Below are 72,089 nucleotides of genomic sequence, written 5' to 3' on the forward strand. Positions count from 1 at the left end.
AGTTGCTTCCATGTTAGGTGCGTAGACATTTATAATTGTTAGCTCTTCCTGATGGATAGAACCTATAATTATTATATAATGCCCTTCTTCATCCCTTGTTACTGTATTTAATTTAAAGTCCAGTTTGTCTGATATAAGTATAGCTACTCCAGCTTTCTTTTGACTTCCCGTAGCATGATAGATATTTCTCCATCCCCTCACATTTAATCTGAAGGTGTCCTCCAGTCTAGAATGAGTTTCTTGTAGACAGCAAATAGATCGATTTCGGTTCTTTATCCATTCTGCTACTCTATGTCTTTTGATTGGGGCATTCAGCCCATTTACATTCAGTGTTATTATTGAAATATATGGGTTTAGAGTCGTGTCGTTGTGGGATGCATGCTTGTGGTTGTGTCTCTAATATCTTGGGTTCCTTGCAACATTTCCCTCAGAGAATCCCCCTCGGGATTTCTTGTAGGGCTGGTTTAGTGGTGACAAATTCTTTCTATTTATGTTTATTTGGAAAGACTTTTATCTCTCCTTCTATTCTGAATGACAAGCTTGCTGGATAGAGGATTCTTGGCTGCATATTTTTTCTGTTCATCACATTGAAGCTTTCCTGCCATTCCTTTCTGGCCTGTCAAATTTCAGTAGATAGGTCTGTCACCACTCTGATAGGTTCCTTTTTGTATGTTAGGACCCTTTTCTCCCTAGCTGCTTTCAAAATTCTCTCTTTGTCCTTAATTTTGCCAGTTTCACTATGATAGGTCGTGCAGAAGATCGACTCAAGTTACGTCTGAGGGGAGTTCTCTGTGCCTCTTGAATTTCAATGTCTACTTCCCTCCCCAGGTTGAGGAAGTTCTCAGCTATAATTTGTTCAAGGACTCCTTCAGCACTTTTTCCTCTCTCTTCCTCTTCTGGAATTCCTATGATACGGATATTGTTCCGTTTGATTGTATCGCTGAGCTCTTGAACTCTCCTTTCGTGTTCCTGGATCAGTTTATATCACTTTTTCTCAGTTTCTTCTTTTTCTATAATTGTGTCTTCTAAATCACTTATTCTCCTTTCTGCCTCTTCAGTCCGTGCATTGGACACCTCCTTTTTATTATGTATCTCATTTATAGCATTTTTAAATTCATCACAATTCTTTTTAAGTTCCATAGTCTTTGTAGCAATAGTTTCTCTGATGTCTTCCATGCTTTCTTCAAGCCCAGCGATTAATTTTATGACTGTTGTTCTAAATTCTTGTTCAGTTATGTTGCTTATATCTGTTTTGAGCAGTTCTTTAGCTGTCATTTCTTCCTGGAATTTCTTTGGGGTAGAGTTCTTCCATTTCATCATTTTGGTTAGCTTTCTATCTCTTGTTAATGTTAAAAGCTTGTTGTGCACTCTGCCCCTGCAGGTTCTTCTGTATTAAAGAGGGCTCTTCGTCCAGGGCCCGTCCGTTCAGGAAGCGTTCTTTGAATGGTGTCTCTTCATTTCTTTTGTTGAGACTTTGGTTATTTTATTTCCCTACTCATAATGGTATTTGGGATGCTCCATCATGTGTACTTTGGCTTATTTCTTGAGGTAGCCACACTTATGAGGTTTCCTTCCCCGTATATTCTGTCTCTTTCTTTTCCCAAACTCCTGTAGCTTAGTGTCCTACGACTTTAGGCCTTCTCTGAGAGATGGTTGCAAGCGAAATGCACGGAGCTCCCTACTTCTCTGCCATCTTGCCGGGCCCCAGTCTTTATATGTTTATATCCCCTCCAGCCCAGTGGAATACAAAATTTTCTCCAGGTATCTGCAGTCAATAAGATGGGCTCCCTCTCCACCTAGCTCCCAGTCTAGGACCACAGTTCTATCCTGAGGAGGGTTGACAGCCAGCATCACTTATCTCCCCAAACTCCATATTTCAGGAATCTATTCTAGGTAGTTACAGTGAATCAGCCTTCCTTTTCTCCACCAGTCTCTACTCATAGAATGGAAGCCCTATTCCAAGCATGGCAGGAACAGTATGTTTGACCCTGAACAAACCTGACCCAATTCCCTAGAAGTACAGAGGTTACACACTAAGAGATTCAAGCAGAGAGAATCAGGAACTTCTCTGCTTCATGACCAGAGGTCTGTTCCTCAAGCTGGAGCAACATTCTAGGAAAAACATGCACCTGTCCCTACCCCTTTTACCCTTGAATTGACACAGAAGTTTTTCCTAGGGGAAAAGACAGACAGAAGAACTAAAAACTCCACAGATCATATTAAGGGAACTAGCTTTACTTGTAAAAGAGCATGGAGAAGTTCAAGCACAAGGGCATTGTTGAAAAAAATTCAAACTTTACTGGTAAATGATTAAAAGAAAACTGGTAGCTCTATGATACAACAAGCTAAAATGGGGACCAACTAGAAGTTGATCAAAGAGAACCAGGAAAAGATACAAGAAGAATCACCTTTAGGTCCTATAACATGAGGTTAGCTGTTAATTTTAATAGATGCCCTTTTTCAGATCAAAGGACTTTCCTTCTATTCACTCCTTGTTGAGTGTTTTTCTTATGAATAGGTGTTGAATTTTGTCAAATGTTTTTTTAGCAACTATGGACATGGTCATGTGGTTTTATCCTTTATTCAATTAATATGCTGTATTTATACTGATGGATTTTTCTATGATTAAAAAAAGCTAGAATTTTTGGAATAAATTCCACCTAATCATAATGTATAATCTTGCTTATATTACTGGATTCACTTTGCTAGTATTTTGTTGAATATCATTGGTTTATATTCATATGAAATATTGGTCCACAATTTTATTTTCTTATACTGTCTTTATCTGGTTTTGGTAATAAGGTAATACTAGCTTCAAATAATTAGTAGGGGTGTCTTTCTATTCTATTTTTTGGAAGAGTTTATAAAGTATATTATTTAAAATATCCAGGTTTCAACAAAAAACTACAAGGCATACAAAGAAACAAGAAATTATGGCTTACTAAAAAATATTAAAAGAAGCCCTCCTTGAGGAAGCACAGACACGGAACTCCCTAGACAAAAATTTTAAATCAGGAGTCTTAAATATGTCACTTTTAACAATGGATAAACATCTAGAAAGATCAATAAGGAAATAGAGGATTTAAACTAACTATATATCTATAGAACACTGCAGCCATCTAAAACAGAATACACATTCTTTTCATGTACACAGGGAACATTTTATATGATAAACCATATGTCAGGCCATAAAACCAGGCTCAAAAATTTTTAAAGTTTGAAATGTTACAAAGGATCTTCTCTGGAAACAATGCAATGAAACTAGAAATCAATAACAGAAAGAAAACTAGAAAATTCACAAAAGTGTGGAAATAAAATAACACACTCTTAGCCAACTGGTCAAAGAAGAAACCAAAACAGAAATTAGAAACTACTTTTAGAGATGTAATCATTAAGACAGTATGGTATTGGCACAAAAGCAGACACATAGACCAATGAATTAGAATAGAGAATCTAGAATTGGACCCGAAAATGTTAGGCCAATTAATCTTTGACAAAGGAGGAAAGAGTATCCAATGCAACAAAGACAGCCTATTTCACAGATGGTACTGGGAGAACTGGACTACAACACACAGAAGAATGAAACTAGACCACTTTTTTACACCATACACAAAAATAAACTCAAAATGGATAAAAGATCTGAATGTGAGACAGGAAACCATCAAAACTCTAGAGGAGAAAACAAGAAACAACCTCTTTGACCTCAACCGCAGCAATTTCTTACTTGACACATCTCCAAAGGCAAGTGAATCAAGAGCAAAAATGAACTATTGGGATCTCATCAATATTAAAAGCTTCTGCAAGGGAAAAGAAACAATCCATAAAACTAATAAGCAACTGACACAATGGGAAAAGATAGTTGCAAATGACATATAGGATAAAGGGCTAGTATCCAAAATCTATAAGGAACTCACCAAACTCCACTCTTGAAAAACAAAGAAATGGGCAGAAGACATGAACGGACACTTCTCTAAAGAAGACATCCAGATGGTCAACAGACACATGAAATGATGCTCAGTGTCCCTCCTCATCAGGGAAATGCAGATCAAACCACACTGAGATACCACCTCACACCAGTCAGAGTGGCTACAATGAACAAATCAAGAGACTCTAGATGCTGGTGAGGATGTGGAGAAATGGGCACCCCCTACCTACACTGTTGGTGGGAATGTAAACTGGTGCAGCCCCTCTGGAAAACAGTGTGGAGGTTCCTCAAAAAATTAACAATAGAACTCCCCTATGACCCAGAAATAGCACTGCTAGGAATTTACCCAAGGATACAGGAGGGCTGATGCATAGGGGCACATGTACCCCAATGCTTATAGCAACTCTTTCGACAATAGCCAAATCATGGAAAGAGCCTAAGTGTCCATCAACTGACGAATGGATCAAGAAGATGTGGTTTACCTATACAGTGGAATACTACATGGCAATGAGAAAGAATGAAATCTGGCCATGTGTAGCAACGTGGATGGAACTCTAGGGTATTATGCTAAGTGAAATAAGTCAGGCAGAGAAGGACAGATGCCATGTTTTCACTCATAAGTGGAACAGGAGAAACTTAACAGAGGACCATGGGGGAGGGGAAGGGGAAAAAGATAGTTGGGGAGAGGGAGAGAGGCAAACCATGAGAGACTCTTGAATACTGAGAACAAACTGAAGGCTGATGGGGGAAGGGTAGAGTAGAAGGGGGGTGATGGGCATGAAGGAGGGCACTTGTTGGGATGAGCACTGGGTGTTATATGGCAACCAACTTGACAATAAACTATAAAAGAAAAAAAAAGTACTTTTAGATAAATTAATATAAAAACACAACATAGCAAAACTTATGACAAGCAGTCTCAGAAGAAAATGTTTAACTGCAAATATCTACATTTAAAAAGAAAGAATTCAAATAACTTTTCATTTTGAGAAACTAGAAAAGTGAGAATTAAAAAGAAGTTGGAAAGTTTAAAAAAATTTTTTAAAAGGGGGGGGCACCTCGGTAGCTCAGTCAGTTAAGCGTCCGACTTTGGCTCAGGTCATGATCTCACGGTTCGTGGGTTCGAGCCCCGCGTCGGGCTCTGTGCTAACAGCCAGCTGAGAGCCTGGAGCCTGTTTCAGATTCTGTGTCTCCCTCTCTCTGGCCCTCCCCTGCTCACGCTCTCTCTCTCTGTCTCTGGCGCGCACACGTGTGCTTAGAAATAAATAAAATATTGAAAATTTTTTTTAAAGTTGGAAGAAGGAAATAATAAATATTAAAGCAGAGATAAACTAAATAGAGAACATAAAAAACAATAGGTAACACAACCAACAGCTGGTATTTTGAAAAGATCAACAAAATTGACAAAATTTCTGCTAGATTAAGAAAAAGGAAGACATGAATAACTATAATCAGAAAGGAAAGTGGACATTACTAATCATACTACAGAAAGAAAAGATTATCAGAAAATATATGCACAACTATAAAATAACAAAGTAAATAACTTAGACAAAATGGAAAAATTCCTTGAAACATACATACTACCAAAACTGACTCAAGAAGAGAAATGGAAAATCTGAATGGACCTACAAGTAAGGAGACTGAATCAATAATCAAATTTTTCCCAGGGTGCCTGGGTGGCTCAGTCGGTTAAGCATCTGACTTCAGCTCAGGTCATGATCTCACGGTTCGTGTGTTCGAGCCCCACGTCGGTCTCTGTGCTGACAGCTCAGAGCCTGGAGCCTGTCTTCAGATTCTGTATCTCGCTCTCTCTCTCTAACCCTCCTCTGCTCACGTTGTCTCTCTGTCTCTCAAAAAATAAATAAAACATTTTAAAAAATCAAATATTTCCCTTAAAAAAAGAAAACCCAAGACCAGATGGCTTTACCTTTTAACATTATGGAGGTTCTGCAAAAATAAATAAATAAATAAAAATATCATATGATCCAGTAATTCCACTACTGGGCATTTACCCAAAGGAAACAAAAACGATGATTCAAAAAGACATATGACCCCATAAGTTTATTGCAGAAGTATTTATAATACCCAAAATATGAAGGCAACATAAGGGTCCACTCATAGATGAATGGATAAAGAAAATGTGATATATACATACAATGGAATATTAGTCACTTAATAAAAAAATGAAACCTTGCTATTTGCAACAATGTAGATGGATCTAGAGAGTATTATACTAACAAAAATAAATCAGACAAAGACCATACAGTTTCACTTATATGTGGAATCTAAAAAACAAAACAAATGAACAAACAAACAAACTGAGGCAGAATCATAAACAGACAACAAACTGTTGGCTGCCAGAAGGGAAGGGGCTGAGTGATGATCAAAATAAGTGAAGAGGATTAAGAGGTACAAACTTCTAGTTATAAAATAAATAAGCTTCAGGAATGAAAACTACAGAATAGAAAATATGGTCAATAATAATGTAATAATGTTGTATGTTGACAGATGGTAACTACACTTATGGTGGTAAGCATAGAATAATGTATAAAATGGTCTAATCACTATGTTGCACACCTTAAACTAATATAACATTGTATATCAAGTACAGGTCAATAAAAGTAATTTGTTTGAAAAAATAAAGAAGAATCAATACCACTGTTTCTCAAACTATTCCAAAACATAGAATAGTAGAGCACACTTCCTAACTTATTTTATAAGACCAGTATTAGCCTGATACAAATCCAGACAAAGACATCACAAGATAATAAAACTACACACCAACACTCCTAATGAATATAGATGCAAAACTCCTCAACAAAATACTAGCAAAAGGAATCAGCCACATGTTAAAAAGAGTATACACCATGATAAAGTGGGATTTATCAGTAACTCCAAAGTGGTTCAACACATGAAAAACAGCCAATGTAATATACCACATTAATAGATTAAAAGCAGAAAACACATTATCTCAATTGATGCAGAAAAACATCTGACAAAATCCAACATAAAAGCCATTACACTTTAGATTATAATGTAAAAATCACAAAAGACCATCGTTCCTACCCAATGAATGAAACCAAGCTGTAAAACACACAAAAGTATATTTTTCCAAAACTATCAAAAAGTTGAGGCTGCAAAATAACAAAATGAACTATTTTCCAGAAAATGATAAGCCATTCCTGAGAGATCCATGACCATTTCAACCCTAGAAGACTGTTGTGGATAGGGGTAAGAAGAAATCTGCTAAACTTCCTAAAGGAACATTAAATATTTCATATTGATCAGTGTGACATTTTAGATTCCCAAGGAGTCTTGTTCCATGAATTAATTCATACCTACTCACCAGCTACTTCCCAGAGTCTTCCTAAATGCATGGAGGTAATACAGTAAAAATCTGGTAACAGGGTTAAAGGTGACAGAGATATCCTACCCCAAGTTGTGTTGTACAGAAGAATTGAGAGAAGGGGCGCCTGGGTGGCTCAGTTGGTTAAGTGTCTGACTTTGGCTCAGGTCATGATCTCATGGTTCATTGGTTCAAGCCCCATGTCAGGCTCTGTGCTGACAGCTAAGTCAGAGCCTGGAGCCTGCTTCAGATTCTGTGTCTCCCTCTCTCCCTCTGACCCTCTCCTGTTCTCTCTCTCTCTCTCTCCTCTCTCTCTCTGAGAAATAAAAAAAGAAAAGAAAGAAAAAAAGAATTGAGAGAAACTGTTAATGAATCACTGCAGGTCTTCTATGAGTACAAGTCAGAGGCTGATAAAGGTTAACAATAATTGAAAGATATCTCTCCACAACACTCCAAATCTTGAACTCATACAAGATAGCAGCTAAAAGTGTCCTCTGAAGACTGGGGGTAGGGCATCAATGTGAAGTAATATTTCCTGAAGCAAAAAAAAAAAAAAACAAAAAACCCAGAGATAGGACTGGAGAACTAAGAAAACTTATCAGAGAACTAAACAGTTTTCAAATTTCTTAGACAGAAATCTTCTGTAGGTCTTGAAGTGGGCAGCAAGTTGTAGAGCACACACAAACATACAAATCTTTGCAGTCCCATCTGTGCTCAGATCCTAAGCTCTGATATAGGGAAAACCTGCACACAAATTTGTATAGCAGCTTTGTTCATAATTGTCAAAATGTGGAAGCAACCAAAATTCCCTTCAAGAGGCAAAGGGATAAACAGTGTTAAAAAAAGAAATGAGCTATCCAGCCACAAAAAGACATAGAAGAACCTTAAATGTGCATAACTAACTGAATGAAGCCAATCTGAAAAAGCTATATACTATATGATTCCAAATATGTGACATTCTGAAAAGCAAATATATGGAGACAGTAAAAAGATCAGCAGTTAACAGGAGTTCTGTAGGAGGGAGGAAAGGATGAGTAAGTGAAGCATTACAACAGGGGGTTTTTAGCGCAATAAAACCATTATTCTGTATGATACTATAATGATGAATATGTATCATTATATATTTGCAAAAATGCATATGATTTACAACACAAAGAGTGAAACTTCATATAAACTATGGACTTTATTTAATAATAGTGAATTAGTATTGGATCATCAATTATAACAAATGTACCACAGTGATGCAAGGTATTAAATCTAGGGGAAATGGGGAGTGGCCTGAGGGGTAAATGGAATCTCTATATTTTTCCTCTCAATTTTTCCCATAAACTTAAAAAAGAAAACATAAAGACTATCAATTAAAAACATTTAAAATGCAGTGAAAGTAGTTCTTAGGGGAAATTGTGTGCTGTAAAACGCAGAATGAAAAAGAAGAAAAATCTCAAATGAACAACCTAACCTTCCACCTTCAGACACTAGGATTGGAGTGGAAATTAATTATTAATAGAAAAACAAAACCAAAATTTTATTCTTTTAAAGATCAACAAAATTGACAAACATTTAGCTAGAATGACCAAGAGAAAAAGAGACAAGACTCAAATTACTAAAGAATAAGAGGGGATATTACTACCAACCTTATATAAACAAAAGGAATTATAAGAGAACACTATGAACAGTTGTATGCCAACAAACTAAATAAATAAGATAAAATAGACAAATAGCTAGAAAAGCACAAACTATTGGAAATGACTTAATAAGAAATAGAAAATATGCTTAGATAAATAATAAGTAAATATTAGTGACAAATAACTTCTTATAAATAAAAGCCTAAGACTAAATGGTTTCACTGGTAAATGGCATCAAACTTCTTAAAGTTAAAAAAATCTGGGGTGGGGGAGAGGGGAAGGGGGGTGATGGGCATGGAGGAGGTCACTTGTGGGGATGAGCACTGGGTGTTATATAGAAACCAACTTGACAATAAACTATTTATTTAAAAAAATCTTTTTTTAAAAAAGAATCAACACCAGTCTTTTTCAAACTCTTCCAATAAATGGAAGAGAATCACTTCTTTCGAACTAATACTGAGACCAGTATTAATCTCATACCAAAACCATAAAAACACAAGATAAGAAAAGAAACTACAGGGACGCCTGGGTGGCTCAGATGGTTAAGCATCCAACTTTGGCTCAAGTCATGATGTCACAGTTCCTGGGTTTAAGCCCCACATCAGTCTCTGTGCTGATAGCTTTGATCCTGGAGCCCACTTCAGATTCTGTGTGTGTCTCTCTCTCTGCCCCTCCCCCCAACTCACGCTCTGTCTCTGTCTTGCTCTCAAAAACAAACATTAAAAAAAAAAAAAGAAAAGAAAAGAGACTACAGACCAATATCTTTTATGAATGTTAGCAAAAATTCCACAAAAAATGCTAGCAAACTGAATCCAGAAACATATAAAAAAGAATATGCAGCATTGGATATAAGTTGAATTTATCCTAGGAATGCAAGTTTAGTTCAGATTCCAAAATAGAATCAATGAAATATACCATATTTACAGAATAAAAGACAAAAACCACACAGTCGTCTCAACAGATAAACAAAAAGCATTTGACAAAATCCCACACTTCTTCATGATAACAGCATTCAAAAAACTAGGAACAGAGAGGAGCTTCTTCATCCTGATAAAAGGTTTCTATGAAAACCCCCACTAATACCTTACTTAATGGTGAAAGACTGTAAGTTTCATCTTAAGATCAGGAACAAGACAGGATATCCATCCTTACCACATCTACGCAACATTGTACTGAGGTACAATCTAAGATAATAAGACAAGAAAATGAAATCAAATTCATCCAGATTGAAAGTAAGAAGTAAAGATATCTATACTTATAGATGACATAATATTATGTATAAAAAGTCCTACAAAGTATACCAAAAACTCTTGAAACTAATAAATTAGTTCAGTCAGTTCACAGAAAAAGATGATGATACAAATTTCAATTGTTTCTGTAAACAAATAATGAAAAGTCTTAAAATGAAATCAAGAAATCAATTCTATCTACATACAATAATGCCAAAAGAAAGAAAATACATAGGAATAAATTTTAACAAAATAAGTTCAAGGCATACACATTGTAAACTAGAAAATATTGCTGAAAGAAATTAAAGGAGATCTAAATCAATGGAAAGATGTTCCACATTAAAGTACAGGAATACATAACATAGTTATCAGTATACAAATTCAACACAATCCTCATCAAAATTTCAACTGGCTTCTCTTTAGAATTTCACAATCTCATAATAAAGTTTAAATGGATATTCAAAGAATCCAATACAGCCAAAACAATTTTGACAAAGTATAAGTTGGACAACTCACAATTCCAATTTTCAAAACATACTACATATTTACACTAGTCAAAAGAATACAGTTCTTATATAAAGATAGACATATAGATCAATGGAAAATAAATTGGAAGTTCACAAATAAATTGATTATGAGGATTCCAAGACAGAGTAATGAGCCTAGAATAGTATCTTCAGCAAATGCTACTCTAACAACCAATATCCATGTACAAAAGAATGAAATTAGACTACTTTCTCACATCATACACAAAAATTAACTTAAATAGATCACATACATAAACATAAATTGAAATTATTAAACTACTAGAAGAATATTTAGGAGTACATTTTTATGATTTTGGTGTTAACAGTTGTTTCTTTTTTTCTGCTACATTTTTATTATTAAATTTTTAAATTTTAATTCCAATATAGTTAACATACAGTATTATATTAGTATCAGGTGTCCAATATAGTGATTCAACAATTTTATACATTATTCAGTGCTCTTTTTTCCCCATCAACAGGTAGTTTCTTTAATATGAAAATAAAGTGCAAGTGACAAAAGATAAAACAGATAAAATGGACTTCATCAAAATTAAAAACTTTTGTGGTATAAAGTATATTATCATAGAAGTGAAAAAATAACCCACAGGTTGTAAAAAAAAACACCTGAATATTATACTTTTGATAAGATACTTACATCTAGTATTTATAAAGAATACTTATATCTTAATAATTAAAAAGGAAAATAAAATAACATAAAAATACTCCATTGTGTATATACAACACATCTTCTTTATCCATTCATCAGTCGATGGACATTTGGGCTCTTTCCATAATTTGGCTATTGTTGATAATGCTGCTATAAACACTGGGGGGCATATGCCCCTTCGAATCAATATTTTTATATCCTTTGGGTAAATACCTAGTAGGGCAACTGCTGGGTCATGGTGTAGTTCTATTTTAACTCTTTGAGGAACCTTCATACTGTTCTCCAGAGTGGCTGCATCAGTTGCATTCCCACCAACAATGTAAGAGGATTCTCCTTTCTCCACATCCTTGCCAACACCTGTTCTTTCCTGGGTTGTTAAATTTAGCCATTCTGACAGGTGTGAAGTGATATCTCATTGTAGTTTTGATTTGCATTTCCTTGATGATCGATGATATTGAGCATCTTCTCATGTGCTGTTAGCCATCTATATGTCTTCTTGGGAAAAATGTCTATTCATGTCTTCTGCCCATTTCTTAACTGGATTATATGTCTTCTTGGCTGTTGAGTTTGATAAGTTCTTTATAGATTTTGGATACTAACCCCTTATCAGATATATCATTTGCAAATGTCTTTTCCCATTCTGAAAGTTGTCTTTTAGTTTTGTTCATTGTTTCCTTTGCTGTGCAGCTATTTGCCTTGATGAAGTCCCAATAGTTCAGTTTTGCTTTTGTTTCCCTTGCATCCAGAGATGTGTCTAGTAAGAAGTTGCTATGGCCGAAGTCAAAGAAGTTGCAGCCTGTGTTCTCCTCTAGGATTTTTATCGTTTCCTGTCTCACATTTAGATCTTTAATCAATTTTGAATTTATTTTTGCATATGGTGTAAGCAAGTGGTCCAATTTCATTCTTCTGCATGTTTTTCCAGCACCATTTGAATGAAATCTTGCCATTTGCAACACCATGGATGGAGCTAGAGTGTACTGTGCTAAGCGAAATAGGTCAGTCAGAGAAAGACAAATACCAAATGATTTCATTCATATGTGGAGTTTAACAAACAAAAGAAATGAACATGGGGAAAGGAAAAAAAAAGAGAGACAAGCCATAAAATAAGCTCTTAGCTATAGAAAACAAACTGAGGGTTGCTGGAGCTAAGGTGTGTGTGGGGATGGGCTAAATGAATGATGGGCATTAAGGAAGGCACTTGTTGGAATGAACACTGGGTTTTGTATGTAAGTGATGAATCACTAAATTCTACTCCTGAAAATAACATTGCATTGTATATTGACGAGCTAGAACTTAAACAAAAACTTGTAACAAACATATATATATATATATGTGTGTGTGTGTGTGTGTGTGTGTGTGTGTGTGTGTGTCTTGGTCACTTAAGTGTCCAACTCTTGATTTCACCTCAGGTCATGATCTCATGGTTTGTGAGATTGAGCCCTACATCCGGCTCTGAGCTGACACAGAACCTGCTTGGAATTCTCTCTCTCCCTCTCACTTCCTCTCCCCTGCTGATGCATTTATGCATTTTCTCTCTCTCTCTCTCTCTCTCTCTCAAAATAAATAAATAAACTTAAAAAATAATAGGAAGACTTTAAGTAGACATTTCTTTAAAAGAATATACATAAATGGCAAATAAAGATATGAAAAGATGCTCAGTATCATGATTTATTAAGGAAATGTAAGTCAAAAGCACAATGAAATGTCATTTCATACCAACCTGGATGGTTTTAATTTAAAAAGACAAAAAATAATAATTTTTGGCAAAGCTATGAAGAAATTGGAACCCTCATACATCACTGGTGGGATGGGAAAATAATGCAGCTATTTTGGAAAACAGAGTGATATTTCATCAAAGTATTAAACATAGAATTTCTATTCGACCCCCAAATTCCTCTCCCATGTCTCTATCCCAGGGAAATAAAAACATATGTCCACACAAAAATCTGAACTAAAAATCTTCACAGTAGCATTATTCATAGCAGTCAAAAGTGGAAACAACCCAAACGCCCATAAGCTAAAGAAGGGATAAATAAAGTGTGGTATGTCCGTGATGTAGCATACTTATTGCCAATTAAAAATGAATCTAGTACTTATATATAATCCAACATGGATCAACTTTGAAAACATTATGTGATATAAAAGAATGCAATCACAAAGGGATGCATATTGTGAGGCTCCCCTTATAGAAAATGTTTGCAATAGGTAAATTTAGAGACTGAACTTAGGTTAATAATTGCTTAGGACTGAGAGCTAAAGAGGGTGGGGGAGTGATGACAAATGTATGTTAGTTTTCTTTTGGTGAGGAGGTAAATGTTCTAAATATGAAATGCTTACAGATAAATCTGACAAAAGGCAAGACTATGAAAACTAAAAAAATATATATGATACGCATATATTATACAATATAAAATGCATATAATCTATAATACATATAATATATAATGCATATATAATATATAGTACATATATTATATAATATCTATAATACATATAATATTATATATAAAAAAAGAAATAGAAATCTATTAAAAAAGGAAATCCCACCATTTGCAACAACACAGATGCACCTTGAGGGCATTATGCTAAGTGAAATAAGTCAGATGTCAGACAGAGAAAGACAAATACAGTATGATCTCACTTATATGTAGAATCTAAAAACATCAAACTCATAGAAACAAAGAGTAGAACTGTGGATGCCAGGGCTGAGGGGTGAGAAATAAAGAGTTATTGGTCAAAGGGTACAAACTTTCAATTATAAGATGAATAAGTTCCAGAGATGTAATGTATAACATGATGACTACAGTTTATAATACTGTATTGTATACTTTAACACTGCTATGAGGGTAGTGTTTTAATGTTCTCATCACCCCACCACCACCAGGTGTTTGAGGTAAAGTATATGTTAACTAATCTTTTTTCCGTAAACACTTCCCATACTATATATGTATCGAATTATCACATTGTATACCTTAAACCTATGTAATATTATATCTCAATTATGTCTTCAAGAAAGCTGGGGAAAAATTAGAAACTTACATTCCTAAATTTAAAGATTTATTATAAATCTACAGCAGTCAAGAGAGAGGGTACTGATATAGAAGTAAACAAATAGAGCCATCAGACAGAGAAAAAATGCAGAAATATACACAAAATGAAAGATCAATCGATTTTTGACGAAGTTTTGAAGGAAATTAAATGGAGAAATTATAGGCTTTTCAATAAAGGATGCTAGAAAATGTGTATATTTGTGAAAGAAAAGAATTGAACTTCAATCCATATCTCACACAATATACAAAATCAACTCAAAATAAATTATAGGCGGAAAAAGAAAAACTAAAATTATAATTTTTTATTTTTATTTTCTTAATATGATGTATTACATTGATTCACATTACTAGACTTCAGGGAAATGTAAATCAAAACCACAATGAGAAATGATTCACACCACTAGGAGGGCCTTAATAAAAAAACATAATAAAAATGGCTGGCAAAGACATAAAGAAATTGGAAATCTCATGCATCACTGGCAGGAATGTAAAATGGTGCAGTCACTTAAAAAAAAAAAAAGCTTGACAGTTTCTCAAAAATGTTAAAAGTAGAATTGCCACATGACCCCAAAATTCCATTCCTAGATATATACCTAAGAGAAATGAAAACATATCTTAACACAAAAACTTGAATGTAAATTTTATAGCAGCATTATTGATGATAAGAAAAAGGGGAAACACCTATTTGGCCTTCAACTGATGACTGGATAAATAAGACTATAAAACTTCTTAGAATAAACATAACAAACTGTAGAATGAAGTAAGTAGGGGACCTAGGGTGCAAAATTGAAGGATCTCCTCACTCTCAGGGACTTGCACCACTTCGCAAGCAAAATCCTCCTTAAATTTTGAACCCTATGCTCTTCATCTCCTCGCTGCAGTGTAGACTTTGTGAGAAATGATTAGTGATTTGGGGATAGGCAAAAATTCTTACCAATGACACCAAAAGTAAGATCCTAAAATTTTTTAACATGATAATCTGAACTTTGTTAAAATAAAAAACTTATGCTCTTGGAAAGATTCCGTTAAGAGAATGAAAGACAAGTCACAGACTGGAAAAATTTAATCCAGAATGTATAAAGAACTTTCAACTGTCAATCAAAAATATCCATTAAAAATAGGCAGAGGACTTGGACAGATACATGACCAAAGGATGAGGGGGTTATGAAAAATGCTCAACGTCATTGTTTGGTAGGTACATTCAAATTAAATATGGTACATCCATATGATAAAATATTATTTGGTATTGAAAAGGAATTAAGAACTGATGTATGCTCTTATATGGATGAAGCTTGAAAATGATACGCTACATGAAAGAAGCCAATCACAATATATCACATGTTGTATGATTTCATTTACATGAAATGCCCAGAACAGGGAAGTCTGCAGAGATAGAAAGTAGTTTAGTGGTTGCCTAGATTTGGGCAAGGGGGGAATAGAGATTGATTGTTAATGGTATGTGGTTACTTTTTGGAGTGGTGGAAATAAGATTCAATTAGATTATGGCAATGGTTGCACAACTCTGTGAATATACTAAAAATATTGAATTGTACACTTTAAACTATAGGTTTTATGATATGGAAATTCTATCTAAATGAGTTTTTTTGTCAAGACCACATGATTTTATTTTTATTTTATTATTTTATTTTCCTTTATGTTGCTTTTTTTAATAGTTTATGGTCAAGATGGTTTCCATATAACACCCAGTGCTCATATCCGCAAGTGCCCTCTTCCATGCCCATCACCCTCCTTCCCCTCCCCCCCATCATCCCTCAGTTTGTTCTCAGCATTCAAGAGTCTCTCATGGTTTGCCTCCCTCCCTCTACCCCACTATTTTCCCCACTTCTTCTCCCCCACGGTCCTCCATTAAGTTCCTCCTAATTCTCCTATACCTGCAAACATATGGTATCTGTCCTTCTCTGCCTGACTTATTTTGCTCAGCATAACACCCTCAAGTTCCCTTCATGTTGCTACACATGGCCAGATTTCATTCTTTCTCATTGCCATGTAGTATTCCATTGGATAGATAAACCACATCTTCTGGATCCATTTGCCAGTTGATGGACACTTAGGCTTTTTTCGTGTTTTAGCTATTGTGGAGAGTGCTGCAATGAACATTGGGGTACATGTGCCCCTATGCATCAGCACTCCTGTATCCTGGTGCAGCCCCTCTGGAAAACAGTGTGGAGGCTCCTCAAAAAGAATTAACAATAGAACTCCCCTATGACCCATCAATAGCACTGCTAGGAATTTAAATATTTTTTTTTAATATACATCCAGGAGACTTATTCTCAGGATGAGATCATATGGAACTTTTCTCCCAGGCCCCTGCCTACTAAGCACAACTTACTAGAAAGCCTGGAAATAACTTCAGAACAAACCAAAGAAGAATTCTGAAAGATGACAGAGAAAAGTGTTCTGGTTTGGGATCCCAGGACTGGAGAAACAGCACAGTATCAGGACATCTTTTGACCTCTTGCCCAACAGAAAAAGATGACCCAGGCCTGCCATTTCCTGAACACCAGCTTCGCTTTAGCAATAGAAGGTGGGCCAGGAAGGCTCATTTTTCCTCTAAATCAAATGGAAGTCCCACCTACATCAGGTGAGCCAGGCAGCACTAGGTATCAATAGCAGAAAGATACCAGAAAACTTCCAAAATACTTGGAAATGAAACTAACCATCTAAATAATCTGTGGGTCAATGAGAAAGTCTCAAGGGAAATAAAAAAAATATGCTGAACAGAGTGAAAATACAACATATCAAACTTGTGGTACACTGCAAAAGTACTGAAAGCTTACGTTAGAAAACTTACAATCAGTAAGTTGCTACCTAAAGAAACTAGAAGACGAAAGTAAACCAGAATAAAGCAGAAGAGAGGAAGTATTTTAGATGAGTTCAAGTGAATAGTGCTGCTATTTGAGGGGAATGATGTAGAAATGGAATACGAATGAGTGGAGATTTAGAAAAGAAGACAACCTGGCGCACATGAAAGCATTACTGACTGGACTGAGGAACCAGCTAAGGCTAGACTTCTATTAGAAGCACCAATATATGGAGCGCTACTCCTGTCTCTCGCAGTGGTCATTGTGAGGTTGGAGAGATCAGATGTTTGAAGGACCTCAAACCTGAGACTAACTAATGCAGATGTGGTATTTGGAGGGCAAACGGTTGAAGAGGTGGCCAGTTCTAAATCGATATGCCCTGACATCTGGCTGGATGAGAGAAGAAGTAAAGAGGAAAGGAAAGGCTTGAGGCATTAGGTATCTCAATGAAGCCAAGTAGCAGATGTGTGGGACCCAGCCACTGTTAGGAGATTCGAGTCACAATGGGGTATTGAACTGGATCCCTCAGAAGTCCAGTCATGCCCAGTGATGCCAAATGGCTGGTTGAAGTGCTAAGAAGTTAAAGGACAAGGTGGTGAGCGTGAGACCAGGCTGTGCAGAATTTGTCTTCCATGTGGATATTGTCGAGGCCACTTAGGATGAGACCAGGGCTTGGAGTGTCAAGGAAGCCTCTTGATATCACCCTTAGAGTATGAGGGAGGGTGGGGATAATTCCCACATCCATTTGCTACTCTCAGCTCAAACCCTCTGGTTAGCAGTCAGCGTCGGGGAGGAATGCAAGGCAAACAATAAGATCAGGGGGGAAAAAACTGGTTTCAGGGAAGGCCGGGAAGTAAAAGGAATGTTTTGAAACAGTGGACTTTCCTGCTTATTATCTGGTTTATTGGTTGTTTTTTAAGCTGAGTGGGGAAAGCACAGGCAAACTGTTCTGGGGACACATTTTACTATTTTGGCCCCGTAAAGTTCTGGAATGGCAGTCAGAAGGTTTGTCTGAATATTAATCCAGGTCTCTGGACTCAAGTCAGCTGTTTGCCAACATAAACCTTTGTGTGACCATTTAAATAAGAACAGAGTTGGGATAAATGAGCTCCACATTTCCCACTGGCTTTAATACATATGGGCCCTAGATGTATACACTAGGGCCTGCCTGAGCTAGCACAGTTGTTGTCTAGAAGCTTCTCCTATCTAGAGAGAAAGGACCTATGAAGAAGGAGGATTGCTTGTTAAAAGTGCAAATCCCATTCGAAAAACTCCCCCAAAACATCATAAAGCATCTTCTTGTCAGAGGAAGATTTCTAAAATGGATGGCCCAGGATAATCTAGTGATGAAACACCCCAGCTTTGGAGACTGGCTCTTTTCCACTAACCAGATATTTAATTTGACCAGATTATTTGACTTATCTGTACCTCACTGCCTTCCAGGAAACAATTAGGATTACAGTAGCATGTACTTCATAGAGTTGTGAATATTAAATAACATGATGCATGTAAAGCTTCAAATCCAGTGTCAGACACTTTGGAATAACTCAATATATGTCAATGATTACTGTAATAATTATGATAATTATTATGGGAGGGAACCAATGTTATTACATTTCTGCTCTCTGTAAAATTCTATTTGAGGAAATATCCTAAATCAAAGTGTACAAAATTAAATAATACAACATTTCACTTTCTGGGGCCCTGTGCCTGACACGGGAAATTTCCAAGCCTGTCATGAAGTCTTAACTTTTCAAGAAAGGTGGAGGTCCTGTCAATCAAACTGCAACACGTTCTTCTCTTGCCCCTGAAAATCATGTATTTCCAGATGTTTTCAGGTTCTCATTTTTCACCAATCCAAAAGGGATTTTTCAGTTGAGAACATCTAGTTATCTCTCCCTTTATCTCCCCTCCTTTCACCTTTAGAGGCCCTCCTCAATTAAGCTTCATTCTTTCCCCTGCTACTCCTTCATCCCTCCTCAACCATTTATCCTACTTTAACTCTTTCATTCTCTTTACTTTTTAAAATTTTTTTAATGTTTTATCTATTTCTGAGAGAGAGAGAGCGCGCAGGGGAGGGGCAGAGAGAGAGGGAGACACAATCTGAAGCAGGCTACAGGTTCTGGGCTGTCAGCACAGAGCCTGATGCAGGGCTCAAACCCACAAATTGTGAGATCATGACCTGAGCCAAAGTCGGACACTTAACTGACTGAGCCACCCAGGTGCCCCTCATTCTCTTTATTCAACTACAGCTCTTCCCCTTTCTTCCATTTTACTGCACATCCCCCTCCACTTTATTCCATGTCACTCACCTTTCCCTTTATGCCCCATCACCTCCACCTCTTTATTCTCCATCACCTCTGCTTTTTAGTCCCCATCACCCACCTTTTGTCCCCATCACCTCCATCCCTTTACCTCACATCACCCACCCTTATCCCACATCACCCTTTGCCTTCATACTCCATCATCTCCTCCTTATTCCCCATAACCCCTTCTTTTTTGTCTTTATCACCTCCAACACTATTCCCCAACATCTCTCTTCTTTATTCCTTACCCCTCTCCTTTATTCTGTCACTTTTTCCCTTTATTCCCCATAACCCCTCCTCTTTATTCCACACCACCCTGCTTTAGTCCATTCCTCCCCATCCCTTTATTCCATGTCACCCCCTCTCCTTTATCCCTCTTCACTACCTCTCTTTCCCTTCAGCTCCAGTCAGAGTTTCCCAACTCATCAATCCAATTTTCAAATTTGAAACACACACACAGAGTAAGCCATGAGTATGCTGCTGTCACAACACAGATGTTTATTAATGATTAAATGCCAGAGAAGTTTTAACAATCACAAATCTTCGAGCTCTGCGGTTGTTACCCATTGTGTGATCAATTTCTATCCCTCAATACAATACATTCTTCATTCTATGAACTTAGCAGTTGTTACCCCTCAATATCAGCTATAATTTTGCATGTCATACATAACCCATATCTGCATGTTACCAGACCATGTCCCGCAAATTTGTACCGTCCTGCATAGAGGAGCTACAGAGACGATAGGTAAGAATGTTTGGAATCAGGTGACTTTAACTACTTGGAACTATGTGTCTCTACCTAACTAGCTGTTTTGCTGACAACAGGGTGTGAACCCAGCTGTCCGTAAAACAGATCTAGGTAATAAAATCAAATTTTTCCTCTAACTTTTGACCCCAGAAGGCTAGTTAGGCTTACATTTGAGGTTTCCCTGTTAGCGTGACCTGAGCAAAACTGCACAGAATTTTGGGGGTGGCTGTTTAATGAGTCATTGGTCTAAATAATTTGGGGGGGGGGCAAAAAATCCTGAGGTGGTGGAGTTGCTGCGGGGACATGGCTATGAGTTGGTGTGACATGGTTTAGCATTAATTGTTTGTCAGCTGTCAATAGGCTGACCTAACATCCTAGCATGCCTCTTGAGGGCCTTTCCAATTGAGCTCTCGGGAGGAGGGAAGGAAAGTCAGGAAAAACATGCAATTCCCTTTTTTGGGGGAGGGAAAGCACCTCGAGATTTGTGAGCTTCTCTGGGACAAGGTGTTTACCACAAATGTCACATCTATTAAAGGACAGGCTGTAGTGTGGGAAAGCCAGGATCAGGGGTAAAAGAGAAAGGCAAGGTAGCACCAGGGAGCCTGCGCATGACACAGAAACATCTCTGCTTTTACTAGCTGAAGGGACCAAACATCCCCAGTGAAGGGGCTGACAGTGTGTTTGGAATTCTCAGCCTGACCCGAGCATCAGGTGGAAATCCTTCTTACCCTCAGATCTTTACCCTCAATGTTTTCTGTGACATCTCAGGTCTACCCCCACCCTTTTCCCCTGTCTGGCACCTTATAGAAGGAAAAACATCTAAGGAAAGAAGTAGCTGATGCCAGTTTTGGCCTCCTTCTCCCGGGGCACACGGAGCAATGGGCGGTCTTGCTCCGGAATGGGGGGGTTACCCGCTCCTTCCTCATCGTCATGGGAACGGGCATTGCCAGGAGGCACAGCTGGCTCCTCAGAGGAACCTGGAAAATAGTAACAGTGTTAACTTCTTATGTTTCTAGACTTCATACTTTGCACAGCACACAAGGGACTAAGACCTAATTTTGCACTTCAAATACAATATGAAGCAAGAAGCTAAGGTAGGAAAGATTATCCCCATTTGACATGTTAAGAAAACTACAGCCTAACAGTGGAACACCGATCTCTAAATCTAGGTCCCCTGTAGAAGGTGGTTGGGGTGGGGCTGGGTTAGAGAACAAAACAAGTGAGACAGATACCCCGTGCTTACAGCAAATGAACAATACCATCCAGCAGGTGGGGAAGAAGGTGGCCTCCTAACAACCACAACCCTACAACCAGCCTAATTTTACTAAGCAAATGAGTAAAAGCTGGAGCCGAAAGCTTACAGCATTTTATGAAGGGGAGAAAGCAGGTATTGGTCATCAAAGACTCTGGGGAGGATTTGTGGTCCATGATTTGACTAGGCTAAGACATGTTTTTAAGGTGGGTGGTATTTACAGGAAATGTAACATCTGCATCTTTGTGGAACTTTATTGCCTTTGGATTCCAAACTTCTCTAGAGTCAAGATCATTAGGCATTGGGACAGCTTCCACATTCATGATTTCTTCAAGACTGACAGTAAGGCCTGGCTGAGGGTCTGGAATTGTGTTGAGAATGGAGACATCTTCAGGCTCTGGAACCAAACTGGTAACTTCATTCTCTTCAAAAGTATTAGCTTGGTCTTTCTGAGAACTGGGAATTTTGTTGTGAATTTGAGCATCCTCAGACTCTGGAACCACATTAAGAATTGAGTCTTTTTCAAGACTGGGGTTTTCTTTAGAGTCTTGGATTCCACCAACATCAGAGGCTTCTTCGTGTCCTGGGATTTCTTCAGCATCTGAGGATTCTCCCTGGTCTTGAATTTCATAAAAATCAAAGACATCTTCAGGGTTCGTTACCACATGGAGAGTTGGGTCCTTTTCAGGGTTGGAGTCTTCCTCACAACCTGCAATTCCACTGAATTCTGGAGTTTCTTCCTGATCTGGAATTTCTTCAGTGTCTGAGGTTTCTTCATTATTTGGGACTCCATCAAGAGCTGGCACCTCTTCAAGATTGGGATCTTCTTCAGAGTCTGTGAGTCCATTAACCTCTGGGGATTCTTCATAATTTAGTATTTCATGACCCCCAGGGGCTTCCTCAGGGCTTGGCACCACATGAAGAGCTGGGACTTCTTCAAAATCAGGGTCTTCATCAGAATCTGAAATCCCATTGACCTCTGGGGCTTCTTCGTGGCCTGGAATTGCTTCAGCATTTGAGGATTCATCATTTGGGACTTTATCCAGAGCTTGGAACTCTTCAAGATTGGGATCTTCAGAATCTGGGTTTTCATCATTTTCTGAAGCATATGCATGGTCTGGGATTTCATCAGTATCTTCATTGTTTGGGATTACATCAAGATAGGGAATTCCTGCAAGGTCAAGGTTTTGGTTGTCTTCAAAATCTGGCCCTTCTTCAAGGCTTTGGTTTGAGTTTTCTCCAGGATTTGGGATTTCTTGCACATCTGGGGCTCCTTCAGGGTCTGGGACCATATCAAAATATGGTATTTCTTCAAAGTCTGGGATTTCAATGAGTTCAGGAATTTCATCATCAGGGTCTAAAATATCTTCAAGGGGAAGAAGATCATCAAAATTTAGGGTATCATCATCGTTGTCATCATCATCATCTTCTTTTTCTTCTTCTTCTTCAAGCTCTGGTATGCATTTAAGATGTAGGCCTTGAATCTCAAGGTCATTTGGGATCTCAAGACCTTGAATTTCTCCAAAGATTACTCCTTGACTGAAATATTCAAATACTAGCTCTTCATGGCCTGACACATCTTCTTCAGAGGATTTATCTTCCTCAAGGGGCTCATCTTCAGCAAGGACCTGGCCTTCAGGAAGGGCCTGACCTTCAGCAAGGGCCAGACCTGCAGCAGGGAACTGACCTTCATCAAAGGGCTTGCTCTGAGCAAGGACAGCAGCCTGGGCTTCGGCAGAAGTTTCCACTGGATCAGAAAGTAAAGCATCCTCTTCCATCTTTATGCGAGCACTCCTGGGTGGGAATGAATTTGAAAAAGCAAGTCAGTTTTCATACTTGGGTTGCCTAACATGATGGTGGTGTCAGATTGGAAGCCACCATAGGAGATTCTGATTCAGGCTAAGCTTAAACAATCCAAGAAAACACTCACTGGATCTTCCTCAAATTCCTGCGTCTGATAAAATCCAGGGCTTCAGGACTGGATTTCCACACACGCTTAGCAACCTGCTTCTGAATGTGGGGAGGTACCTGAGGGTAAAATGAGCAATGTTAGCCTTTATTACACAACATTTTAAAATATATACTCCTCTCTATCAGGTATCCAGGACTGAAGACACCATTGACCGCTGAATGTAGGAGGAATTTCTGGAAGACTTAGTGGCTGCCTGCTTTGGCTACCTTCAGGGATGCATGTAAGCCCTCACTTGACTTGTGAATAGGAAAGAGAAAGCTATGAAAGAAGTTTGTCCAACAGCTCCCCTTACCTGGAAAAGAATATCCCAATTATCAATCATGGCACGGACCACATTGACAGAAGCAACATAGTGGTCAATCCCCAATCTTGTTTTCCTGGACTCCCTCTTGGCAAATCTCCCTTTTTTCAAGAGAGCAGATCCAAACACCAGAGCCAAATTGGTGGAAGTCATACGGTTGCCTGAAACCTACAGAAAGGAAAGCAGATAGTGATCAACTCTGAAACAATAATGGAAGTAACACAAATATGAATGTCTCCTTTTGTTCTTGATTCCTTCTACCGTCTGTCTCTGTCTCTCTCTCTCATACACTCCCATACATGTCCCCTACTACAGTTCTCACTACCCTTCTCCAGAGGTTTTTACCAACTGTCCGTCAATGCCAATGGAGTCCTCGCAGTTCTCAGTGATCTTATGCAGGGCCTTCAGCAGACGCTCCAAGGTATCACTGTGGCAGGGTGGCATCAGGTAAACCAGCAGCTGCAGGGCAGAAAGCTGATCCTGTGGCTTTAGAGCTAGAAGAAGGAAAGCAGGGGTTGGCTCAGGGGCTAGCCTTGACAGCAGCCTAATACCCAAAGAGATGTTATTATGCTTGAAAACTGAGGAAGGGCTATGGAGGAAGTACCCAGGCATCTTGTCTTTGCTCATTCCCAAAGCATTTGAGCTCAGGAGCCCTAAAAGCAAGAAGTGCTCCCATCAAAAGCAGACCCCTTCTACAGAACCTAGGTCCTTCTTTGCCATGAGATGACACACATAGCTTTAAGAAGTTCTAGAGAAATCTCCAAACAATAGACTTACAATGGACTATTCAGAGATATAGGGAAAGTAATCTGGATAGGTGTTTCCCTCTTCTGATGTTTATTCTGTTTTAGTTCCCTGGGGTCCTGTAGCCAGAGCTCTGTCCCTAGGCTGCCATACTCCCGTACTATTTCTTCTCCTTGCTTGAAAAGTTACAGCAGAAGACTCACTTGCTGTCAGGAGGAAGGACATGTACAGATCATCTGGCAGCAGAGAGTCCTTCATGTCACGGAAAAACTCCTTGAGGAGTGCAGCCACATCATGCACATTCTGATTGTCATCCAGCACTACATCCAGACCCTGATCAAATTCTTCACGGAGCTAAAAGAAAAAAAAAGAGAGAGAAGACATGGACTCTGTCTCCTGCTCATCACATGCTTCCCTCCTGGCATTTCCTTCCAGAAGTCTCAAGCTTCAGTGGAGGTCGCTGGCAATATGGTGTGCCTGAGGGGCTAGAAAGAAGACCTTGATCCCCCCCACCAGGCATGAAACTCCCCTCACATCTGTGGAGGAGACCCCCCCCACACACACACACCGTTTTTCCCTCACTCAGGGAACATAGGTGTAAACAGAGCCAGCTTACCTGACGCACTCTCTCTGCCGAGTATTCCAGGGTGAAAATCCCCACTGTGCTTAAGCCTGAAAGAAAAGACCAAGGGATGCTAAGTATCTCTGGTCCCCTTCCCCATAGCATTTCCCCTCTCCCCACCGGAGTCTCATTCCCAATTGGTGGCCCGGGAATGTTCCCATCCTTCACCCTGTGACCTCTTTTCTCTACCCATTTCTAGAACACGATTCTTTCCCTTTAATTGCTTCCTACCTTGATTAAGCCATCATTTAATCCTTGATTAAACCATCAAGGCCCCCTTACCATGTTTCTCAATGAAGCTGCAGCAAGCCTCAACAACCTGGGGAATTTGTTTAGCAATCGGATTGAGGCTCATTTTCCTTTTGGATCCCAGAAGTCGCTGGCCAATCGGAAAGGAAATCTTGGAAAGTTGCAGGGTCTGCAGCAGCAGGGCCCCATCCTCCAGTTCAGCCAGGCTGTCCACGGATACTGCACCCTGTGGAGAAGTCCAGACTATCTTAATGTGGGGGAGCAGGAGGGTCACTTCGGACCTTCCTGGGGATTGTGTCACGTTCACAACAGGAGACCTTCTCTCCGTGGGAAGCCAATTACACCCTCCCCCCTCCACACACACATGTTCTGTTCAGCCCTACCTCCCTCTGAGGTCACAGGCCTTGACCCTCCCACACCGCATTGCTGGACACCTCAGGGACGGCCACTGCTTGGAATCTGGAGGGTTTAACTCACTCGACGCCCACGGCGAGTAAACTCCCGGGGCAAGGTGGGCTCATCCCGTCTGCGACTGAAAAAGCGCCTGATGCGACCAAACATCCTTTGCACCACGTTTCCCCGACGACGGCCCGAAGCCTGACCGGTGGATTCTTCAATCTGCATCGCGGCTGTTAGTTCAAGATGTTTGCGGCGGGTAAGCTCATTCACCAGCACCTCTTCCAGGCGAATGCCAAACGTCTTGAGTGATACGACTGGGGAGCCAGGGAAAGAAAGAACGAGAAACGTCAATGCTCCGCAGCGCTTAAATCAGGAAGAACTGCAGGGGCTGTAGCGCTCCTCTAAGCAGCAGCCTGCAACCAACCCCACCCCTCCAGACCCGCAGCGCCCCTCCCTGGGGAGGGAGCCAAAAAGACCCTGCAGTGGTTTGGCGGAAGGACTCAGCTCCACTCAAATTACCCCGACGGGGCTCAAGGTCCTTAGGTCCTGCCAGGGGGGTGACAGCCTTGAAGCAATGAGGGCAGTTTCTTCTGGGCGACTGTCTGGGGTGGATCCACGCAGAAGGCTTAGGCAGATCTGCTGGGACCGCCCAGCGTCTGCAGCGAGTGCGCCATTTCCTGAAATCATCCCAATGGGGTTGTGTGTAGGCGTGGGGGGGATCGAGTGCCCCTAGAAGCCATGGGCACCGCCGGGTCTCCAGTAGCCAGGGACACAATACGGGGGTGGGGGGCAACAGCCCATTTATTTCCTAAGAAAAGTACGAGAGCCCCTCACCCCTCTGCTGTCCTCTCAGAATCAGAAACCACTTCTCCAAGGTGTTTGGACGGTCAATAGGTAGAGCTATGGGAAGAGAAAGAGAAAAGACACGCACACTCACACAAATAGGATTTGATAAATGACGAAAACATCGCAATGTATGGATCCGCGGGGGAGGAGGGGAACAAGCAGCTCCGTCCGGCCCGCTGAAAGTGTTTTGCTCCGTCCCGGCCTCAGTTTCCCCGTTTGACAACGGGACCAATCCTATTTACCACCTCAGAGACTCCAAGAATTTAACCGAATCGGACGATCAGAGGCTTCTCGTGCGCAGCGCGCACTGTGTCACGCACCAGCAGCAGCTCCGCACAGGGCTTCAGACATCCATTGCGGTCTCTGAGGCGCCTGGACCGTGCAACAGGCTAGGGGAGGGGCTCCGCCTGCGGCGCGGCGGCAAGTAGGGGTCGCCGAGTTCCTGCGGGCACGCTCGCGCCTGGGTTGCCGTCGGCTCCCCGCGCCACAGCCCTGGCAGCGGCGACACGCGCTGTCCCCGCGCTCAGACCCCAGCAGCGGGGTCTCCTCGCCCCTCGCGTGGCGTCCTCAGGCCGCAGCCTCCGCGCGTGCCCGGCGTGCCCGCCGCCCCCCTCACTTTAGTCTGCGGTGGGGACGCCCCTCGGCCCGCGCGCCCCCGTCCCGCCTCCCCCGGGCCGCCGAGTCCATGCGTAACCCCAGCCCCCTGCAAGCTCGGACCCCATCCAGGGCTTCGTCCCGCTCGCTCACCCGCAGCCGGCTGAGGTGGGCAGCGATCACAGCGATCACAGATCACTGCCCGCCGACGCTCCCGCGCCCACACCGCGCTCCCGCTCTGTGCCCGGATTGGCGGGTGTCTCTCTCGCTGTCTCGCTATCTCCCATCTCTCGAGCACGCCGTCTCTGTGCGTCCTGGTCCTTTTTCAGAGGGTCCCTCTGCGCCTCTGCCTCGCTCTGACTCCTCGCATCGCACCTGGTGCGTCAGTCTCTTCACCTGCCCTCTGTCCACCTGTCTGTCCCTGCACTCCGTCTGTCTGACCGCCCCTCAAGCCCCCAGGCTTCGACCCAACTCCACTAATCTTGACCTCTTCCACAATTCAACCAAAACCTTTCAACTCCTGCTTCCTCAGTGGTCCGAGAGCCAGGGGAACCGAGCGGGGGCCAAGACCCAGCGAGAGCCCCTCCCACCCTCCTGGACCCCAGACTCGGCCTGTCCTGCCCGGGGGTCCGCTCGCCCGAAGGCGGGGACGCCACGTTCCGGGGCCAGCTCACCTCGGTCAGGTTTGAATTCAGAGAGGAAATGTCTGGCCACGAGTTCGTGGTAAGCAGTCTCTTGCAGCTTCAGACGCTCCAGCTCCGACAGACTGTGTATTGATATCATCTTCGTCCTGCGGTCGGGATTGTGTCCTGGGGCTCCTCCCAGGACGTTCACTAAAAAAATGAAGGCGGACAACAACAGCAAAGGGGGCATGATTCTGGGGCACAGTGTCCTTGCTGCCTTCAGAAAAGAAATGCAGCCACCCATTCTGGAATCGGATGATTATCTAGGCTGCATCATCCAATTGTCACTGGACCTGGTGGAAGGAGCTATGGGGGGGAGGGTGGTAAAGGGGGAGGGAAAACTGGGAGGCGGCTTCACCCTCAAGCAGAGCTGCCTCTGGTTGCTTATTTGGAAAAAAAAAAAAAGAAAGAAAGAAAGAAAGAAAGAAAAAAAAAACTTAAAAAAATCATCCCTGAACCGACAGTCCAGAAAAGAGAGAACCTAATTAGGCAGAAGAGGGAGGAGGAGGAGGAGGAGGAGGAGGAGGAGGAGGAGGAAAAGAAAAGAGAGTAAAGAAAAAAGAAGGAAAAAAGGGATTAAAAAGAAAACCAACCAACCTTATTCACAATTTGAAAATGTACACCGAGACAAGTATAAGGTAATATTGTCCCTCAATTAATTAGAACATGGATGGAGTTCCTTTAATGGTGATACCCTGTGCTGTCCAGGCTGGATGAAATGGGCACATTCATCTAGGTTAGGAGCTCTGAAAATGTGTACAATTCTTCAAGAAGGCAAACTGGGCACCTAAGTATGGAGCCAAAAATCATCCCCAAGCCCTTTGACCCAGTAATTCCCCTTCTAGGAATCTATCTTAATGAAATCTTCCTTCGGACAGGAAAAACCATATGTACATGAGCCATAACGGGAAAAAAAATTTAAGGGAACAAAGCTAGCCCAGTTATGAGACTAGTTAAATAAATTATGGAATGACCACAGTCTGGAAAATTATGTAATCATTAAAGTGATATTTATAAGGAGCTTTTAAACAGCAAATACAAAATATAGAATTGTATTAATTATGATTACAACCATGTGAAGGAAAGTCTGCATAAAAATAAAAGACTGAAAGAAATGCACCCCAATATGGACTGCATCTGTATTAAGTGGTAGGATTTTGTTTGCCTTTGCCTTTTCTCTATTTACTAAAAATTATGCAACTTGATTATATTACGTTTTTCATGGAAAAAAAAAAACAAACATCAGTTTGCACCAAAACAAGCATCACTTCCTAGCCAATTCTAGTGAGACTCCCAATACAGGACTGGTGATCAGAGTGAAGTTTGTCTTAGTGTTCTGGCAGACCTGTTTTCTATGTCCTTTCTCCATGGTGTCCACTATCCCATACTGCTGCTTCCAGGCTGCATAGGATCCCCCTTGGGGATCTATCTGAACCCCACACAGCATTCTTCCTTGCACATCCTGGCCTCTGTTACTCATTTGTTCTTTCATTCATTCATTTTTAAAAAAAAAAACCTGTATTAATTACCCACTTTGTGCCGGGCACTAAAGATTCAGCTATGAGTAAATAAAGCTATTCCTTTCATAAAGGGTTTAACAGTGCAGTGAAGGAGATACACAGGTTGGTAACAATTTACAAAACCGTGTGAGAAGTCAATCACCAAGATAGAAACAAAGTACTGTGAGAGCAGAAAAGAGGAAACATCTAAATCTGCCTAGAGACAGCTACAAGGGTAAGGATGGGGGTCATCCAGGAAGAGAACAGCTTGTCCAAAGCAAAGAGATGTGAGAGAGGTTGTCATACTCTTCAAGCTGTAGAAAGGGGATGTTAAGAGATATATCTGCATAAGCAAGCAGGAGCTCAGGAATGGCCCTGTAAGCCATTTTATGCAGCTGGACTTTCTCCTGAAGGCAGTAGGGAACTACTGCAGGGTTTTAAGTGGAGAGGGACAGAGTCAGAGCTGCAGTTGGAAAAATAACAGAAAGCAGTGAAAAGCCTGTTCTGAATAGAGCCTGATGTACATAGATCAGCCAAGAGGCAAAGGGATGCTGATATAAGCCAGTGTCACTGGGGCTGGGGCAGGGGTAGGATTCTATGGGTAGAATTGACAGAGCTTAGGGGAATTGTAATAGGAAGGAAAGAATTTAGGACAGCTCCAAAGGTTATGGTTTGGGTGAGTGTGTGGATTCTGGCTCTTGACAGAGAAGATAATATGGGACATGGGTAACTAAACCTTTTGACAAGAAGGGAAGGGGTCACATGCTATTTTTCAGAGCTCCCCATTGTCATGGAGTTTTACAGTAATATTTTATATATTATAGTTGAGTAAGGGGCTTAAATCCCAAAAATCAAGTAATGTGGCTTTGACAGAGGAAAAGCAGGTAGGAGCTATCATTCAACAATCATTCTAACAAATGAGCTCTGTCCAGAACAAGCACACAAACCCACCAACCCACCAAAATCCACCCTTCTTTCGTTTCCAAAATTTTCTTTTGCTCACTTTACTTAATAGCCAAAGTCACGCTTATCAAAAATAAATTCTTACCAGATAACTGAAGTGCAGTATGAAAAAAGATAAGGAGTCTTTCTATGGCTTTTGAACAGAGCTAGGAGGAAAATCCTTAGCATGGAATTTTTAAAGCTCCTTCAACTGCAAAACACCATTCACTGGACCCAAAGTGAATGCCTAAGCCCAACTACCAAACTGCATCCACAAAATGATCATTTTAACCAAAGACACGTGCACAGCATCCACCTCAGTCCCAGACTAAGTCCCTAGCAATTGCCCATTCATAATAGCTGATCCAGAGCCTGTTAGCCAAGGGTCTCATCCTGACACATACAGCCTAGCTCTGGCTTAAATTTTTTTCTTTTTACATTACTCCCCCTTTCCCCTTTCCCCAATTCAGACATGTTTATACCTGCTTTGGAGTTGCAGCTATTTCTTCTTGCCAAGGCTTACCAGATCTGGTCATCCAAAGAGTAAAGCTGTTTCTTTTACCCAAAAACCAAGGTGAAAATCAATCCCCCCCCACAAATAAGAAAATCTCAAAACAACACCAGCCGAGAGAGGAGAGAAAGAGAGAGAGAGAGAAGCCTTTGAGAGATGAGTCAGCCTAGATGCTTACAATTACGAAGGAAATCAAAGGCCTTAGAATAAACTGTTTGTCATTGCCTCCTGCTCAAAGATACAGGACTAAACTTAAGAACAATCATATGCTGCTGTTCTGCCAGCAAAACTGACACTGTCTTGCTTGCCTTCAACCCTCTCAAGCCACCAGAAGAATACAGGACAGAAGTAGAGTTAGGAAGGCCAGTATGCCCAGACCGGAAGCAGATGGAGATGGTATGGGGGGGGGGGGGGAAAGTAAGCAGGCTTCAACACCAAAAGAGACAAGGAAACAGGTTCTTGAGATTTGAATACTTGTCCTCAGGCTTGGTTTTCCAAGCTGAGTACAAAAGGAGGCTCCTCACAGGGAACAAGGTGCCAAGAGATCTCTCTTGCTCCAAAGTGTCTTTTCCTTCCTCTTTCAGCATGCCTTAGGGCTGGCGTGAAGTGACCATGACATCAAAAATATATAAGAAGGGACAGAAAAGCAGGGCCTCTCAATTTCATCCCAGATTTCAAGACATTTGCAAAAACAAAATCTTTATACATATATCTGCAAGGACCGCTGGAGTCAGAGCTAAATAGAACGAAGTTCAAAGCCAAGCTTTACAATATCTTGGCTGTGTGACTTTAGGAAAATCAGTTGAATTCTCTGAGCTTCAGTGACTTCCTATATGAAATGGAAAAATGATGCAGTACCCATTTCAGCAGTTGTGTGAGAATAAATGAATAATGCATGTGTGATATTTAGCATTCGTTTTTAATAAAAACGTTGATCTTGAAAGTTCTTTGCAAAGGAGTTTACCAGAAAATATCAGGTTTCAAAAGTAATTACATAAAATTAGAATTTGTATCAATGCATACAAAGTCTTACTCTGTTCAAGCTCTACTAAATTTGAATTAAATTAAAACAGGTAAAGAGATCTTGGGAGACTGTTGGGAATAAGTCTTTCTTCTTCAATCTTCAACAGCATCTGGGTAAGTCTTAAAAAAGTCATCTTACAAAATTTAGGAAAACTAACTGCATAGATCAGTTTTTCAAATGCTATTATTCAGGTTAGCAAAATGCCTATAGGTCTCAAAATTTATTTTTCGTTCAAACCATTCAAATTTACATTGTCACTGGCAAAAGAAAGCATAGCTGTATTTAGATCAGTAAAGGGGCTAGAATATTAGCAGATGCCAAAAGAGAGAATTTTAACAAAGACTAGAGGGACACCCAGAGCAAGTATCCAGCAATACACAAGGGGGAAACACATTTGGGTATCATCAAGCCTGTTCCTCAAGTCCTACCAAAATGCATGGTACAGATGGAGAAACAAATTAACGTCAGAAAGGTCACCCTCTTCAACATTCTGAGACCGGGAATGCTTTCAGCTAGGCATAAATCCACAGTCCTCACGATTTGGAAGACTAATTTACTCCACTATCCCCACCAAAGAGTTTGGAATGGCACAGTGCTCACTAGTAAACACCTATGAGAAAAAAAGCAGGGGACTGCACAGATGCCATCATTTGAATCTCTATAACCTAGGCATTTTATGGCACCATCAGAATTTTGCTCCAAGCCTCTGGTAGCTCCTCAGAGTTTGAGAAATTGATAGTGGATGTGGTTGAGTGCCCAGCAGGCATTGTGTCCATGTTATTCAAATGTCTACAGGCAGTGACAATAGATAAAGACATCCCTGTTAATATATCACAACATGGGAAAGAGATATAGGTCTCCAGATAAAAATATTTGAGCACCAGTTTGGTCTGCTGGCACATTACCACATCCATCCCTGAGCATTAATGAGTTAGCCTTTAAGTTGTTATCCCATAACCTCCATTTCAGCAAAGGATGTAGTTGTGATGAACAAAATGGCTCATTTTATCCTACACAGTGATGTGCCCCAAGATAATTAAATTTGGGAATAATGCTCTTCAACACATGGAGTCAGCCCATCATGCCATAGCCGAAGTTCATAAACTGGAGGCAGTACTGTTAAAATATATTGAGGAAAGCTCTGGGTTTTTTTCTTTTGAAACACTTTTTTTTTTGAATGTTTCAGGAATTGCTTAGTTTATTAGAATAAATCAGAGAGAGAAGGAACCTTAACCATTACCTAGTCCAAGGCTTCTATTCTACAGTTTAGAAAATTGAAGCTTAGAGAGAGATGGGAGTTTGCCAAAGGCCATACAGCAATTTGACAGCAGAATCTAGACAAGAACCCAGATTAAGAACTCTTAATAGCTGCAAAATAATGCACAGGTAACTAATGAAATCAAGAGTGAACACATAATCACTCTAATGTGAATCAAAAGAGTGATTCGATAAGCCAGGGGAGGTCATATCTGAAGGTAAACAACCACCACAAATTACAAACTCTGTATAAATTAAGTACAATGGTAATTGTATAGAATATGGGATTCCCTTTTTAAATTTTATTGACTAAAGAAACAACTTCAAGCCCAGGATGGTGAAAGGCAATCTTTATGCTATAAACATCCCAAAGGATAGTGTAAACAAAGTGAGGTGACACCAAATACAACAAGATATAGATATTCCCACTATTATCTGCAGTATCTGTCAAAGTACATAATAGTGCTTGCATCACAAGCTGTGTTGCTGTTTTTCCCCCTTTTGGTTGCTGCTTCTCTTATGTTGAGACAGGAAAAGTTAAAAAAAAAAAAAAGATGTTCTATCAATATGTGGTAAATTTTTTAAATGTCTAACTTGTCTTGTGCTATTCATTTTCTCAAAAGCTTTCAATATGTCCATTATTTCTAGGCCCTAGCACACAGTAGGGGTTCAATAAGTGTTTGTTGGGTGAATCATAGGATTATACTCTGAGGGTTTTGAGAGAACATAAAGGTCTTGTAATTAAAACAGAAACAGCTCTTCGTGATTCATGGATAAATGAATCATGCCATTTTATTCTCACAACAACCCCTGAGAAGGAGGGAGGTTGGGCATTATGTTTCCTCAATTTACAGACGACAACAACAAACTAGGGCCCTAAAGAGATTGCGACTTACCTGAAGTTACACAAAAATGCCATGGAGGAATATGATCTGGGAACCAGTTGTCCCTACCTATCCTCAGGCCAGGCTTTCCTTTCCCACTAAACCATGGTATTTCTCCGTGTTCAGCTGCTGCCTGACACTGGGACAGTCTGAATTGAGACTGCATTCTTTCCTAAGAAGGTGGATGGATTTCTGAGGTCTCATTTATACACATTATTCTTGGGAAATGGTAACAAAGATAGATTAGACAGATCAATTGATCAGTCAATTGATAGATAAGTTAGGTAAATGTGATGATGATGATGATGATGATGATGATGATGATGACAGAGACAGGGAGAGTGGGAGTGACAGAGACAGAGAGAGAGAGCTCAGAAAAAAGGACTATTACAAAAGATAGAAAAGAGGAGTGGGTAGAGGGAAAAGGCACCAAAAGCCTTAGGTATTCCTCCCACCGCATCCCTCACCCTAGCCTACCCCCACACTGATGGCATCCCATCTTGAAAAGGTCCTGAGATATGGACTAGAACTTGGCTTCAAATCCCAGCCTTGCCACATGTAAGTTCACACTCTCACCAACCAAGTGGCCTGTAGCAAATTATCTCACTTTCCAGAGCCTCGGTTCCATCACCTTGCAAAACAGGACTCATAATACCTATTAGATGTGACTGTGGTAAAGATTAAATAAAAGGAATGATGGAATGAAATAATTCTCCAAAGGGTACAGTGCTGTACCAAGGTGAGGAATTGCCCCCAAATATATCTGAAAGTGAAATTTTAGAGGAAGACTGAGAAGTGCTCTGGAATAAGGCAGACAGCATCCCCACTGAAGAGTCCCCTCACACCATCCTTTGAAGGCAAAAGTGGGTACTCACCCCGTCAGCAGGAAGCACACACTTTTCAGAGGGGATGAGTTAACCTGTTTCTTCATTGGATCTTTCAGTGATCAGAGATGCAAGACAACTAACGTGTGTCGTGAGGGAAAGGAGGGGGGCTAGTCTAAGCTGTGAAATGTAGACAAAAGGTAACTGGCCCACAAAAGGGATTTAGTCCCTACCTTTGGCTTCCTAAGCACAGTGTGCAAGCCATCCATGCTACAGATGGTAGAGGAAAGTGGGGAGCCATCTGGAGTGGAAAGCCCCAGTTTTTGCCCTTGGGATCTTGCAGCCGAGTTCGAGGTCACCTTTATGTCAGGAATCTGAAGGACTGTCAAGAAAGGCCCATGGGTCTAATATCATTCTTCCCTGCACTAATTTAAATCCATTTCCCCTCGTTTTTTCCTTTAAGGAATATTAAGAATTGACCCTTTCCTCACGTCCACTAGCACTAGGAAGACCCTTACTCAGCTGTAGGTTTTCAATAAACTCTGATTCGTTTTCCCCTCTTTTCAACCTCCCTGCCACCCCAAGCCCCCCTTTTTAAGGCACACTCCCTTTCACACACACACATTCATTCTCATAGACATCCCTGCACACACACATTCTCAAGTTCTTTGGCATATGCATTTAATACACACACACACACACACACACACACACACACACACACAGAATGTATTTGTTACAACAGACAGAAGGAGGGAAATGAGACTGCCATCAAGCATTTGCACCTGTAGACCACAGCTGGGGCTTCTACAGAGCGGGCATGAGAGAGAAAAGACCAATGGGGACACTCCCCAAACTATATGGACAGATGCCTAGGAAGGAAACCGTTAGAATAAAGTTGTCCTCAGAATCTGTGCTGACAGCTACCTCTTCCCCATCTTTGTTCCCCCATCCCTACCTGATTCTCTTCTCCTTTGATTATATCTTCCCCTAACAAGCATCCAATTCCTGCCAGTTTTCTTCTTCAAAATCCTGTCTGAGTGGCTGTCATAGAGAATTGGGGCTGTGGGAGATATTTCCCAGGTAGTTGTCATGCTAAGAATGGTATTTTAAAACTACATTAAAATAACCATATTTAAAAAAAAATATTACTGTCTGTCTGTCTAACTACGTATCTATCCCCTCTTCAAAATTAGACCACTGTCTTGGCTGTGATGCAGTGGGGGAAAAATAAAACAAAAAAACAATAAAAACAAAAAAACAAAACCTATACCAGGAGTCAGGAGGCTTGCCTAGTTACTAAGCAGCTGAGTGGCCTTGGGAAAGTCTGAGACCATCTCCAAGCCCAAACACAACTGGCATAATTTATTATTATCTCGTTTATCTAAGAGCACCTTAGAAACACTGCTCTCAATTCTACAGAGTCCTTGATACTTCTACAAGATTTTGCCAACTCCAGGACACGGGACCACACCGCCGCTGTCCACAGTTGGGAAGAGAGAGCGCCCCTTGCCCCTCCGCAGATCTAAGGGCACCAGAGTGCGGAGGGTCTAAGCGGGTCTCCCAATCCACAGGCTCCCGGAGCCCCAGCTGGGCTGTCTGCCCTCGACCCCTAGCTAGGTGACCTCAGAGGGAGGGGAGGAGGGATGGGGGGTGCGTAGACTTTGCGCCCGCGGCCTCTGGAGGCTGGTCCTCTGCCTCAGGCTGCCACCAGGCTGCAGAGCACGACCTTCTGGCTGGGGTGCACCACGCGCGTCGCACCCCTGTGCGGCTTGAGATAGCGCAGAAGCTGCAAAGTTAAACAAAGCCCCGCGGCGCGCAAAGACCACTGTCAGCTACCTCTCAGCTGCCGAGATTTCGAAACATTAAATCTTGCTCTCGTGCTGGAGGTTTGAGCATTGAAAGCGAAAACCCGGAACTAGTGCAACACTCGCAGGCTTCCTCTCCCTCCCACACGTGGGGTCCTCCACTTGGAGACCCCTCACCTCCCGCTCTAACCCCTCAGTGGGCTGCACTCAGGCCCCTGGAGCCCTGCCCCAGCGCTACCTCTTGGCGACTGTTCTGGTCCGGCCAGGGAATAAATGGCTTCGAGACCCGCTGGTCAGTCGTGCGCGGCCACAGCCCGTCCTGGGACAAGCTGCAGGTTCTGCGAGCGCTTAAGCTCTGCCGCTCAAATTCCCCCACTCTCTGTAAAGCCTTCCCCGGTGGGGCAGGGGTGATTCATAGCAATTTTCCACGCAGCAGCCAGCTCAGTGCCTTACGCATACCTGTTTGCTAAATTCCCTGGGCTACTCCCACTGTTTCTCACTGTACCCCCACAATCTTCTCTCCCTTTGTTCAAAGCTGAACTCTCCTTTAAGATTCAGCTCAAGGGTCCCTTCCTCTGAGTACTGCAAATTTCCCCTCCCCTGGCCATGCCACATAATCTCACATTACAGGTGAAGGAAAGGCAGAGGTGGAGGTTTTGATGGTTAAGAAACTTAAGGAAGGGCACAGAGATAATTAGTGGCAGAGCCAAGAAGAAGGCCCAGAACTCCTGGATCCCAGCTCAGCACACTTTTTGCTACCCCTCTTTGCTTCCCTTCTGCCCTGTTTTGCAGGGCACTGGAGAGCAGGGAACATCTCTTGTTGGCCCCTTGTACACAGGGAGCACAAGGAACAACCCCCTCCTCTCCTTGCCTCACTCTTCTGGCTCCTTGTTTCCCATAGTGTCCAGGGCCTCTGCCCTTAAAGATTCAGAAACAAAGAGATCATTTTGTTCAAAGTCCAGTGCAAGAGCAAACAGAAGTCGACTCTACAAAGCCCTCTACCCACCTGGATGAGAATGGTCTCAGTAACCTCCCCTCTGCAACACACACACACACACACACACACACACACACACACACACAAACTAACTATAGTCTTCGCCTTTCTTTTTCTATCTTCTTGGTACCTGGCAAAATCAGAAGGCATCCACACTTGTCCAAACCATCTTACCTTCTAATACCTCTTCCAAAAAATGCTTCCCTTCTAATCTGCAGCCCAGCAATGATATATACCAATCACTGTTCAGCCAAGCAAAAATATATTATTCACAAGTACTAAACATTCTCATCTGATGCAACAAGAGTAATGCGGGGTTATAAACGCAAGCTCTCAAAAGAGGAGAATTTCAAATATGCAATTACACCCCCTCCCAACTGGATTTTCTCATCTCCTGGACAAAGTAAATAGACAAAGGGAGGGGTTGTTGTTGACTTGCAGAGGGACAGGAAGGGAAAAGAAAGAGGAGGAGAGTCAAGAATGCCAGAGTCTATGGGTGAACCTGGCAAGAAGGAGTGGGAAGCAGAGCCTAGGCAAAGGAGAGAAGGAAGGAAAGGGAGGGGAGAGGAAAGAGGGCAGTTGGTGACTCCAGGCAAACACAGATACTGGGGCAGCCCAGGGAGACATGGACTTATTTCTCAAAGGTTCAGGGATGTGGAATGTGGCTCTTAGGGACCTGCATTGGAAATGGTGTCCTGGAGCCCAGTGGCCAAGTCTCTCTTATCCCCTACCAAAGGGAGAGAGCTTCTGGCTCTATAGCAGCAGCACTGGTGGCGCTCTTTTCACTAGAAGTACCACTTTGCGACCATCACTACCAAGAAGATGCCCTCTTCTCTTCCTCCTCCTCCCACCCCTCCCCCTACAGTAATTCAATAAATCTTACCCTACACAGGAATGTAATTTGAATGCTCAGGGCAGTTTTCCTTTCCATTGAAGAAGAGAATCTCTCCCTCTCCTCCTGCTGAAAATGGGCTGGGTGCTGCCCCTTTATACATTCTAGAGCACCAGATCAGGAGAGGGGGAGAAAGGGAGGGAGCGGCAGTTTGAGGCTGGTCCAAATTGTCCTTGGCATCTCTCTCTCTCTCTCTCTCTTTCCCTCTCTCTCTCTCTCTCTCTCTCCCTGGTGGAATTTTCTGCAGCCCCTCCTTCTGGTGCTGGCAGCTCTGCTCCCCTTCCTCATTGCAGCATCCTGCAGTCATTCCCCCACACCTTTGTGATATGGGACTGATATTGGGGTACATCTTTCTGATGATGCTTGCTTCTAATGTGGGATATTAGATTGATATACCAGGGAAAAATTTTAGTTGGCAGTGGGTGGGTGTCACAGAAGATGAAAAGAGAAACACATTCAGGTAGCCAACTACCTTTCCAGGAAAGCAACACAGGCCAGTGTTGGGGGCAGTTGGGAGACATGATATGAACCTGAGTGCACAGGGAGCCAACTTAGGCAGAAGAGCAGCAGGTTGCTGGTTTGGGTTATAGTGATTGCCTTGGAGGCATAAATACATAAATACTTCATGATATATCAGCAAGAACGTAAATCACCGAATATCACTCAGACTCAGTTTTCTCAACTGCAAAATACGGCAGTAAATGTTTACCCTATAGCACTGTGGGGAAGAGTGTGTGAAATAACATCAGTAAAGTACTTAGCACATGGCCTGGCACAGAGCCCCTTGCCCCCTTAACTTCCTTCTGGTGTTGGGCACAGGAAGGAAAAGAGTTTCCCAAGATCACATAGCAAGTAGCAGAGTCAGGATTGGAACCCAGGTGACTGAAACACCCTCCCCAAGAGGGGTGCTTTCCACTCTACTTCCTCCTCTAAGAAGGCTGCCAGGGCTATCCTTGGGGACTTGGCTGGAGTGGAAGTGAGGAGGTGGGTTAGGAGGTGACTCTATGCATTTGTATATAGAGACTTCTATCACTTAGCTCCAGCCCCAAGGGCTCAGGTTTCAGCTTCATCCCTCTGCTCATCCTCACTCAAGTAATCTCCCCATGTCATCTTGGACTGATTCATTGCCACTTTAGCACCACCTCTGCTGCTCAACTCTGAGACAGTGACTCACCCTCTCACTGGCCAGGGCCTCTGTCCTCCAGGAAAGAGGCTTTCTTCTTAATTGACTGCAGAAGCCTCAGCCGCAGTAGAACAACGCCCTTCCAGGCAGGCTTACAGATGGAAAGCTTTGAAGAGGAAAGGGATAGCCCCTACCCCAAAGCCACTACCTCATCCCCACAGTGCCGGGAGCACCAATATTGGAGTCCTCTCTGCAGATTCCATATGATAACTCCCTAGGCACACTCAAGTCACAGTGTTTCCAAAAGAAGTCACACAGGCATATTTTTGCCACATCTATACAGCCACAGTGCTGTGTCTGGCACTGTGTTAGGCACCGGTGAGACATAAGGTAGGAGGAGATGTCCTTGGAATCCAACAAGTGACCACCACAAAGGTAAAACAAACAAACAAACAAAACCCCAAAACCATAATGTGGCAACTTGGAAAGGGGGAGAAAAGAATGCAGGGAGAAGTAAATTAGGAAGTACCCGTGAAGAGAGGAGGTGATGGAGAGAAGGGCTTCACCACAGCCCCAGTCCTTGGGGCTGTGACCTGGAATATCTTGTGATTATCAAGTGGCATCTCTAAAATCACTGCTGCAAATGTTTCCCTTAAACACAGAACATTGCTTAAGTACTTGAATGCTAACTGAACCCCTGTTTCTCCTCTGCCTTTCTAACCAGGTTGAGGGCATCATCAGGTGGCCATATATCCCTCCCTCTGATTCCCCCATCTCGCCAAACTTTGAAATCTTTCTTTCATTAGGGTTGGGGAGAGGAGGAGAGACTGGAAAGGAATGGTGGTCTTCCAGATCTTAACTGGAATAAGCATTTTACATGTTTCCTTTCAACTTCACAACCACTCCGCCAACCTAAGTCAGTGACTTGCCAAGCTAATCAGCTACGAAGTGGCAGAGCCGGGATTTGAACTAAAAGGAGCTAAGCCTACGGCATGGCTCTTTACACAATGCGCGCAGGGGGCAGGGGTCCTCTTTCTCCACCACTCCTCCACCCGCTGTCCATCTGAACAGAAAGGAGGAAGGCAGGCGACAGGAACCAGATGGTCATTTGGCCGCGGAGCCTTCTGGAGTGACCCCTGTAGCTTGCTACAGTGGGAGGAGACCTCAGAGTTTCCTGCGGGGGGCTATGTGGCCGGGAGTGCAAAGCACCTTTGGCGACTCTACTGCCCCCTGCTGCCCGCGGCTCCCCAGCCTTGCCGTAGCTGCCGTTCTCAGGAGGGCTTGTGTGCTAAGAAAAAGCAAAAACAAAACAAAAAACTCACCGATCGCCCAACAGCTGTCACGGGCTGGTGCGGGGCTGCAGATAGCTCTACCAGATTTGGTGATAAAAACAGGAGGAAAGAACATTTATGACGCCCTACTATGTGTCCAGCGCGAGGTCTGTGATTTTTATGCAGAAAATCAGTTGCTTTGCAAAATAGTGAGTTCTCCATTAAGAGAAGTCTTCAAGCTAGGTTAGGACAGGTTTCGCAAAAAGCTTCTCTGCAGATCTAAACTCCTTACTTCTTGAAACCAATAAAGCTCTCCACCCTTAACAGTGGTCCACTCTCTCATCGAGGGGAGGAAAAAGCACCCGCTGAGGGGCAGAGGTCAAGACGAAGTAGGGGAGGGTACGGGAGGAGGAGCCTCCCTGGGGGTCGACTATACTCCAAAGCAGGGTCCCCGCCGAGCCCTCGCGCTCGCCACCCACCGGCAGATTTCCCCTGACCTTCCAGTTTTCCGGGGGTTGCGACTGGACCCCACCCGGACCCAACTCACTCTCTTTGCTTGGGAACGGGGAACAGGCACCTTAAGTGGGCAACACCTCAGGTCAAAGGGAAAAGAGCGTCTGTGCCTGCACCGCCTCTCCGGCCCATCCCCCCTCTTTCCTTCCCCTCCTCGCCTTCTCGCCCCCTTCTCTTCCGCCTGGAGGGAAGGAGGGGGCGGGCTGTGTGTGTATGTATGCATGCATGTACGCGTGTGTGCGCGCGCGCGGGTGCGGTACGTCTGTGTGTGCGTTCCGTGTGTCGCTGGGTGTTGGGTGTGTGAGCGCGGCGCATGTTTTAGCCCGAGTGCTTGGTGTGGAGTGTATTTGATTTGCGCTCGGATATGGAGCGTGTGTTTGTGCAGTGTTTGCGTGTGCACGCTTGTAGGTTGCACGTTTCTGCCCGATTATAGTGTGACTGTGTGGGTGCGATCTGAATGTGGGTGTGTTCGATGTATGGTTTCTGCCGGGGTTTGTGGTCGTGTTGTGGTGAGTGTGTATGTGTGTGCAGTGTGCATATGTGTGTGTGCGTGTTGAAGGTCATGTGTATATGTGTGTTTGCTGTGTGTTTACCCTTAGATGTGCTGTGCCAATGTGAGTTTACCGGTGGTGTTTCTTGTGGTGTATAGTGTGTGAGTGAATTCATGAGCGAGATGTCTTTATGTGATCCTTTAAGGTGTGTGTGTTCCAAGGTTCTTGTGCGTGAAGGTGAGGGGTGTGTGTGTCATTGGCTGTGATGTGTTCATGTGTGTGGTGGGGCCGCAAGTGGCTAGTTTATGTATTCAGATGGAGGGCTGGGTACCGTGTGTATTTTGGAGTGGGGTCGCTGCCTGAGTATGGTGTGTGAAAGAACAGGGTTGTCTAAAGAATCCAAGTGACAGTGTGCATGGCGTTTTTTATTTTTTAATTGGGGGTGTGGTGCGTGTCGCCAGGACTGGGACGAGGAAAGCGGTAGGGGCCCGCGAACGGAGCAGAGTCTCCCGCTGGCTTGATCTGCCCCGTCTGTGTCTGCCTGCCCCTCGCTGGTGCTCTCAAGGCCCGATGGGGCAGGGTGTGAGCTTACCTGGCTGCTTAGAGGAAAGAAGAGGAGGGCGCTGCACGTGATTGGCCAGGTAGGGCGCCTAGGGCGCGGTGCAGGGGCTGGTGGGAGTAAACTGTAGAGATTCTTGGTCACTTACCCGACACCCCTTCCCCCAGGAAATCCCAGCCCTTGCCTAGCTGAGCCCAACTATTTGCCCTGGGCCTGGCTGTTTCACACCTCCTTGGCTTTGTGTGGGCAGATCTAGCTACCTGGAATCCCTTTCCTCCTGGGCTTTGTGACAAACTCCTACTTATTTTTTTTAAGACCTAACTTAAGAGTCACAAAACTTTCTCTGCTTCCTGTACCTCTCCCTCCCAGGTGAGGTCTCCCTCCCTTGAGCCACCATAGTTAACACTCTTTATACTTCTCATGACATGATCATACGTAACTGCAATTATTGGCCTTTCCTTTTAAACTCTGAGCTCCTGCAGAGAACGCCTGATATAGAGTAAAAATAATGGTAGTGATCATAATAATAACGTTACCATTCATTAAGCACTTATTGTGCACCAGGCTTTGGTCTATGTGCTCTTACCTGCATCACCTCCTTGGGTCCTCACAATGACCCTGTGAGGTAGGTGGAGCTATGATTGTGGCTATTTTACACCTCACATATCAAGCTCAGAGTAGTTAAGTAACTTCCCCAGGGTCACCCAGCGAGAGGGAGGCAGAGCTGGCATTTAAACACAGGTTTGCTGTGCTCCCTAAACCTTTCATCTATACCTGACAGCCTCACCAAGGGTCCCCGATTCTTGCTCAGCATTGAAGTCTCTATCAAACGGTATTATTTCCTAACAAATCTTTCCTTTGAGTTTCCTAACATCACCAAGAGTGCTCAGCATAATGACTTTCTTTGTCTCTTCAACAGCTGATACCTTCTCCACCTAATTACCTGGTTTGTTGACACCTCAAAATCTTTAATTACTGTAGGCTCATCAGCACCTCACCAGCTCCAGTTCTGGGAGCTCTCCTTAGCCTGGTGCTGAAAGAAAGATCAGAGAATGAGCATTTTCTAGCCATGGGGTCCTGGGAATTGGGTATGGAGGAGGATGGAGGTGAGGGGTCAGGATGGAGTTAGGGAATGATTTCACAGCTTACCCAGACCCATTTTTAAAGCATTACCACCAGAAGTTGGTATACAGTAAATTTCAAGCAGGACAGTCATCTCCATAGCAAGCTGCACATAGAAAAACAAGCAGGCCCCTCCCCCAGGAAAAGATTCTTGAATGGCCCCATTTTGTATTACTCAATTTTAGAGGGGGGAGCACTGTGCTTGCCTAATGGGGCTCATGCTACTCTAATGCCTTCTGACTAGCCTCATATAAGAAATCCAAATTAAAACAATACATTGCATTTTGGGGAAACACATTTATGGGGGGGTGTCAGGCTAGCCACGGCTTCCAGCTCAGCCCCCAGGGAACCAGCCTAGACTGCTGCAAAGAGGTCAGGGGGTGGATAGAGAGGGACAATTCAGCTGTGGTGAGTCACTTCACCACTATTCAGGGGGGAAAGCGAGAAGCACGATTTAAATTGCTGCTGTTATTATTGTGCCCTTTCAACTGGCACAAATGAGCCTGGTGTGCGGCAGAAAAGCAGCTGGAACATCCATAAAGCTTCCCCCCAGCTGGGTCTGGGTCAGCACCTCATCCTGGGTGGGCAAGAAAAGCACTGCCTAAACTAATATGTAGCCAGAAAGTCTCCTTTTGAAAAAAGGTGGGGGGGGGGATGATAGAGGGGCCAGTCTAAGTCATGCAGGGCATAGACTAGCTGAAGCCCTTTGGTAAGTCCATACAAACTTGGTGTCTCCTAGCATCTGGTCTCAGGCATTTGGCTTTCTGCTGCTGTAGGCCAGTCTGACACCTCTGAATATACCAGCTTCACTTTCACTTCCTTAGAGTCACTCCTGTGAGGCCTCTTTTCTAAGGTTCTCTTCCTGCCTCCTATCCCAACACACACACACACACACACACACACACACACACACACACACACAGATTACTTGGAGCTTAAAACCACCCACTATACATCTCTCTCTCTCTTTGGAGTTCATAACCTGAGGATTACATAGGGAATTGTAAAGGTGGGAAAATGCATTAATAATCCCCATTATTCTCAACTGTAAACAGAAATTTGCTTGTTTTCATCCTAACAACAAGAACCTGTAATGGCAAGGTACAATTGTGAATTTTATTGTGGAGAGGGATCTTGGTTTCCCCATGACTGTAAAGCCCTTCAAAGATGAAAATCTTTGTTTTTGCTTTTTTTTTTTCCTGTGGGGGCAGAGGAGCTTTGAAGTGAGATAGCTTTGAGTTTGTAAGCCAGCTCCATCACTTACTTGCTGTGTGATCTTGGGAAGGTTACTTAATTTCTCTGATTCTCAGTTTTTCATTGTAAATTGCAGATGTTAACACCTGCCTTAGAAATGCTCAGATGACTGAAAGAGGAAAAACATGGAAAGCCCAGCCAAATACTTAACATACACAGTAGATGTTCAAGAAAAGGTTAATTCGCTTCCTCACACTCAACCCACCCTTATCACATATCTCAGAATGTCTCAACTACTTTGTTCAGAGGCTGAAGCCTACTGACTGACTTGCCAATTTTCCTCATTACTGGTGTGTCTAACACTCTTGAAATAGCCCCTCTTCTTTTAGGACAATGTTTTGATCAGCCTAATGCAGCCCAGGAAGAACTGGACCCTTAGTCCAATTCTCACTCTGTGGTTTCTCCTGGCAGTGTTAATGAGACCAAGGTTTCAGTTATAATACTCCATGCAGGAAATACTCCATACTCCTGCCCAGTGTCTGGACTCCCCCCACCCCCACCAGTTATGGCCTGAATCCCCCAACCCTCATTGCAGACGCAACCTCGATCCTGTCTCCCCAATATGTGCCATTGTACTCAAGAGAATGACAGCATGATTATTTCCTGGCTAAAGTGCCTCCATGACTTCTGTTTTGTTTTGTTTATTCACCTCTACTTTAGGCATTAAAAAAGGTTTCAAAGGCCACCAAGCTTGGGAGGTAGATGGGGTGACAAGGAGAGAGATGATGGGTATTTTTCTGAGATATACTTTGCAGCACCTAAAATACAGCTCCAATTCATTGTTTGTTTGCAGTTAAAGGAAAGTAAAATCTACCCTTTGCCAAAAATGGTAAAGTGAGAGAAGACCCCAATCTGTGCCCTTTCCTCCCTGATGCTATTGTCTCCCTCTAGAGACAAAAGCAAGTCACTACAAGCTAAAGCTGCATTTAAGCAGAGGGTAGTAGGGGAAGAAAGTGAAAGAATGGAGGGTAGGGGGTGGATATAATCCCAGGGAGTGATAAAGAGGCTACATAGAAAAGAAGCATTGAGATTCCAGGCCAAAAATGCTCTGAGAGTCTAGGCTCCAGCTGTTCCCTGTCTCTGCAAAATGCCTTCAACTACTCCCTTGCCCTCACCCCTCTTACTCATCCTGCATGCTGCCCTCACTGACCCTAGACTCCAGCATGAAAGATAATCTATTCGTGAGTCACTCTGAGGATTTGGGAATTTAGGTAAACTTCTCCAGCTTCTACCCATCTCTGTTTCTGAGGAGGGAAGTGACAGGAGTAACAATGAAGGGTCAGCCTTACCACATGTCTGCTGAAGCAGGGATCTAGTATTGGCCCTGGCCAATTTAATAAGCTTCTCTGAGTGCAGGAACCTACCGGTTGCTGGGTATTGGGTGCCCATCCCGAGGAAGCTGAGTGGTGGTTTTACAAGAGGTGTATTTGAGACGTGACAGTAGCTGCCAAGGCTCATCAAACATGCCATCTACCTACTTCTGCTGATACATGTGAGAACAAATGGTAGTGCCAGAAGGAAACAGAAATCGTTTCCTAGTGACTCAGAGCCCCAGCGATGAGGACACAGGTGGTATTTGCTTTGCATATTCCAGTTGAAATGTGCACTTCGTCATAGAAAGGAATCTATAAGCAATCAAATAGATCAAAGATCAGAATTTGGACTCTGAGCTAGGGAACAGCATCAACATCATACTGACCACGTAGTAAGTGTCTGCTGTGTATCAGTGTAGTGCTAGGGGCTTTGCAAATGTTATCTTTTTTAATCTCACTCAACCTGTGAAATCACACCAGAAGGGGCTGTAATCCTTACTCAGCCAGCCACTGAGTGGCAGTGAACAAGTTACTTAACTTCTCTGAGCTTTTGTATTTAAAATAAAGATAATAATACTTACCTTGGAGAGTTGAAAAGAATGTTAAATAAGATCATTTATGTAAAGTGACTGGTACATAGTAGATATCTGGAGAAGGAACAAAACATACCTTTTGATACCTGAGCCACAATTTAATGTAATTGATCTGACCATATTAATATTAATATTATTATTTATAACCTGGAAATGTAGATATTATTATGTCATCTAAAGAGAGGTTAAATAACTTGCTCACAGCAACACTACAAAAGCAGGCCTGAGACTCAAATCAGTTCTGCCTCTTCCCATCCAGTTTTAGAGGACATTTCATGATCATGTAGATGACTACATTTGGCTGACCTGCTTTAGTCATTACATTTGAAATCTGAAGGAAAAAAAATCCCTTGTGTTAAACAGTGTAGAGTAGGTTTCTAGATCACTGTATGGGCTATTTGCATATCATAGGACTTGTATGACCCTTTTAAAAACATTTTTAAGTTATAGGGTAAGATAAAAACAAGCTTGATAACAATTTTAAGAAACTGAAAAAATAACTATTATCCCACCAACTTAATAGGATCTCTTTACCTCGTTGCTGAATTTTCTTCCAGTCTCTCAAAAATCCGTACTTAATCCAATTATAATCATACAACTTCCCACGTTGCTACATATTCTTCATGAACACCATCTTTATAGCTGTAGACTAGTCTAACAAGTGATGTGTCATATAGTTTATTTAACCATTCCACTACCATCGGACATTTAGGTTGTCTTAGTAGATAGATAAGTGTGAGGAACAGAATGACGTTGCTTTCACCATTGCTATAATCATCCTCAGGAACCTGGTGTCCTGCTCTATCAATGCCCAATATGCTTTTCATCATTTGATATTTAAGCTTGATGAATGTCAAGCTCTATGGCTGGAGCCTAAGGTATGTGGCAAGAGTATTATTTTCTGCCAGTTTTCATCACACAGATTCTGTATTTTATCCTGTATTTAACCTAGGAACCTATGCTCAAGAGTGCCACATTTTTTTCTCCTATGGAGAAATTACTTTGGAGGTGCAAACAAATGATTTACAAAGGATGTTTTGCCATTGGTGAGTGGGGGTGGTAGTCTGATAGCATGACCAGGGGTGTGGGGTGTTGCTTTGTCAAACTTGCCCCAGCTCTGGAAAATAATCCTGTTACAGCTCAACCAGGCCCAATCTTAGCAAATTGATTGGGTCCCATCTCCAAGAAAAGATCACATTTGTATGTAAAGTGGGCCCCAGGGCCCCTTCAGCTTTAGAGTTTTGGCTGTTTTACAGAAGTCCAACTGTCTGAGGCTAAATCCAATGCCAAAAGTGAACTGGAGAGAGAATTTCAAGTGGGTCAGTCATGCTGTCCCTTTCCCTGGGAAAGAAAACCTTTCTGGGCCACTGTTCTTCCCAGATCTCAATGATGCCTCATCCAGACGTCTTCAGATGGTCATCCACTGTCCATTGCCACCCTCAAAAGATGGCTCTGACATACCAACTATCTCCTGGGAAAGTGGGGGTGGGTGAATGAAAGAACATTTAGAATACTTGCCCCTCTCTTTCCAGTCAGTGGCCAGCTACATCCCCTTACCTCTGACTCCAGAGGATTTCTGAAAGATATTTGAAGGGAGGCATCCAGGACAATTATAGCCCTACAGAATATCAACAGATATTCTCCAGGTGGCACAGCATTTCTGAGGGGGAGTTGGATGAATGAGTTCTTACCTGGTTAAAAAACTGTACTCAAAGACTAGTTACTTATTTCAGAGTAATGTTGTGTGACCTCAGTGAGATCATACATAAAGGACTCAACATCTAGGAAGCATCTCACATATATTGGCTGCTCTTGTATGAGTCACAGAGCTGGTGTGGGCAGCGGTGTGCCTCTGGCATATGTGGGGGGACAGGTCTTACCAGACTGGAAATTCAGTAGCAAATCTAAGGTGTTGCACTTGGGTTCAAACACCAACTAAATACAGAATGGAGACTCTGAAAAGAACTTGGGTTTGCTTTTTTTTTTTTTTTTAAAGTAGCCTCAGTTGAAAGTACTTACAATATAAATAAGCTATTTGTATGAATTGTGTGGCATGTACATGGGATCTGTGTGTGGCATGCTTATATGTGATGTGGGTGTATTGTATTGTGTGTGAAAAGCATGTCATGCATGTGAAGTGTGTGTGTTTATGCATTTGTGATTTGTATGTGGGCATGTGTGGGTGTGGGAAAGTGTATGTATGTGTGTAATTTCTGGCTACATATTTGTGCACCATGAGTGCAATGTGTGCTTCCAAATGAGGGAAAGTCAGCCATCCAGGACTATATTTACAAGGGCACAGCTGGAAATCCTCTTTTGGCCAGGTCACTAGGCACTCACTACTTGGAGCATGTTCAAAGAAGAGCAGCTAGATGCGGGTAGGAGCCTTGCAGCCATGTCACATGTTAAACAGATGAAGGAACTGGGGAAGTTTAGCCTGGGTAAGAACAGGACTGAGTGGGGGTGAGGGAACAGGGAGGGCTGGCACTGTTCCCTTGGAAAGATCATGAACGGCAGCGCTGGGGCCAGAAGGACATAGATTTGGGTTTGGTTTAAGGAAAAGCCTTCAAATTCTAATAGACATAGATATCTTTTGATGAGGATGGGCTTCCTTGTGTGATACTGACCCCCCTCCAATGGGGTTATTCATAAAGGCATCTTCATATTCTTGATCTCATTGGAGTTACACTGCAACCTTGCAGGCCAGGTAGGGGTGGAAGGGTTCCCCCTACCCTTTTTTTGAAGATAGAGTACCTAAGCCAAAAGGCATTAAAAGGCATTCATAAAACTCCCCCTGCCTTTTTTCAATTTACCAGGATCACATAAAGCTGAAAGAAAATACAGAACAAAAACTAAACTTTCTGTGTATATGCAGATCTCTTTCCTTCTCAGAGATCTTGTGACTTGCCAGAGAGTGTACTTGAATTTGCTAAGTAAGCTGTAGTCCCTTAGCAGTAGGTCAGACTCCTGAGATGGTTCTCAGCAGGATGCTTGGGCTGAGAAGAACTAAAAACAAGTTTTTGCTGAAGTAAGTTGCTGAAGCCCACCCTCTCCCTGCCTCTCCTCCCCTGCTTGTGAGGGGGCAGAGGAAAGAGGAGACAGCCCCAGGTTTGGTCTATGGCTGGTGACCAATGACGCACTCTCACCAATATAGATTTTGGAGGTGGAGACTATGGAAAAACAGGTGGCAGTGGGGGCAGGTGGCAGCCTGGAAGGGGTAGAGCCTATCAAGGGGGAGTGAAGGACAGTGTGGGTGGGGGTCCTGGGAAATCTCAAAAAGAAAAAATCAGTCTCCTGAAACTTTGAGGATAAAAAATAATCGGTTTCCAAAATGTACTTTGTAGAAGCAGTTCCAGGAAAGGGATGAAATGCCACCCACATGTTTTGATCCGTGCTGTGGTCTTTGCACACCTATGTCCTCAACTCCACAGGGAAAGGGAAACCGCTCATTGCTTTCAAGCACCCAAGAAGAGACTCAGGCTAAAGACCCTAGGCCTCCACCGCCAGGCAGTTTGGGGCAGTGGGCAGTTGGCAGAGCTTCCGTAGAACCAGGTTTGCTGCCAACTCCTTGTATGACCTTGGACAGGCCTTCGCCTTCTCTCGGCTTCAGTGTCGCCATCTCTTAAATGAAGGGGTTGAATTCGACGACTCTAAGGGGGCCCATGTTGATATTCCGTAGTTAAGACTGGGATGCGAGGGACAAGCTTAAGTCAAAAGGACCCCCTCCCCCGCCCCATCTTCAGAGTCCCTGGGCCCGGCCGCCCTGCGCGGGACGTTCCTCCTTGGGGCTTTAGGGCCCTTGGGGTTGCGGGATGGCGTGTCGGGCCCCGGGATCGGCTGTCTCTGGGCGCGGCCAAGCCAGCGACTCCGCCCCCGCGCTCGCCCCGCGTCCTGCCGGGCCATTAGCGCGATTGCTCGCAGTTCCCGGCAAAGCTGGTGATTTATGCGGGGCCTCGACGGGGCAGTCCCTTGAGCCAGGAACAATTAGCTAAAAGCCAGCGGGATGGGAGGCGAGGAGGCGGCGAGCCAAGCCCCAGGGCGCCCTGCCGGGGCTGCAGCCGCCGGCCGCCCTGGGCCCGAGCACCCCAGCTCCCGGACTCGGTGGGCCCCACTCACCACGGCGGGGGCGGGGCTCAAAGGCCGAGGCGAAAAGGCAGTCCAGAATCCACGCCATGACCCGCGCCGAGCGCCGGCCGCCTCGAAGCTGGCTTCCGCGCTGTCCCCGCACAAGGCCGCCCTAAGTAGCCCCCGGTGACCACGCCCTGAGCCGCACCCTGCACCCAGCTCAGAGTGTCTTGGTCACCGGACACCTCGGGCTTGTCACAAAGGGGGCAGGGCCTCGGGGGAGCCCCCCCTCCCGCCAGAGGAGAGACCGTTGGTCCTACAGCCCCTTCCCCCACGCGGAGGGAGGCCAAGATGCAGCTGCGGTCCCCGGAGCTCACTCTGAGGGCAGGACCCTGCCCCTATCTCGGGGAGCCCGAGTCTGAGGGGAGACGCCACCTCAGACCCGCTGAGCCCCAAATCTGAGTGGGAGGGGAGGTCTCTGCTCCCCAGGAGCCCTCTGATCGGGCACATAAAAGCAGGCCTGTCCCCAGGTGCTGGAATTTGCAGGCGAGGTGGTGCACCTGTCCCAGGGAGCCTCAGATCTGGGGGGGGGGGGGGTCACCTGTATCACAGCCCTAAAAAAACCCCGCACGTTTGGGGTGACACATCTTCTCAGCCCTGGGGAGACCCAGTCTAGGTGGCAAATGGTGTCTGCCCAGGATTCCCGAATCGGAAGGGGAGGAACTGCCTAGGCCCTTGGGAACCTCCTGTTTTAGGGGAGACATCATCACTTCAGCCCTGGGTAGCTCCAAATCTGGTTTTAAGTCCCTCTTCCATTCTACAGAACCAAGAATGTGAGTAGGAGAAAAGAGCTTTGTCCCTCAAGGTGACTGAAAGCTGAGAGTAATTTTACTGCCCCTGCCTTGCGTATCCCTCAAGAAAGAGGGAGATGTTATGTTTCCTGCGGAACCTTCGTGTGTTAGAGCGTTGATCTCCAAGTGAGATGAAAGAAGTAGGTATCAGTGTGAGATACTCCCAGTTGCCACTGACTTACAGATTCTGCTGCCTATACTTTTGCTCTGGGAACTGGCACAGGAGGGGCACCAACATTTATTTTTAGAAAGAATTTGATATTTGATATTTCAGTGAGGGGGGCGGTATGTGTTGGATTTTACTACACTTCATCTATGACTTTATATATTTAAATTTTAAATACATATGGGGGCACATGCCATGATGGGTTCAGTGTGTAGGGCACCTGGTAGTAGTAAACCAGCCCCGAACTGCTTAAGTCCAAGGACCCAAATTAATTTCTCCCCCAATTGGCAGTTTTGGGCTGTGTGACTCCGTGCTTGTTTTTCTCCACTGGGAAAATGGGGCTCGGTCGATCAAAATTCTAGTGAGGAGGTAGCAAGAAATATGAAAACTCCTCTTCCAACAACTTGATTGCTGGCCTGAAGAGAGGAAACTGCAATTGCAGGTCCTTTGGGGAGAGTAGTTATTACATGTGTTTTGTTAACCGCTGATATTAGCATTAATGCGGCAAAAGGGGTGCATAAAATGGAAAAAATCACCTGTACTTTGTCATGCAATTCTTAGCAAGTCAAGGCTCTAGTCAGAGTTTAAAGGGCTTCCAATCATTTGCCTTCCTTTCTGGGAAACATGGTACCACTCTGCTTTTGTACCAATTTTAAAATCATTTCCAATTTTCTGTTTTCTAAAAGCAATCAAAGACAACAAACATTCACCAGACCTACTCTTTTACCAATTTCTGCTGTACAAATACCCAGTCATCCTAGCCAAACAAGCCTTACATCTAGAAATGTCCAGTTTCAGACCCTGGATATTGAAATCTCAGTCTTACCTCTTCCCATGAGCTTATCCACCACCAGCTTTTTTCATGGCATCAATGGGTTTCTTTTTTTCCAGCTGAATGAGCTTTTTCCTTTTTCTTTTTTTCTCTTTCTTTCTTTCTTTCTTTCTTTCTCTCTTTCTTTCTTTCTTTCTTGCTTTCTTGCTTTCTTGCTTTCTTGCTTTCTTTCTTTCTTTCTTTGGCTCCCTCGAGGGAAGGCTGCCTGCCCAGTCCAATCCAATGGGCCTCAGTAACTGAAGTTTCTCTGCTTCCAGAATAGCTCTACTAGAGGTACAAACTCCTGACAGCTATCGTTTGTTGCCTTTTTCTGCAAGAGAAGCGATGGGGTAAAGGAACAAAGCTAGGGATGCTCACAGGCCTAGACTGGATGCCCAATTCTGCTGTGTACGAGCTGTGTCATATCAGGAAAATTACTTCGGAAGCCTCTCTGAGGCTTGCCTTTCCTCATCTGTAAAGTGGGGATATTAATAGTTGTGAAGAGCTCCAGGCAAACCAAAGCCAACTCTTTTGAAAAAAGAAAAAGAAAAGAAAAGAAAAAGAGAAATGTAAGTTCAGAATTCTCAAGAAAATGTACTTAGCAGTTGAGTTTGCAGTTCTTTCTCTCCCTTTCCTTTGATCCACCTCCTCTGCCACGTAATTACTGTTCAGTTTCCTTTGAAAGGCTTATCCTCAACTCAATGTCACATACAAGGGGAATGCATTCATCTATCCATCCATCCATCCATTCACTCGACAAATATTTATCAAATGTTCTCTGTATGCAAGACATTGAGCTATGTATATAATGTCGATTCTTTCAATGAGTGATTGCACAATTATTTGTAAGTGTATAATTTGAAAACCCATGTGATAACCCGAGCATAAGCTAATGATTATTTTAAATGAAAAATAATCAAAATGCAAAATGGATGCACATTATTACATAAGCAGTACAAATAAATAATAAACCTGTACATGGGGGGGGGGGTAAGGCTAACAGGAAATACACCAGAATGTTAATATTGATTGTATTTAAGCAATGTAATTATGCATAAGTTTTTATTTTGTTATTTCCATATTTTCGTATTTTCCAAGATTTCTTTTTTTAAAAATTTTTAATGTTTTATTTATTTCTGAGAGAGAGAGAGAGACAGCGTGAGCAGAGGAGGGTCCGAGAGAGAGGGAGATACAGAATCTGAAACAGGCTCCAGGCTCTGAGCTAGCCGTCAGCACAAAGCCCAACATGGGGCTTGAACCCATGAACTGTGAGATCATGACCTGAGCCGAAGTCGGAGGCTTCACCGACTGAGCCACCCAGGTGCCCCCCAAACTTTCTTTAATAAACACATATTATTTCTGGAGTTAAAAGATACTACCTATAGAAAAGGAACTCTGTAACCCTGTCTTTGCTGAAGAAAGGATAGGGAAATGACTGGCGCCTTTAGGTTGGGGTTGTGCCATTGGTACAAGGCACTAGGGCTGGCTTTGGTGACCCAAAAAAAGCTGAAAGTGGGTCTGTGAGTAAAATGCAGGATGCCTTTCCCGTGCAGAGGCACATAACCAGTTATGATACCTCCTTCCCAAAATGCAGAGCCCTTTAGCACCGGCTTTGCACAGTCAGAAGCCAGTTAGCTTGGACCTGCAATCTCTCAACCTAAGGCATGTGCTCACAAGGGGCATGTTGGGTATATCTGCTCTCACTCTGACAGCCCAAGGCCTTGAGTTTGACATCTAGTTGCCTCTTCAGGGTCTCTCGTTGCAATTCCAATTAAGAGCCAAGCACCCTGCTCCTTACTTAGGTCACTGTTTTACCATAAGGTCTTTAGCAGAAAGAAAACATATTTTTAACTGGGAAGAACGCACAATGATGAATTCAAGCTGAAGGCTTGTGGACTGTGAGAGGGAAGGCTTAAAACCTTCCTATCTTTTTTTCCTGAAGCTCAAAAGTATTTGTCACCCAGGCAAACAGTTGCTAATTAAATGGGATTCTAAGAATCAAAGCTTGTCACAGTCAGAATCAGGGTTTCACAAAGTATGGCCCATTGGACCCAATGCATCAGAATCACTTTGGATGTGCTTTAACAATGCAGATTCCCTGCTCCCATTCCAGACCTACCGAACAAGAATTTCTGGGCATGGGAACCAGAAAACAGCATTTTTAGCAAGCTCCCCATGGGAGCTCTTATATCCAACAAAGTTAAAGAAATCTAATATAGAGGAAAGAAGTCTTTCCCTGAAAACCCCTCAGCACTGTCTCCCCATGGTACTCCAGCTATAAGCAACACTGGGGCAGCCATCTGCAGAACTTGATCTCTTTAACTCCACTCTACTTCCTTTTGGTGGGTGAGTGAATATGTATAATGAGAAATTAAGCAAACCTCAAAACTTGGAAATGTCTGGTGGTATTGAAATGAGCATACTCCACGAAACTCATCCACTTGGATTTTCTGAGAACCCTGGTGTATGTTTACATAGCATTTTTCAGTCTGCTTCTCTCATTGAGACTCCCTACCTGTTGGGTTTCTCATATCATGCAAAGGCAGTTGGAGTGCAGTGGAAAGAGCATGGTATTTAAAGGTAAAACACCAGGAGGGAGGCTGGATGAAGGCAAGCAGGTCTGCTACCCAACCCGAGTCTAGGGCTCCTCCTCTATGTAATGGGGATCCCCATCCCCCTGCTCACTTCCTTCAACAGGTTGTTATGATGGGCTCTGCAATTTCAGGGGTGAGATGGCAGAGGACTCTACCTCCAGGCCCGTGGATGGAATTGGCAGATTAGCAACCCTGTGTCCCAGCACCCCTTTTTGAGGAGTCCTATTAGAAGATTTACATGGTGTGCACAGGGATTGTTTGTGCTCTCTGAAAGGGAATATTAGCCTTAGGACCTCAGACTTTGCCTCTCTGCTTTTCTGTTTGGGAAAGATTTATCTGGGCTCATGGTAAACATAGCAAAATTATGGGGGGGACCTTTTGAGACCTCTCTGAACCTTAAAAAGGTTTGAGTTTCCTCATTTCCCAAATGGGATTGTACAAGGAAAACGTGACGTTCCTTTCTAGCTACTTAGCATTCCTAAGATACACTGTTTCCATAGCACATTTTTCCTCTCATAACCCCGTAGCTTCCATATACTGTCGTATAACCAAAGCCGGATGGGGTCCTGGCATCGTCTTTGTGAGGTAGAAATGGGAGAGAATTATTCCCATTTTTTAAGTTAGAAAAGCTGAGGCAAAAACAGTAAGTGACTAGCCCAAAGCCACCCAGGGGAAGGGAGATGACCCAAAGCGAGCCTCCGGATCTTGGCCCCCCACTGCTGCCACCCTGTTCTTTTCCAGTACCTCTCACTAGATCCCAAGAGCTGTCTGTCAGTGTACTGACACCACTCAGGAAAATGCAAGTTTCATCCTGACACCAGGAAGACAGAGCTACGATTACGCTTCAGTCCCCAAGGAGGCAGAGAAATTGCTTTTAGTTGACAAGTGCATCTCCCACACACATACCCCCTCTGGTTGAATGAAAAGATAAAATCAAGTTAAAAATCCCAAATGCTCTCTTAATTTTGTAAAGCGTTTTGCTCTTTGAGCTAGGGCTAGACAAGATGAGAGAATTTTCCAACTCTAGAAGTTTTGACAGGGTTGGGGGAGAATAGTAGGAAGTAAGGGGGAGTACAGAAAAAAAATCAGAAGAAAAAGTAGAGAAGTGATGCCATAATCAATAAGAGAAAATGGAGTTCTCTGAAATAAAGAACTAGAAAAAACCGGGGGGGGGGGTGTTTATATCTTTGAAAAACAGAAAGAGATGTGAGCCATTGAGATTTCCACTATAGATGAAAATTCTGTGGGTTCCATTAACAGGAATTTGGGGGCTGAGCAGGGAGAGTGTCCACTTCCAGATGTTAACAGAGACTTCCAGGCCAGAGAAATATCGCTTTTAGCTTCACTTGCTCAGAAGGTCATCTCTGCAAATCACTTGCCCTTACATGTTTAAGTGTGGCAGCTCCTGGTGTGCTCTCATAATCTGGAAAGACAGAGACTAGCACAATCCCCGTTTTATAGATGAAGAAACTGAAGCTCAAGGAAGGGAAGGTCCTTGCCCAAGGTCATTTTGCTTCTTTTTCTTTTCTTTCTGTGTTTTTTTTTTTCCCCCCGTTTTGGAGCCTATATTTGAGCCACTGTTTGTGCCTCCTTCTCTTGTGCTTGGCTCCTTCTTGCACTATGCATATCCAAACTGAAATCTGGTCTTTAGACTTCATATATACTTTCTGTCCCCCTTTAGACTTCAGAGACTGGAGACTTCCCCCTAGCTGAGAATTGCAGAGCCCTTAAAAAAGGCTTCCCAGCTAAAAACATCTTGACTCTTAGTAGATATATGCTGAAGTATTTAAGAGGGAAGTGTCATGATATCTGCAATACAGTCTCAGAGTGAGAATGAGAGTGGGAACAAGAGAGATAAAGAGATAGAAAGAGGAAAGAGTGTGCAAACATGGCAAATTATTAATGAAGGTATGTATAATTATTTATGTACAATTCTTTCAATTTTACTGTATGATAAAAAGTTTGAAAATACAAGTGAGGGAAACCTCTCCATGTAAGTGGCCATCCTTTCTGCCTATGGTAAAATTTGGCTGTCAGTGGCACATCCCCTCCCACAGGGTCCCACCTCAGGACTCTATCAAGATGGCCCAGTCCCCAGCACAGAACTAGCTCAGCAAGAGAGGCAGGCTAGACCCATGAGTGATTTTGATGTCTTAGATGGAGCTTGGATTCTGGGAAATGGCTGCGTGTGCTGAGTGGAAGTTTAGGGTGATGTATTTGGTGGCAGAGCAGCTAAATAGAAGGCCAAAAGAAGGAATCCCCCCCCCCCAAATTCTAATCAGAATTTTTCCAAAAGTAGATTTTAAAAAAAAATCAGGGTTTGCTTATCAGAGCTGGAAGTATCCCTAGAGATAATCTAGTCCAACCTCTTCACATCAGGGCACTGAGATTCAGGGAAGGAAAGTGACTTACCCAACATCGTCCAGCAAGTTAGTAGCTGAAATGTGACTAGAAGCCAAGTGTCCAGTCTTCTAGTCCAGGGCTCAGTCCATTATATCATTCTGCCATCCCACCATGGGTTCGTGGGTTCATGAAAGGTCATCTGCTCATCCTAGGGCTTGCTCTCTTCAGACCAGCATGGCACTCGGGATTTGCAGTCAGCGACAGTCCCTGCTGCTGGGAGCAGAGCCAGACTCTTGAAGATAGAACATGTCACATCCTGTTGGAATGACCTCCCTCTGAAACTGAGATGGGCCAGGCAGAATCTCAGAGCAGTACCTTGAAAGCAGTCAGTCCAGGCCTGTGTGGCTGGTGCACCATGGACACTTGAGGCAGAGGAGGTCACAGAAAATGTCTTGAGCACTGTTTGCCGAGGAGTTTCCCATCTTTCTTGGACCCCAAGTGATTTATTGATCATTTGTGGGGAAGCCACTCTGGTTCATTGGTTTAGCTGCCATTATCCCTGGGGGGGGGTGGGGGGTTCTGCCTGCCACTTCCCCTGGTCTGTCTGCTCGCAGGATTGGTTCATGGGACAGCTTAGCTGGATCCTCATGAGCCTGTCAGGATTAATGGCATTTGACTGTAGATCATGAAAAATCACATCAGTAGCTGTGGGTGGGGGTTGAAGGAGCAAGCAGGAGGAGGGCAGAAAAGAGGAAGGGAGAAGAGCAAAAGCGGAGGGAGAAAACGAGGAGGGAGAAGGGGAGAGGAAAATGCAAGAAGGAATTCTCTGACATTTCTGAGCCTGTAGCTTCTCTCACTTTTAATCACCTCCTTTGTTAATTGCCATTTGTCAATGCAATAAGGCTTTCTCCACTATAACTCAATCTCGGAACAACTCAAGTCTTGAAAAGGGACTCAGGGCTAGCCCCAGAGCCCCAATTTTCCCTAGCTAGTGAATTGTTTGTCCTTCACCCTTGCATTCCTACCTTCCAGGTACTGTGGAGGCTTATATGAGCACTAGAGCTGGCCCCAGGACAAAAGATGCTAAGGGCTGACTTTATCTGCCAAGCTGCTTTGGGTCTTGCATCAGCTCAAGGCCCCCCTCTCCTGACTTCTGAGGCCCAGAACCCTCTTCCGCTTTCAGCAACTCATGTCTTATAACTGCACTGCTTATCCACCCTCCAAATCCCAAGAGACCTGCCAAACTAAGCTAAAGGGCAAGCCACGGAGGGGCCACCAGAACTGTATCTGCCTAGGACCAGAGAGCAGCTTGCTTGAGAAGAAGGGGCCATAGCTGGGGCAAGATCAGATGGCAGTAAGGCCATATGATGCACTCAAAGGCTGCGTGTGCATGTCAAAAAGCTGAAGACCAGGCTGTGTTCAGAAAGTCCTTTTCTTGTCCTTAGTGGAAGAAACATTTGGCTAGATCACAGGATGGTGAGTCCCCAGTGCCTTAGCAAATAACGGGAAAATCTTAGCAAGCCTATGAGTGACTATGGCCTTGACTGTTTCCAAGAGAGGCTTCTGATTTGAGAAAGAAAACGGGGGAGAAAGAGACTCCCCAGTTGTGGCATTGGTATAGGTCATAGATGGAAAGCTGGGCCACGCTCTGGGGTCCAATTTCCTGGGAATGGGTCTACAGCTTCCTCCACCTTCCTAGGGAGAGTTCCACCAGCATATCCACCCAAATTGCACATCTCACTGTCTTCAGAGATTGTCCCTCAAATCTACTTGGTGGTAATGAGATGCTCTGAAGTGTATGGGGGAAGGAGTATTAGCACTCAAGGCCAGGTTCAAGGACTGAATGCCAATGCCAAACCTTGGCCTCTCTGTTCTTTTGTCCTTGCCTCCTGCCTCAAAAAAAAAAAAAAAAAAAAAAAAAAGAAAGGAAAACCCTCTCTGGGACCCTCCTCACTGATGCTCAGCCCCTCCTACTGCTGCCCCCTTAACCACCAAGGGGCCTCTCACTTCCTTGTCCTTCTAACCTCTCCTCTTCCCCTGACTCCTTCTCTGTGCCTACACATATCTAAACCTTCCCTAGGAAACACAGTCTTTCCCTCCGCCTTTCTTTACCTGCTCTTGGGTCTACAAAGCTTCTCAGATGGATTGTCTCTGCTATCCACTCACTATTTTACTTCTTGCTACTCCACACCCCCTACCAAAAGCCCTCACTGATTCCTACTTCTACACACTGTGGCCTCTTGCCAGTTCTCAATCCTCTTGACCACGTGGCAGCATTTGCTGCCCCACAATTTCTTAGTCCTTACTGATTGAAAGTCCCTCTTTCCTTAGCTGAACCTCCTAGACTGCTGCCTATTCATTATTCCTCTCTCTCTCATCTGCTTATTCATCTTATTTTTCCCTGTGGGCTTCTTCCCATAGCCCACACAGATATTCAGACTCTCCTGTATGGCTTTGAGGATACTGTGCTAGACTAGTGGCTTATCAATGATTTCTCCTTAACTCCTTGCATTCTCCCCTGGAACCTTAAATAGGAGCATCCCTCAAGGTCCCCTCCTTAATGCTCTGTTCTTGTGTGAAGGAGCTCATCCACTCCCAGGGACCTGATCTCTCAGGTTATTCAACACCTAAAATGGTGTCCTCTGAATAGGAGACAGTTAATGTTTACCCAATTGATTAACATTTGTTAACTGCCCAGTGACTTGTATATAACAAATGTTCCATAAAGGCTGGTGTTTGGGGTCTTACAGTTTACAAGCATTTCCTGTTTATTTACCTGACTTCCTCCTGGGGCGCCTGGGTGGCTCAGTCGGTTAAGCATCCGACTTCAGCTCAAGTCATGATCTCACAGTTGGTTCGTAGGTTCGAGCCCTGCATCAGGCTCTGTGTTGACAGCTCAAAGCCTGAAGCCAGCTTCGGATTCTGTATCTCCCTCTCTCTCTGACCCTCCCCTGCTCACGTTGTCTCTCTCTCTCTCTCTTTTCTCTCTCTCAATTTCTCTCAGAAATAAATAAAACATTAAATATATGCATATATATATTTATTTACCTGACTTCCTCCTTATAACCTGGTGAGTTGGTTCTTTATCATTTCCATTTTTATAAAAGCAAGAAGGGAATTGGAGCTAACATTTGTTTTCTGCCTATTCTGTACAAAATGCCTTATATGCATATTAATTTAATTTCCACAACAGCCCTGTGAAGTAGCTGTTCTTAGTCACATTTTACAGATGGGAAAACTGAAGCTCAGAGAGATGCCTAAGATCTCAAGGAGTATATAATTTTCCTCCTCTGCTGTTTCATTGTTCTGTAAATTTGATCATACCAAATTTAGTGAGCAATACTGGGGAGGCATATAAAAAGGTATCACAGAGTGATACATAATTATTGTTTACCTATAAGTATTTTTTTTTGAGTTTGCATTCCTATGAAATGTAATGTCAGGCATATAAAGAGTTGAAAAGAAAATTAAAACCCTTCTATTTCCAAACATTCCCTGCCTTTCCCCCTGCATATTATAATAATAGGAACTTGTTATTGCATGATTACCATGTGCCAGGCATTATGCTCAGTGCTTTACATGGGACTACTATTATACCACAATTTATACATAAGATAATTGTGGCTCATAGGAGTTAAGTAACTGGTTCAAGGATCCCTAGTTAGTTTGTAAGGTAATTGAAATTTTAAGCCAGGTTGGTCTGACTCCAAAGTTAATGTTCTTTCAATGCCACCAAGCTGCATTTCCAAGAAGATTGGGAAACCAAGGCTCAAAGAGATTAAGTGACGTCAAGTCTCCTGACTCTGTATCTTATATTTTTTCACTTTGCTCCAGCTGCTTGTATCTCTTTGTTGAAGGGATTGCTTTGTATTGTCAATGATCTTTATATGTCTGTGGTCTGTCTCCTCAACCATATTGTCAGCTCTGCCAAACCTCTTTAGATCCCCCACGGAGGGTTCTCACTAAATACTTGTCAATTGATAAGCACGGGGCTCTCTTCAGTTGAGAGAATTATTAATAAACCATCGGGCTTTGACAAAGCCCTTCTCATCTCCAAAGGAGTTGAGCCCTTGGTGCTTAGGAGATGTATCAATTCCTCGCCTTCCCACAGCTTGAAGTCAGGAGCCCACACTCTCTGCCTCCGCACAGCATCCATTCTCCAGGGAGCCTCAATAGTGTCAGGATATTTCACTGAAGGCTGAATTATGTGTGTGACGCTGGGAGGATGAGGTCCCAGTAAAGCGGGGGGAGAATGCAGGCTGTGATTCTGCACGCAGGTGGACCCCGGGGATGTTTCTTGCCTTCTGAGATGATGAGTCAAACTCTAGCAGCCACACTCAATAGAATGAGCTCTAAAGATTGATGGTTTCTGTTATTATTGAGAATATTAATAATCATTCTTACATTTATTTGTACAGCAAACTTCCACTTATGCAAAGGACTTCTGCACAAGATTTCATTAGTTTTAGTTTGTACTGGCCTTCTGCAAAATCTTTTTGGCTTCAATATTCCCTGAAGAAAAAGTCCTCTGTCCAGCTTTTGAGGAAAGGAATCACCCCAATAAACTAACAGCTGAGACCCTGAGAAGGGAAACACTAGCTGGCTGGAATTGGAGGCCAGCAACGGATTCTACTGAGCAGCATGCTGCTGACACATGCCTAGGGATTGCACACAGATCCCCCAAGCTCCTTCCAATTTTTGCCTGTTTACAGTTCCCTAGAACCAGCCCAGTTCACGCCCCCCACCCCCAAACACACACCCTGCCCACGGAGATACCTAGCTCTTTCTGCCATTAGAATTCACCCTTCTAGGTCCCTTCCCCCATCAATGGCCTCAGGAACACCTCCTTGGAAGCTGGCTCATCAATTATCTCTTCCCTTCCCCCAGACCAATTTTCTCATGCATTTGAATGAATACCCTCAGCATCCTACAAAGAGACAGGCAGTAGTAATAATCATAGCTAACACTCATAGAGCTTTTACTATGAGCCAGGCACTATATTAAGCACTTTACATGCATAATCTCTCTTCATCTTCATAACAGTCCTATGAGAAAGCCTTATTAGGATTCCCATTTTATAGAGGAGGAAATTGAGGTTCTTAGTGAGTAAGCAACCTGCCCAAGGCCACACAGTTGGCTAATGCAGAATCAGGACTCAAACCCAGGATTCAAACTCTCTGACGGTGAACCTCTTCAGTATACTCTCTTTCAGTATTGGCTTCCACTTTCCAGATAAGAACAGTTACACCTAGAGATAAGACCATCTAACATTCAGAGGAAAGAGTCTCAGGAAGTCAGAAAAATAAGAGTTTTCCTATTTCTGCCAGTAACAGGCTAAATGACTCTGGGTGAGCCACTTAAAAGCCCTTACTTCTGAATTTGGAAGAAGGGTCCACAGTGTGTGCGATTCAAAAGTGACGAGCCAATGAAGGTTAATCTCCTCCAAATTTATAAAGTTTAAAAAGCACCATGCAAATACAAAGTGTTCCTGATCATAATCCTCAACATTATTATTCCTGCCTATTCATCTACCAATGAACCTGGGATAGAGTTCTGGCTCTGCCCCTGGATTCTTTTGCCATTTAAGTGCCAAGACAAATGGTCTCAAGGAGTCGGGGTGATCCATTATCCGGATATGGATTATTTCTCAGGAGTAAATCGTTAGCCCTGTCTGGCAGCTGATGAATTCTCCCACCACACCTGGGGGCTCATTGCTCTGCATGGGACGTGCAAGGAATACAAGCAGCGGCTGGAGTCACAGTATGACTCTGCAGACAGGGTCCTGGGGGGCAGGGAACAAGGATGTTTGAGTTAGATTCCAGGGGCCAGCACAGACCTCACCCACCTATAAATGAGAAGACAGATAATGAACCCCACTCCCCACATCCTAGTCCAGGGCAGAAAAGGACAACCTCTCTCTCTCTTGATGCTTGCAGCCTCCTTAAGGACAACAAAGCACAAAAGAGACTGACAGATTCATATACTAGGCCCCACTGACAGAGAGATGAAACGAATGGGCAACAAAAAGAGATACCCAAGGAAAGAAATGGAGAAAGACAGGGATATAAAGAGACAAGGAAAGAGGGAAAGAAAAAGAAATAAAATAAAGACTACAAAAAAGACACATACGGAATAAGAGGAGAGTATAAAAAGAGGAACCCAGGAATGAGAACTAAGATGAAAGGGGGAGAGAAATAAAAACAGATTAAGAAAAAAGCCAAAAAAAAAAAAAAAGGAAAAAGAGGAAAAAAGATAAACAGAGAAAGAAAGAAAAGGTTTTTTCTTCCTTAGTTTATTGTCAAGTTGGTTTCCATATAACACCCAGTGCTCATCCCCACAAGTGCCCTCCTCCATGCCCATCTCCCCTCCCCCGCCATCTGCCCTCAGTTTGTTCTCTGCATTCAACAGTCTCTCATGGTTTGCCTCCTTTCCTCTCCCCAACTATTTTTCGCCTTCTTCTCCCCCATGGTCTTCCGTTAAATTCCTCCTAATCCACCTATACGTGCAAACATATGGTATCTGTCCTTGTCTGCCTGACTTATTTTGCTCAGCATAACACCCTCAAGTTCCATCCATGTTGCTACACATGGCCAGATTTCATTCTTTCTCATTGCCATGTAGTATTCCATTATGTAGATAAACCACATCTTCTTGATCCATTCGTCAGTTGATGGACACTTAGGCTCAGAAAGAAAACAGTTTAAAAAATTTTTTAAATGCTTTTATTTATTTTTGAGTAACAGAGAGAATCAGAGCATGAGTGGGGGAGGGATAGAGAGAGAGGGAGACACAGAATCTGAAGCAGGCTCCAGGCTCTGAGCTGTCAGCATGGAGCCCGATGTGAGGTTCAAACTCATGAACTGTGAGATCATGACCTGAGCCAAAGTTGGAAGCCCAACTGACTGAGCTACTCAGGTGCCCATAGAAAAGTTTTTTTAAAAAAGGAAAATATATGGGGAAGAATAAATCTAGAGAGAAACCAAATAGAAGCAGAAGAAGAGAAAAGAGAGAAATATAATTTTAAAAAATAAGAAAGAGCTCTAAAAAACTAGAAAAATTCCTGATCATCATCAAGGAAATACAAATCAAAACCACACTGAGATACCACCTCACGCCGGTCAGAGTGGCTAAAATGAGCAAATCAGAGGACTCTAGATGCTGGCGAGGATGTGGAGAAATGGGCACCCTCCTACACTGTTGGTGGGAATATAAACTGGGGCAGCCCCTCTGGAAAACAGTGTGGACGTTCCTCAAAAAATTAACAATAGTACTCCCCTAGGACCCAGCAACAGCACTGCTAGGAATTTACCCAAGGTAATAGGAGTGCTGATGCATAGGGGCACATGTACCCCAATGTTCATAGCAGCACTCTCAACAATAGCCAAATCATGGAAAGAGCTTAAATGTCCCTCAACTGATGAATGGATCCAGAAGATGTGGTTTATCTATCCAATGGAATACTACATGGCAATGAGAAAGAATGAAATCTGGCCATGTGTAGCAACATGGATGGACCTTGAGGGTGTTATGCTGAGCAAAATAAATCAGGCAGACAAAGACAGATACCATATGTTTGCACATATAGGAGGATTAGGAGGAACTTAATGGAGGACCGTGGGGAAGAAGAAGGGGAAGATAGTTGGGGGGAGGGAGGCAAACCATGAGAGACTCTTGAATGCTGAGAACAAACTGAGGGCAAATGGGGGTGGAGGAGAGGGGAAGTGGGATGATGGGCATGGAGGAAGGCACTTGTGGGGATGACCAATCGGTGTTAAATGGAAACCAACTTGACAATAAACTATTGAAAAAAAAGAAACACACACACAAAAATAACTAGAAAAATAAACCAGTAAGAGATAAAGAGATTGAAAGAAAAGAAATGGAGGGATGATGGAAGGGAAAAAAAAAACAGATGATGAAAGTAGAGAAATATGAAACATGAAACTGAGTTCTTAAGTGCACTAGAAATGTCTTGTTTTTCTTTTTTCCTATTTGTGTCTTTTTGCTATTGCTGTGTGGTACACATGAATTCAGTGTGATGCATCTGGGCTGGTCTTAAGAATGGTCAGAGTCACCAGGCTTTCCTCCAAGCTCGGAATGCTCCCTTCTTCCCAATTTCTCGTTTACCATTCTTGTAGGGTAAAGCATTGAAGGCAGAAACAGAAAGGCAGAGAAAATTACCTACTGAAATAAACACCACAGAGTCAGAGTCCTGAGCACATAGAACACATGTGCACACACACATGGGTGCCTGTACCCACATGGGTAAAATCAGACAGACTTAGAGACATGTTCTGAGGCAAATAGGCACACAGTCTCAAAGACTTGAGACTTAGGCAGGGACACACCCACAGAAGACAGGTGTCAGCACAGCCAACTTGAACATAAGGATAGGCATGGACAGAAACTGATAGGGAACTAGAAACACTGCTACAGAAGATGACACAGAGGCACAGGAAAAGATGGCCATGTGAACAGACAGGTGCAGAAGCAGACACCAGCCAGGGTGCTAGGAAGAGTTTCCCCCTTAACTCTGTTCTTCCTCTCTCCTCTTTGCCTTCAGGAAGTACCCTAATAAAGGGAATTGACCTCCCTGTATCACCTGCCCTCAGGATTTCCCTCCGGGCATTGTGACAGTTGGTATCAATGTGTTTTATTTAAATAGAATCACTTTTTATTTTAAATACAATCACTGCAAATGAGTCTGTTAGTTACTGTTTCATCTTTTCCAGGGACCAGATGTCCCTAACCAATTTAAATGGCCATATCCAAAAGGCCCCTTCAGGTCCTGTTGCTAGGACAGATCTGGAGCCTTCCTTGACTCTTTCTCCAAGACTAGGACTTTCACCCCCTGGTATTCCATGATCCTTTTTAACTTTATTGGGCTTTCTTTTTCTCCTCTGCAGTTTGAGGCAGATGAGAGGTGGAGGCCAAGCAGGGAGATCTAATACCTGCACCGCCACTTGAATGAGAGGAACACCATAAGATTTCACTCGATAAAAGTGTTTATTGCAAAAGAAAATTTTGAAAACCTCAGGGTTACACAGGGCCAGATAAGTTCTTTTTTTTTTTTTTTTTTTACAAATAGTTTATTGTCAAATTAGTTTCCACATAACACTCAGTGCTCATCCCCAAAGTGCCCTCCTCCATGCCCATGATGTGGTTTATCTATACCATGGAATACTACATGGCAATGAGAAAGAATGAAATCTGGCCATGTGTAGCAACATGGATGGAACTTGAGGGTGTTATGCTGAGCGAAATAAGTCAGGCAGAGAAGGACAAATATCATATGTTTGCACATATAGGAGGATTAGGAGGAACTTGACGGAGGAACAAGGGGTAGAAGAAGGGCGGAAATGGTGGGGGAAAGGGAGAGAGGCAAACCATGAGAGACTCTTGAATGCTGACAAAAACTAAGGGCCAGATAAGTTCTAAGGGTCCTTTCAGCTCTGACATTCTAGGATTCTATGACTAAGATCTAATTGTTCAAATTTAAATCCTCAGTAATTGGACAAACCTTCATTGAATTTGCCGAGCAAACATAGCATCACTGTCTGCCCCAATAAATATTTAGCTGTGGCCCCAGTTTATTGATTTTGTGCAGTATCAATATTTCTTGGCACAGTTTCTGACACTGACTGGTAGACCCACGATGATGTGAAACATACAGGCTCAAGATGCCCTCCCAGGAAAGCCACAGATGGTTTTTGGTGTGTTCATCTGGCTTAGGCTGACACACAGACTACACTACCCCCTCTGGCCTGTGCCAGACACATGAAGGGGTGAGATAGCTGGCTTTGAAAGGGGCATAATGCTTGAGTGGGTGTATCAAGCTGGATTAGAAGCTCAGGGATAGACGTGCCTGGCTGGCTCAGTTGATAGAGCATGCCACTCTTGATCTCAGGGTTGTTAGTTTGAGCCTCACATTGAGGTAGAGATTACTTTTTAAAAATCTTAAGAAAAATAAAAGAAGGTCAAGGATACTGTTGCCAGCTGATCACAAAGAACCTAAGTGAATGGGGCTTGCTTTGTGCATCTCTACTTGATGATGGGAACATCTCTTAGAGCTTCTGTCTCACTATTCATTCATTCTACAGTGAGTGCTTTCTCCATGCCAAGCTCTGTGTTTCAGCTAGGGATACAGATATGAACCAGATACAGTCAATATCTCTCAAATACAGGCATACTTCATTTTACTGAGTTTCACTTTATTGTGCTTCAGAGAGTGTATTCTTTTACAGATTGAAGGTTTGTGGCAACCCTGTGTTGAGCAAGTTCATCAGAACCCTTACTGTTGGAAATAACAACGTTTGCTCACCTCATGTCTCTGTGTCACATTTTGGTAATTCTCACAATACTTCAGATTTTTCATTACTTTATTTGTTATGGTGACCTGTGATCAGTGATTTTTTTATGTTACTGTTATAATTATTTTGGCTAGCAGTCTTTATCAATAAAGTATTTTAAAATTAAGATATGTGCACTGTTTTTTAGACATAATGCTATTGCAACTTAATAAACTACAGTATAGTGTAACTATAACTTTTATATTCACTGGGAACCCCAAAACTTCATTGGATTCATTTTATTGCGATATTTGCTTTATTGCTGGAACTGAACTCACCATATCTGTCAGGTATGCCTGTATGTGAGCCGAAGTTGAGAAATATTGATGCTGCTCAACACAACAAACTTAGGCTATGGATAAATATTTATGAGGAGAAATAATTTGGTAGAAATATTAGAGTATATGCACACTTGTAATTATTCCCACTGGCAAAACTGATGAATTAGAAACCTTGTTTTGGATGTAGTCTTCAAGAGACATAGAAGTCTTGTAATTAGTTCAGGTAAAATAACTTGGCTATTTTCTAAGTACAACTCCAAAAAGTACAAGTTAACCTAATACTTCTTGTTAATCTTTTAGTTACACATTCTCAGTGATGGGGTTTTGTTTATTGGTGATGGTTGAGAGCATTGTTTTTTAGAGAGAATTAAGATATTTACTGGAAGGGAAGATTCATTCCTCTTCTTTCATGCTGCCATGACACTAACTCTGTCATTCCCAAATAGAAATACATCTGTGTAAGTTTGTTCCCTTGGTCATTCATTTCTTTGCTTATTTGCTCTCTCATCCTTACATCAACCATACACCAAGCACCTTGTCTGAAACTTGTACTGGGTCAGGTGTGGGGTCACTGAAGAGATTCAGGCATAGCCCTGTCCTTGAGGGGCACACAGTTGAGGAGGGGAAGTAACAAATACATTGAAGACTTTATAATGAGTGCTATATAACAGAGGTGTGGACAAAGAGAAGCTGTGAAAAACAAGGATTAAGAGATGAAGGTGGTTGGAGAACTTGGTAGTTGAAGGGATGAGATGACCCATGGGTGGAGCGAAGTCTGAAGGTCAGCCCTATTTATCACTATAGGGCTACCCAGAGCCATTCTTGTTCTCCAAGCTCTTAATTTATTTTTAATCAGTAGCATGTATTTGTAAGAGCCACAGAGCTATACAGCAATATAAGTCTGGCTGGGGTTATCCCAATAGCCTGCATCAGTTTAACTCCTTCAATTTAAGATAAAATATATGGATTCCTTTAAAAAAAAAAAAAAAAAACAATACAGTGAAAGAGTTGGTCAGAGACTGGTTCCTATCCCCTAACTCCAGCTTCTTGAAATCAGACATTCCTTGCCCTTCCTATACCCCTTTCTAGTAGAATTCTTCTCCCATGGGGTAAAAGGGTTTGAGGAGTACAGGGTACCATGGTGGATTCAAATTATTCACATTCCAAAGGAGCCTTAATAATTTCCAAGATAATTGGTTGTAGAAATAAGTCCTTCTAAAAACCCAGCAATAGAATATTCGTGATGCCACAGTATGATTCAGAGCATTTGGCCTTAATTACTTTGATTGTCCGCCAGGATTTAATATATGAATATTACATTGCGATCTTCAATTTAATTTCTTGTGTAAATGGATTGTGGCAGAATCCTGTAGTCCTGGAACTGGCACATAATTCAGCGTGGGAGACACTATCTTAACTCATCTCATTACTCAAGCCATTTGTTGTCCTTCAGACTTTGACAGCCAGGAGATGGGAAAGTAGCAGAGGTGATGTGATCTCTCAACCTGGGTCCAGACAGACATGAGCCATAGTCTCTACTGATTACGTTGTTACACAGACACAGACAGCACTTGTTTTCAGAAGAAAAAAAAATCTTGTCAATTTGCAGCTGTGTGCCCTGGTCTTTCTTAGCACAGTGGAGTGGAAAAAGCCGGGACATGGATGCAAGAGGCCTGGGGTCTAGTTCTAACTTGCAGCATAACCTTGGACAAATCCCTTAATTTCTCACCTTGGGCAGGTCTCCAAATTTCTCAGCTTTCAATTCCTCATCATTAAGGAGAGAATTACATAATCTATGTGGTTTCTAGAGTAAAGATTTTCTGACCTATGAGATTTGATCACATGTCAAATCTGACAGTCTTGATACCATGACTAATATAAGGTTGTTTCTATCCATCCTGTGAATAATAAGCAGCCTCCTAAAGATGAGCAAACTCAGAATGAAAGAAGGGAGAAAGAGACACGGAAAATCAGTTAGTGGGAGAGGGAGAAAATGTAGAGAAGATGAAGAAACAGCTCTGCAGCATTAGTGAGGTATTCCCCAGGTCCTGGGTGACCTAGTTAAGATCTTAGCAAACTGGGGGGTCATTTGGGCCTGGGGAGCCTAATAGAAATTAGGGGGAGAAAATGAGATTAAAAAAGTATTGAATGGTAATCCACAGTGTTGGAGAATTTATTTGTAGCTCATTTAATAGACAAAGAGCTTGCAGCTAGAATGTATAATGAACCCCTACAAATGAATAAGAAAAAGGCAGGAAAAAATAGACAACATACCTAAGTAGAAATTGTACAAAAGAGTATATCTAAAAGACCAATAAACATATTAAAAGGTTCTTAACCATACTTGTCACCAGAGAAATGCAAATTAAAGCACAATGAGATACCATTGCACACCCACAGAATGACTGCAGTTTTAAAAGCTAATAATATTAAATGTTGATAATCATTTGGAGCAATGGAAGAATATGAATTGGTACAATGGTCCAGAAAGCTCTTTAGGAGTATCTACCAAATATGTGCAGCCCCTATGACTCAGTGATTCCACTTCTAACAGAAATGCATGCACATAGGGTACCAAAGTCAAACAAAAAATATTCACAGTAATATCAGTCATAATAGCTCCAAACAAGAAATGTTCCATATGCCCATTTACAATAAAATAGATAAGTAAGTTGTGACACATTCACAAAAGGGAATATTATACATCAGTCAGAAGGAACAAAATAAGCTTTGTGCAACAGCATGGATGAAACTCACAAACATAACATTGAATCAAAGAAGTCAGACATAAGAATGTATACATATATAAGTATATAAAAATTAGTAATTCATAAAACTATAGTGTTTAAAGATGCATGCTAAAAAGCACAGGAATAAATAAAAGCACAGAGTGATTATGTAAAAGTCAGAGTAGGTTGTTACTGTCAGAAGAGAGGAAAGGGGTTGTGATTAAGGAACAGACACAAGAAGGGCATCAAGGATGCTGGTAATATTCTATTTTTGACTGGGTGACAGTTAAAATAGGTATTTCATTGACTAAGCTATACACTTAGGATTTATTCATGTGTCCTTATGTGTGATATATTTCACACACATAAGAAAAATCTTTAAAAATACAAAGGTAGGAAAAGAAGCCAAAGACAAACCTTTGTCTCCAACTGTGACCCTAAGTTCTGTATATCTTTTTCAGTACCTTGCTTCCAGCAATGGGATCCTAAACTTTAGACAACAGAAGACAGAGATTGTGTCCCATTCCTCTCTGTATCCATCTGCCACAACTCTCCATCTTTAAAGCCATCTTTAAAGCCTGACCCACACTTATACCTAAACAGCTGTCAGCCAATTGACTAGACTCAGAGATACTACCATCCCTGTTGCTATCTAAGCTCCCTGTCATTTCTCCCATTCTTAAACTATTATTGTTCTCTTTAAATTCTTTTTCCTGAGTCTGTATTTTGTCTCTTATTTCCAGCCTTGTTCATGTCCTTTGGGCCAATGACTGAGTGATCTAACTGGGTTTCCTCGGCTTAAACCTCAGCAACTCCTCCTTCTCCAAATACTTGAATATCTGCTTGCTTTGCTGTGCAGCTTCCTCTGCTCCTTGCTGACTCAGGTAGGGAATACACCCCCACCCTGCCCCCAGAGCTAGCAGGTTGTAGCATACCTCTACGTTAATATATCTGTCATGAAATACATGAACATTCATACTAAGTGGGACAAATAAAGTGTCAACATATTAATGTAAGTTAAAATGAGTTTTAACATCAAACTTGTGAGAAACTTTAGTTTTCAGAATTTTGTAATTTTAGGAGTTCAAATAAGGAATAATGGTCTGTAGTAGGAATCCA

At 42.8% G+C, this 72,089-nt stretch overlaps 1 protein-coding gene across 2 annotated transcripts; it reads right to left on the bottom strand.

The window, feature by feature from the left end:
• Nucleotides 1-20,684: 20,684 nt before the first annotated feature.
• ARHGAP36 (Rho GTPase activating protein 36) lies at nt 20,685-50,955 on the bottom strand. Of its 2 annotated transcripts, XM_039250793.1 has the most exons (12): nt 50,898-50,955; nt 27,896-28,054; nt 26,616-26,681; nt 25,860-26,095; nt 25,416-25,608; nt 25,128-25,183; nt 24,715-24,865; nt 24,113-24,261; nt 23,759-23,935; nt 23,425-23,522; nt 23,182-23,288; nt 20,685-21,219 (listed from the first exon to the last, which is right to left on the bottom strand). In XM_039250793.1, exons 1-12 carry the CDS (start codon nt 50,953-50,955, stop codon nt 21,062-21,064), a joined length of 1,608 nt encoding a protein of 535 aa, XP_039106724.1. In that variant the 3' UTR covers nt 20,685-21,061. The 2 variants fall into 2 exon arrangements, with proteins under 2 accessions (XP_039106724.1, XP_039106723.1); XM_039250792.1 differs by lacking the exon at nt 50,898-50,955 and having other exon boundaries at nt 27,896-28,148.
• Between the last annotated feature and the right edge of the window lie 21,134 nt (nt 50,956-72,089).

The sequence above is a fragment of the Hyaena hyaena genome, unplaced genomic scaffold, assembly GCF_003009895.1.
Source record: "Hyaena hyaena isolate Hyena2069 unplaced genomic scaffold, ASM300989v1 scaffold_383, whole genome shotgun sequence".
In the NCBI taxonomy this organism is placed as follows: domain Eukaryota; kingdom Metazoa; phylum Chordata; class Mammalia; order Carnivora; family Hyaenidae; genus Hyaena; species Hyaena hyaena.

What these genes read in the sequence shown, in the direction of transcription:
- ARHGAP36 (XM_039250792.1), bottom strand. Translation starts at nt 28,148, where the DNA reads ATGGGTGGCTGCATTTCTTTTCTGAAGGCAGCAAGGACACTGTGCCCC. An exon ending in TCTGAGAGGACAGCAGAGGG is followed by an intron (nt 26,096 to 26,615) that starts GTGAGGGGCTCT and finishes CTGGCTCCCCAG; the next exon opens with TCGTATCACTCAAGACGTTT. An exon ending in TTGGCATTGACGGACAGTTG is followed by an intron (nt 23,936 to 24,112) that starts GTAAAAACCTCT and finishes TCCTTTCTGTAG; the next exon opens with GTTTCAGGCAACCGTATGAC.